This window comes from Malaclemys terrapin, chromosome 8 (assembly GCF_027887155.1).
Source record: "Malaclemys terrapin pileata isolate rMalTer1 chromosome 8, rMalTer1.hap1, whole genome shotgun sequence".
Taxonomy (NCBI): Eukaryota; Metazoa; Chordata; order Testudines; family Emydidae; genus Malaclemys; species Malaclemys terrapin.
The window spans coordinates 17994930-18058172 of record NC_071512.1 but is presented as its reverse complement, the minus strand read 5'-3'; the positions used below and the strand labels follow the sequence as shown (position 1 = coordinate 18058172).

Sequence of the window (63243 nt, the reverse complement as noted above, 5' to 3'; positions counted from 1 at the left end):
AAGTGACTATGCTAAAAGGATCCAACTCATGGCTCTGTAAATGACTAGAGATCCCATAATTGGAGTATGAGATGATTGACATGGAACCAAACTCTCTTCCAATTTTCTACTATATTTTGCTGCAAAAGCTGATTTATAAGATACATTTTTCTCCCATCTTCCCTCAGATCAAAATTCTACCACCCCATTGCTCTTTCTTCTCCAGACAACTAGCTTCCTGCAGTTTTGGGAACAGAGAGTCCAAAACCCCATTACTATTTCCCAAAGATTTTCAGAATAGCCTTCAAGGAGATTTTTAGATTAGGTTTTTCAAAGCTTTCAATACATTTAACATGTAAAACAAATGTTTAATTAGAGCTGATCTGAGCTGCAAAGATGGGGCTTATTGTTTGTATCATCATAACAACTGGGAGCCCTAGTCAAGGATCCCATCATGCTAGGTGCTGTACAATACTGAACAATCAGGTGGTCCCTGTTCCAAAGAGCCTACATTCAAACTATCTCAAAATTCTGGGATGTGAGGATTAATGCAGACCCATTTCCTGTTTACCATCTGAGTTTTGGTAGGGGAAAAGTTTGTATTTTCCTTTCCATACTGCACCACACTTCCTGTTTGCTTTCTTTGCAATCAGAAACAAGCTGCAATGGTGACCACCATTGGGAGATGCTCTAAAGAAAGAATGTGATGGAGGGGGCAGATTCCTTGGGGAAGGAAGAACTCTAAGACTAGACTCCTTCAATTCTGGCCTATTTGATTTTCTTTTTCATGCAGATTACAGAAGTCAAAGATGTCTTGTTACAGGGATGTACAAGGTTCCATACAAACTCTTCTTTGTAATTCTCCTTTCAGTCACTAGGAGATCCCCTTGAACAGCTGTGTGAAAAGCTATCAAGTTTCACTCCATTCAGATGCAGCAAAACTTCACAGCTTCCTGATTATGGTTAATTTTATTTATTTATTATATGCATGTTAGGAATAATAAATATGTTCTTAAAAATAGGTTCACTTATGTGGCACCCTTCATCTGTAGTTCCCAAAGAGCTTTTCAATTAATTAAGCCTCACAATTCCCATGTGAGGTGCACGTCATGATGCCCATTAATATTAAGACCTTCCATTAAAGATATTTTCCAGCCTGTCCCTACATTATTACCATACCCCCAGGCAGACAGCACGGCATCACATCAGGTTCAGATGCTTTTCTGGACAACCACAGATGCTAGAAAACTAATTACAAATATGAAAGTACAAGATATGTGTGTATTGACTGACAAACATGCCCCAGGTCAGGTGTTATCATGTTCTTATGATACATACCCTCTTAAAATTCCCATGGAACAAAAATCAGTATACTAAAGAGGTGCCTGATCCCAAATCCAGCTCATCCAAACAGCTCTGAACTTTGAGTTGGTTTGAAATCTACACTCAGATCCAGATGAGATCATCATTGGCGCAATCATATGCAAAGTCTGTTTCTGATTGATGTGCAGTATTATCGTTGGTTTTGTTGGTAGCTGGGTGTTGGTATTGCCATGGTAGGCAGTAATTAATGGACTTTACTCAACTATGGATTAAACTGGCAACTTCTCAAAGGAAAACATTTAATAACAAAGATGCAACATTCCATCCTGGGGCAGAGGCTCTTATGTCACCAGACTCTTTCAATGGAACAACAGCCTTACTGGGTGAGATCTGGTGGTAAAGCAAGGAACAGGACTAGCACTGTACAAACCCTGCAAGGTAATGCTGGACGAAACCCTGCAGGTGCTCTTGAGCAGTCCTCTATGAAAGCCCCCTTCCCCAGTGTTTTCTCTTTTCTACTCCAGCACACTTTGTCTTTGGGATGAGCCTCTCCTATTCTGTGCCATCCTCCTGGGGCCCAATAACCGTTTTTACCATATGCTGAATCTTCAGGGGGTGCTAGATGGCTGCTTCTTTGTTGGGGAAGAAAGGATCATATGGTCTGAGTTACTGCTTCTCCAAGCCATTCTTAAGGGGGCAATCTATGCCTTCATTATAGTATGGCACTGGAACAAGGTAACTGTTGCACCTGCTGTCTCCTTCCCACTCTGCTGAAGTGGTACCAGGCACACCATAGGTGTGTATGGTAGGGCTAGGTATTCAAGAAATTCCCTTTGTGGTTGGTAGGGATTATGGGATATCTATATCACTGGCTCAGTTGGGCCAATTGCTGGGATTGGAGTAAAAGTATTTTTCTCTTTGGCTATTAGGTGGGTCATCTCATTGTCCTTCCATTCCATGAAGACCTTGTATGAATTATAGGCAGTGTCCCAAACAGCTCCACCCTTGAAAATCCTGCTGGAGTGGAGAGCAGCTAGTTGGCACCCTTGAACTCCCAGTTGAAACCTGAGACGGTTAACTAGTCACAGAATGATGGTGCCTAAGATAAAATGGAACTAGGGGCGGAAGGGGACAGAGGTGGAGGTGCCTGTGAGAATGGCGGTGGCTGGCAGCCTAGTCTGGACTTTTTCCCAAACCAGGGTTGCTATTGGTGAAAAGACACAGAAACTCACCTTGATTTTGAGTGGGCATTGGCTTCTAAGTCTTTCATGCTGTCCTAGCAAAATGTCTTGGTTCTGTTCCCACTGTGCCATTGACTGATGGTATGACTTTGGAAAACTATCCTCAACTCTCTCTGCTTCATTTTTTTCATCTGTGGAATGGGAAAGGAAATTAGAACGAGAGAATCGTTTTTCTATTCACTCATTGTCTAAAAAGAGATCCCAATTCTCTGGAATGTGTGCGCATCCCTCAGAATTATTTGTTGCTTAGTATTTGCAAAGAATCATCCTTCTAGAAAGAGGTTCAATGAGAGTATTTGATACTTGATGTTTGAGCTGTTTTGATCGGACATAGGTCACATGGTTTACTTTCTCTTTTCAGACTGAAACCAATTCTGGCACAAATATTCATGATTACAAATTTCCTTTTCATAAATATTCCTCCAAATTTGCTCAAACTTTGCTGGTTTGTGAACATTTGCAGGAGATTGCACTATTTGCCCAGCCATAGTAGCAGTACTGAACTAATTTCCCAGTGGGACTGTGTGAGGCTTAATTAGTGTTTGTAAAGCACTTTGAGATCCTCTATTGAAATATAGGAGTACTTGTGGCATCTTGGAGACTAACAAATTTATTAGAGCATAAGCTTTCGTGGACTACAGCCCACTTCTTCGGATGCATATAGAATGGAACATATAATGAGGAGATATATATACACACATACAGAGAGCATAAACAGGTGGGAGTTGTCTTACCAACTCTGAGAGGCCAATTAATTAAGAGGAAAAAAAAAAAAAAAAAAAACTTTTGAAGTGATAATCAAGCTAGCTGAGTACAGACAGTGTGATAAGAAGTGTGAGAGTACTTACAAGGGGAGATAGTCAACGTTTGTAATGGCTCAGCCATTCCCAGTCCTTATTCAAACCGGAGTTGATTGTGTCTAGTTTGCATATCAATTCTAGCTCTGCAGTCTCTCTTTGGAGTCTGTTTTTGAAGTTTTTCTGTTGTAATATAGCCACCCGCAGGTCTGTCACTGAATGACCAGACAGGTTAAAGTGTTCTCCCACTGGATTTTGAGTATTTTGATTCCTGATGTCAGATTTGTGTCCATTAATTCTTTTGCGTAGAGACTGTCCGGTTTGGCCAATGTACATGGCAGAGGGGCATTGCTGGCACATGATGGCATATATCACATTGGTAGATGTGCAGGTGAACGAGCCCCTGATGGTATGGCTGATGTGATTAGGTCCTATGATGTCATCACTTGAATGGATATGTGGACAGAGTTGGCATCGGGGTTTGTTACAAGGATAGGTTCCTGGGTTAGTGGTTTTGTTCAGTGATGTGTGGTTGCTGGTGAGTATTTGCTTTAGGTTGGGGGGTTGTCTGTAAGCGAGGACAGGTCTGTCTCCCAAGATCTGTGAGAGTAAAGGATCATCTTTCAGGATAGGTTGTAGATCTCTGATGATGCGCTGGAGAGGTTTTAGTTGGGGGCTGAAGGTGACAGCTAGTGGTGTTCTGTTATTTTCTTTGTTGGGCCTGTCTTGTAGGAGGTGACTTCTGGGTACTCGCCTGGCTCTGTCAATCTGTTTTTTCACTTCAGCAGGTGGGTATTGTAGTTTTGGCTGAGCCATTACAAACGTTGACTATCTCCCCTTGTAAGTACTCTCACACTTCTTATCACACTGTCTGTACTCGGCTAGCTTGATTATCACTTCAAAAGTTTTTTTTTTTTTTTTTCCTCTTAATTAATTGGCCTCTCAGAGTTGGTAAGACAACTCCCACCTGTTTATGCTCTCTGTATGTGTGTATATATATCTCCTCATTATATGTTCCATTCTATATGCATCCGAAGAAGTGGGCTGTAGACCACGAAAGCTTATGCTCTAATAAATTTGTTAGTCTCTAAGGTGCCACAAGTACTCCTGTTCTTCTTTTTGCGGATACAGACTAACACGGCTGTTACTCTGAAACTTGTCTATTGAAATATGTGATACAAGGGCAAAGTATTATTTATTGTATTATCTGGAGGTCCTTCTATTATTTTTATTATATGCTGCCTTGGCTATTTACTCCTGATTAATGGTGTGTTTCACTTCATTCAGATAAGCGGTGTATGTGACTGTCAACATAAAGGCAGCTCACAGTGTTTCTAAAAGCAAGCTCTTATGGTCGCTTTACCACAATGGCATGAATGTAAGATAATAAGGGCCTGACAATGTAAATTCAGAAAACTGCTAGCTGGGAAAAATATATATATATCCCCGACCCTTTGATGTTGCTAATGAATGGGCTCTTTTTAACTTACTCTTCTAGCTGATAATTGTGCTGTAGCTCCTGGGCAAAAATATCAGTAATGTGGGTATGTAGACTGGCCATTGGCATCAAATATTCATAGAGTCACAGATGGGAATCTACAAAGAGTTTGCACAGAAATGGAGTGTATTCCACACGTTCTGTGGTGAGCCTGTCAGAGCATCAAGAAGAACTTTTGATTTGCTTCCACAGCTACATGTTGTTGTTGTTGTTGTTTTAAAGAAAATATAAAAAGAAAGAAAAATGCTTTTGCCAGCTGGCGTTTCAAGCAGAAGTGGGTCAAACAACTCCAAGAAGTTCTGTGGCCTCAGAAAGCAGGCGTTAGCTGTCCTTTGCTATACATCAGAGTGTGGCTAGTTTCAGAGTGGAGGCACAATGTTGGAGAAAGAATGACAGGAAGCCTTCCCTGCTATCCCCAAACTTTATGTCCCCTAGGCAGGGTCTGCATCCTTTGCATTCTCCTGAATGCTGCTCTAGCAGTGTTATCCACTCTGACCTGCAAAGATGGCAGGAATCCATGATGCATCTCCGTTGTTGCTGGGGTGCTGTGGGAGACATTGCACTCTTACCTTAGGGGGATGCTTCCTGTGTTCTGGGTTTCTACCTAGGGAAAAGGCAGTAGTATTTGCAGGAAGCTGCCATCCTGCAGTCAAGTCTATGAACCTGTGAGTTCTGCTCATTTGTAGCCTCACACAGCCCCATGTGGTGGCAGAAATACAGCATTGCAGCTTCTCATGGACTTGAGTGGGGAAAATCTGCAATACTGGTTGGTTGTTGACATGGTTTGTTTGTTGTGTCTCTTGTTTGTCTTTCCACGGGCAATTGATATAGATTGCTCCTCCCTTCTTGATGGCCAGAAGATGCTATAGTGGTAGATTATTTTAATGGCTAAAGCCAAACTCACCAAACTATGGGGGGTAAAACTGCATGGAAAGATGAAGGAGCCATTTCAGAGGAAGCCAAAGTGAGGTGGAGCAAAAGGCCTAAAAAGCAAGTCTTCAGACCTTACTAAGGTATTTCAGGTCAGGGATCCTTATCCAGATTGGGACTTTGGAATTATTATTTGAATGGGTGCCACATGATCTTAAGAAGGAGATTCAATCTCCATGTTAAGGGTCTTTAAATAAAAAGATACTGTTTTGATGCATGATGGACTCTGACCTCATCCTCTGGAGACCATAGGAGAGGAAGAATGCTCCAACTTCTCTACATGAAGATGTGTGGGGATGGAGCATTTTTTATTTTAAATCTGTAGCTATGCTGTGAGGTAGGCAATTGGAAGAAACAACCATGGGGCAGGGCATGTTGGTGAAGTCATCTGGAGAGAGGCAGAGGGCAGGGGGTACAACAGGAAAGAAAAGGAGTTTACAAGAAGTGTTCCTAACCTCATCTTGAACATTTTGCTTGTGTAAGTTTATTGTTTGCCAGTCCTGTCTACTTAGAATGTAAGTTTTTCAGGGCAGGACTGTCTTCCTCTGTGTTTGTACAATGCCTAGCATATTGCAGCACAATATACATAATAAACAAAAAGAACAATTCCAGACAGATTTCTGTTCACTGAACTAAGCAAATTTACAGCCCTCCATTTCCATGCTATAGTCACAGTGTGTCAAGCTTCAGTGGTTGTAGACTCAGTTCAGGGAGGGGAAGAAGGATGTGTATCAGCCAAGTGTGCATTATCTATTGTTCTTTCATAAAGTGACTTGGCTGAGGTCACACAGGAAGTCAGTGGCAGGATTGGGATAAGAACCCCAGAGTCCTGATGGCTTGCCTTACCCATTTACCTATTGTAATGCAGTAGCCTATGGTTTTGGCAGTGCAGTTCAAATGTTATCCTTCTCCCTGTCTCAATTTCTGCTCTGGAAGGAAGTGGCTTTGCTGCTCTTTGCAAGGCACCGGCATTCTGAACAAGTTGTGCAAAGAGCAGGTGCCTCATGAGACATGGCCATCAGGATCGCCTGAGGATACAAAGGGCCCAGTTGGCTTTCTGGCTGCCACCAGGTCAGTGGATTGCACCCTGTGACTGAAGCAGTGTGTTTTGGGAATTGGTGCATTGCATGCTGCCTTCTGCAGCAACTAGAGGCAGGCTGAGCCTGAGGCATACCACATTGACTTGGCAGATTTCCTCTTTTAGCCTCATGTTGGCTTGTCAACCTCATCATCCAAAAACAGTTACACAAACAATTTATTAGCATGGTGTCTGGGCCAACTGCCGTCACATTATGAAAGGTTCTCTCAGATTCTTCATTTCACAGTAAATCACATTTTTCTGGAGCAAGTCTGGTTGGTAGAATAAAATCTTGGACATTTGAAATTCTATCAAGTTAAAACCTTATGAGTTCAGAGGCAAATCTTTCTTTCTTTCTTTCTTTCTTTCTTTCTTTCTTTCTTTCTTTCTTTCTTTCTTTCTTTCTTATAAACAAGACATTTAAATCAGTTGAGCCATCTTCACAACACACAAGAGCAAACCCCCTTAGAAGAGTTCCCAAATTCTGGGAATATTATCAAACTTTTCACCGAAAAGTGATTCCCCCCACCCCCAACAGACAGTAGATACTATGAATTATGTAAAAAAGTGTGTGACAAATCTAATCTGGATGGATTTGTCAGATCTGGTAAATTCCATCAGTACTGATCTGATACCAAGTACAGATCCAGATTTTGGAGACCCCACCCCCATCTCCTATCTCTAGTAAAGAAAGGTGAGGAATCTCAGGGCATTGAAGAGGACTCCATAATGTTGGGGGGAGTGGGGAAGAGAAGACTTCTTCACATAAATGAATTATGTGTAGAAATCTTCCTTCTCCCCTCTTTGCTCCCACCTATGACAGAACTCACTTCTGACCACCAACCTTTCACCCTCCATTCCCTCTTGGTGCCATTCTCCCCCTCTCTCACTACCCTCCAACCACTTTGGATTCCTGAGATTCTCCAGTCACTGCAGAGAGGAACGTGGTCATGGAAATCAGGGAGGGACTCTGGGCAGTGGTTGGCAGCTGCAGGAGCTACGGTAAGCCATACCTAAAAAGCCACCACCTGATGGCAGGCAGCCGTTGTAAGTGTCTTGCTCAGGTTTTAACTTTATACAGTAGTCAGATTTGTACCAATGTGAATCCAGAAGCTTTCCCAGATTTGTGCGCCAAGCAATTACAAATCATCACATTCCTACAGGTTAATTTGGGGATATGTACAAGAGCAGAACATCTCAACTGGTATGTCACTGCAACAGGGGGCCCCACCTGGTCATCCCTCATGGACTGAGAAACTAAAATAAAAAAAAAGCTAAATGCCACAGTCACAGGGACCCAGTGAGAACAGGGGGTGGAATTAGCAACTTGCTCTCTCTTGCTGTTGCAGCCTCTCCTTGTCTCGTCTGTGCTTGCCCCTAACCCTCTTACCTGCAGCTTCCCAGTCTTCCCCTCCTTCCTCCACCTATAGCTGTGGTGTGGGGAAATTGCCATTCCAATGTCTTGTGTAAACTAGGAGATAAGATGCTTTTTTTCCTCATTCGAGTGAATTCTAACAAGCTAACTGGTAGTTTGACTGGATTGAAAACCTCACTTATCCCCAATGTAGACACAGTTAAACTCCTCTTGGCTGGCCTGCTAAAATCAAACTAACGGTGTTAAACAGAGTGTTAAGTGAAGTTTTCTATCCAGTGGAGCTAGCTCAGTGGAACTAACTTGATTGCAAAACATACATTTTTCCTAGTCTAGACAAGGCCCAAAGGGCTGTGCTGCCAGCGCGGCTTTCATCAGGGCCGGCTCCAGGCACCAGCAAAACAAGCAGGTGCTTGGGGCAGCACATTTCTAGGGGTGGCATTCTGGCACTGGTCATCATAGGCACCAACTCCAGGGCATGGGGAAAAAGTGCCCCCGCCGCCCTAGCTTGCCACTCCAGCTCGCCTCTGCTCCGCCTCCGCCTGCCCCCCGAGTGTGCCGCCGCCGCCGCTCCACTTCTCTCCCCTCCCTTCCAGGCTTGCTGCACGCGAAACAACTGTTTCGCACAGCAAGGCTAGGAGGGAGGAGAAGCCGAGCGGTGGGCACTTGGGGGAGGTGGTGGTGGTGAAGCGGAAGTGAGCTGGAGTGGGGAGTGGTTCCTCTACCCCCCCATTACTTCCTGCGCCCCCCCACCCTAGCTCACCTCCACTCCGCCTGCTCCCCTGAACGCGCCGCTGCTCCACTTCTCTGCCCTCCCTTGCCTGAGAAGAAGGGGAAGAAGCCGAGCGACGGCGCGCCCGGGGGAGCAGACGGCGCAGAGGTGAGCTAGGGCGGGAGGCTGCGGGGGGCCCGCAGGAAGCAATGGGGGTGGGGGAATGTGGCAGGCCCGGGGGAGGAGGCAGGGCTGGCGATTGGGGAAGAGGTTCGGAAGGGGTGGAGTTGGGGCGGGGCCGGGGGCACGAAAAAAAGGGGGGCGGCCAAAATTATTTTTGCTTGGGGAGGCAAAAATCCTAGAGCCGGCCCTGGCTTCCATGCCAGACCACTGTGTCTGCAAGGAGCGCAGAGACACCCCTCCCCCCCAAAAGGACCTACCGTGCCGCCAGCACTAGACCCCATCCTAGCATCCCTCCTCCCCAGTCCTCACCCACACATCTATGTCTACACTTTACTCCTTCTGTCAGGAGTGCACACATGATTGTACTGTCGGTGTGGGACAGTTCCTGAAAGCCAGTAACAGTCAATATTAGCAATGCAGTGTCTGCACTGACAGTGTGTTGACCTAATTACATCGACCTGACTCTATGTCACTCATGGAGGTGGAGTTATTAAGTTGGCATAGTTCATAGAATATCAGGGTTGGAAGGGATCTCAGGAGATTATCTAGTCCAACCCCCTGCTCAAAGGGAGGACCAATCCCCAGACAGATTTTTGCCCCAGATCCCTAAATGGCCCCCTCAAGGATTAGAACGCACAACCCTGGGTTTAGGAGGTCAATGTTCAAACCACTGAGCTATCCCTTATGTCAGCAGGAGTGAAATTTAAATATAAATACTTCCATAGTTAGGTGGCTGGAAGCTGCCTTGCATCAACCTAAGTCTGTAGTGTAGACCAGGCCTTGGTAAACATCCCCAGCACACCAGTCACCTCCAAAAATTCACCAGATTTACTCCACAAAAGGTAGGGCTGGATAAACCAGTGAGATTCAATAAGAGCCAGCCTGATCTTTCATCTGTACTGAACTTTCTGGAGAGTGGAAAAAGTTTGACTGAAGCTTTTGATTTTAAAGGGACTTTTTTTCTTTTTCTGCTTCTCTGCTATTCCAGTCTCTACCTGGATCTGGAAGCAGATATGCTAACATACTTAGAAAAAAAGCTGTTATCACAGAGCCTGATTTTCATTGCCCTGCAACCTTTTATATCATTTTACACCCACTTTGCATTCATGTCAATTACTACACAAGAGTGCTGGCAATGCAGAATCAGGCCGGTGATGTTTCTTGAACTTAAAGAAACAGGAAGTCCTGGTCATGAGAGAAAGGAAGAGTGAAGTTCTCCCACCGCTAAATTAAGACAGAGAAAAAATAATGTAGCTACTTCCTTAGGAATTAGTGGAATTTAGGACTGGCCAAGATCAAGTGTAGAATCAGTTAAAGTTGCCCTGCAAAGGAAAAAAAAAACAAGTATGTTTTGTGCCCCCTTTTTTCTTCTCTATGGAAGCTTTTTTCCTTTCAAAATCAAAACAGCTGTTTTCTACTTTTTTAAAAAAATTAGAAATTCAGGCCTTCAGTACCCTGGTTTCCTTAGAAAACTCTATAGATGACTGGAGAACTGGTAGGATTATTATATCAGAAATACCATGCAAGTGAAATGTGATTATCTGTTGAAGGAAGCAATTTTTTTAGACTGTTTAAAAGGATGTTTCATTTGTTTATATTAACACACACACAATTAAAATACCCGAGAAGCAGTGGGGAGAAAAGCTGTCTTTGTTAAATATTCAACACTCTCACCTCTTCAGTTAAAGACTCAGAAAGCTCTGAATCTATATTTGAGGCCTCAAATGATCTCTCCTGGCAGGGGGTGGACTTGCTGATCTAATAAACCTTTCCATCTCTAACTGCTTTGATCCTATCATCTTATTTTTACCAGGCTCTCTCTTCCCCTGGAAAAAAAAAGCAGCATTTCTTAAATAATAAAAATAATCAGAATTACTGAGGGAGCTTTTGATGGAACTCTGATAAAAAGACTCTTAGATACTTTAACTTTGATTTTCCTGTTCAGTTTATTTAATTTTTATTCATGCATTTAGCTGAAAACCACTGGTGGTGCAAGAGTTTTGACAGTTCAGAGCGTGCCTGCTGGTCTTCTGAGCTGAGTGAGTGATCCACTCTGTCCCCCATGGGTCTCTCCCAATCAAAGGCAGTCCCCAGATCCCAGGCACTGTCTCCTTTCAAGACAGCCAATGTTTACAGAGGGTGACGGGTGGGTGGTGGTAGGTCTCCAGAGAAGACTGGATTCAGAAGTGTCTCCTTTGTTCCTCCAAGGAGCAGTGGAAGGAGTTCAAACTACTCCTTCCTGACTGTGCCCTAGCAGCAAGATGAAACGTATCTGTCTCCTGAACTGCAAAGGAAGAGGAGATGAAAAAGGACACAATGAGTCCCTGCCCCTAATTGTCTTCAATCACAACTGCCTGTTCCACCTCTGAAGTGCTCAGCACTATCTGATGGCAGGAGATTAAAACAATTTTTGGACACAATAGTTTAGATCCTCCCCAAACAGTGGGGATGTCTGTCTTCCTATAGGATCTTTCATCCCCTTATTCATCTACTTGTTTCAGGATTGTCTCAATAATTTATTAATTACAGGCTGGCAGATAGTGGCATCTGCAAGGCCTGGTTTCTTTTATATTTTATGTTCAGGGAAGAACTGGCCCTTTTCCAGGAGGAGGCCCTTCACCATTTCCAAACAACTCTTTCACATGGCTTATTTCCCTGCAGGGGCCACTCGCTTAGGGGCTGCCTCCTTTTTGATACAGGATTAAAGTCCTGCAGCGTAATGTTTTGTGTTTTGGCCACAGCCAAACACACATAGTTCATAGTGAATAATTTCTCTGTAAAATTTTTTTTCACTTCACTTTTTTCCCCATGTATTTGTCCACGTGCAGTTTACAATTTTCTGCAATATATTTGTTGTGCAATTTTATTTGCTGAGTTATAACAGCCAACAATTCTTGGTCTGTAGATCATTCAAAAGCCATTCATTGTGAGCATTCTAAATTCAGGCCATTTTAATCAGTATTGTTTCAGCTCCCTGATTGGTGGAATGTGACTTTTTGAAAACAGTGCAATTTAAGGAGTTCAAAATTCACTTTCTGAAGATATTTTCTGCATTCATATATATGTATTCATACAAAACTTGCATTTTCCATGAACACTCTGCCAGTTAACTAGTTTGCTAGACTCATGGCATGCAAATACAAAAGGGGAACAAACACAGACAGCAAACTGACTCTAATGCAAACAAATAGTCACAGAGGTGGGGGCTTGAGGCATTCCCACAAATCTGGATGTGAAGTTAAGTAACGTTTCAGAGGGGTAGCGTTGTTTAAGTAACGTTGTGTCAGCTGCAAATCTCTTTTGAGCACTCCTTTGTACTGTTTGTACATGGATATCTACATTCAGATGAAGATCACATCTAGGGGGTCAAAATATTTGGGGACCTGAATCCAAATATCAGACTCTTTCCCCATGGAGCTCACTCTAGGTTCCCCTCCAATATCCATCCCCCTGCCTTCTCACAATCCCCCAGCCTGCTCATTGCCTTTGAATGTTTTCTTAGGAGCATGTTCAGTACCCTGAAACACCTCCCTCTGAACACTGAGGTTCATTATTTTCAGGGCTCAATGTCACCTCTTCTTTGGATCTCCTGAGGGTGCTGGATGATTGCTCCCCCATCTTGAGAACTTGGTGGGGCCACCTGGCCAGGCTACTGTCCCTAACCCCAAATAAGATATTCTGGGGTGAGATGGGATGGAAGGTGCTGGTTCCCACTATTCTGCAGGAATGAGAATAGGAAACTGCCCTATTTTTGTGCTACCTCTGCTGCCAGCTGTTCTATATTGTGGACCGGATTCCATAGATGCCCTTGGACCATTGTCATAAAAAACCTTGAGGTTTCATAAAGAATCTGGGTGGTTCTTTGGGTTGCACATCTCTACTCTCCTGTAGGATGTGGAAACCCTACCAAAAATGGGACGGCTCCTTGGAAAATGGGACAGATGCCAATTCTGCCTCTAGGCAAGTGAAACCAAATGGTGGGGGGAGGGAAGGGAGGAAAACAAGTCTTCTAAGAATGAAAATTTAAATAAATGTAAATGTTCGTTTAAGTGAACAGATTTTCTTAGGAAAAAACACAAAGCAAAACCCTGAAAGTTTTCCTCATCAGGGCAGAATTTGGTGTCTTTGGGCCAATCTGCTGTCCATAGAGAGTCCTCCATAACTTTACAAAAATCCTCTTCCCCTCCTCCCTGCTCATTCTAACTCCTTGGAAGCAGGAAATTTATTTTTTTCTTTCTTCCATCAGACAAAACATTCCCATAGATCTATTATTGTAGGGTTGCTCCCCAGTGGTACGCTCTTCACAGGGCTGCTGATGCTGTTTTTATTTTACAAAAGAAGCATTTGTTTTGGGGGTAAAAAAAAAAATCAAGAGAAATGACACAGACTTTGCAGGCAGACAATTGGTAAGGTGGTTAAAATTTGAATTTTTTGACACTGTCTCTTGAATCTAGTCAGGTTCTTAAAGCTATCTGGATCAAACTCACTTGGACTTCCCCTTCTATTTGTAATCTTGTAGCATTAGTTGTTATTTGCCACATTGGTTTATTTCCTGCTTAAAGAAGAAAGCCTCTTTAGGTTCCTTTGCCATTGATTGTCTAGCACTGGAGTCCATACACGACCCTAAGGGGCAAAGGCCTTTTGTGTAGTTGCTAATCACAAACCTTTCCCCAGTACCGTGTGGTTCACATTAGCTGCAGTTAGAAGTTCATTTAAAGAGGTTCAGAGACATTAACATCTTGTCTTTTGGTTTTTTTAATTTTTTCAGATTTAGAGTTGAAGTTTGATGTTCAATTAAAAATTTTGCCCTGGGCTGGCTGCAGGGCCTTTAGGCTGTAGCAGTGGCAGCATCTGCCATGGGAGACCCACAGGTCTTATTTCGGACTGTGGCAATGTTCAGCTGGCATCTGAACACAAGGGCTGAGGGAGGGAGCTTCTGGCTTAAGAAGGGTAACTGAAGTATTTACTTTTCTAACTCTGCTCTCTGGCATTTTGTTGACTTCTGTGTAAACGAGTATCTTCATTTGGGGGTGGGGGGGATTGAAGGGAGGAGGGGATAAAAGACCACTCCAAGGTATTGTGGTCTGCAGATGAGAGTGGGTTAAGTTAAACCAAACCTTAATGTTAACATTAAATGAACACAAGTTTGTTCACAAATCTGGGAGGTGCCAACACCTGGTTGGTGTGTGCAAATGTAGGTGTTTACATATGCAAACAGCTGCACCTGCAGATGGCTCTGGAGGAGAGGAGGAAATGCACACACACACACACACAATTTGACGTAACAGTTTGCAACCAAGACTTTGTATTTACTCTAAACTTCATTAGTTGAAATTTGGGGAAGGCGGGGGGAGGGGAATTTGGGCCATTTGTGCACCACCATCAGTTTTTGTCTTGGAATTACCTCCTAAAAAAATGTGTCTTTCCTTTTTGTGCATCAGACTGCATTACATGCCAATCTTTGCCAGGCTGAATGGGTGTTCTCAGACATTCCCGGTGGAACATTCACTACACACTTGCTGTAAATGGCAAGATAAGCAGAGGGGGGCCTTGGACTGTAGTTCTGAACTGGATCCATTCTTAAGTGTTTGGGGAATAGAGTTTTTTGTATTTTATTTACATAGGACAATAATTAGTTTAATGCTGAACAGTTTGACTCTAGCTAATTGCATTTTATGATAATAGTTATAGTATCAAAATGGAGGAAAAGCTCTATGGTGACTGAACAAATCCCTAAGCAATCCTATACAGGGATTAGTCTGGATAGAGCCCTTAGGGCCAGGAATCGCTGAGTAATAATTGTCTCTCTAACACTGTATGATCTTGGGCAACCCACTTAACCATCCTTACTTCCTATTCTCCCACCTCTAAAATGGAATAACCACACTTGTCTACCTCAGAGGCTTGTGAGGACTGATACTTAATATCCTTTGAAAATAAAGCATCCTACATCTTTTTATCCTCTGCTGCTCCAAGAACCAGGCATATGGGCTCAAGTGCAATAATCGCAAGAAAGTCGTTTGGGGATCATCACATTTTTGACATTTCACTCCCACCAGATTGACATGTTTTTAAACATCTTTAATAAAAAAAGTCAAGATTTGCATTTTGTATTTGAAAACTGATGGTTAGTATAGAAATTATAAATGAGTCCCTGTCCTCATTTCCTGATTGGGAGTAGGTCATGGGAGCGGCTTAGTCATGACAGGTGAGGCAGCTGCTGCTGCCAGGTAGGTTGCAAGGAGATAGCCTAATACAGGACAAGGTAAAATTCCTCTCGTGTATTAGTGCCTTTAATCTGCTGGTGTTGGTGCTAGGTTGGAGTGTGCTCTCCCCTTAACCTGCTGTTTCCCCACACATGAGATTCTGAGACCAGTGGTTTGGTTTGACCCATTATAGAGCTAGGGGCCAGACACAGAATCTGATCTGGGTTCCAGGTACTGCCCCTATCAAAATTTGAGGGTACTTGCATCAGGCTCTTACATCGTTTGGTGATCAGCATGAGTGTGTGCGGCATTTTGATGCAGGCCCATCTTGTTCTGATGTGGCATGCACCCTAATGGATGTTGAGATGACATTATGGGGAAATCCTTCTGTTAAACCATCATAATAATGTTTAGCAGGGCTATAGTGAGGGTTAATGAATTAGTGTTTGTAAAGCACTACACTAGTAGACATATCTGAAGAAAATACTATCTACACACTGCTTAGAAGAACCTTTTCATTATTAAGTCATTTTTTTCTCCCAAAGACACCTCACCCTATTGAAGAGGTTCCCTGACATTGTAATCAGTACATGAAGGGCCTGAACCATTCTGTTTCAACTCTGGTTGTGAACTCCCCCCCGAAATTTGGGATAGGGTCCTGTGACAGGGTGTGCATACCACACTCTAGGCAGGAAAGGGTTAATCCCAAACTATGGGTGGCAGAAGTCCCGCCCCTTAGACCAGACGGGGCATGCTCCAAATGCTGCACTAGTATAAAGGAGAGAAGCCCAGCTCATTCTGGGCTGACCGCTGGGGACAAATGATGCTTGGTGGAGGCTCCAGTCCTGGGATCCACTTCAGCCTCTGATTGCAGGAACCAGAGAGCCTGAGGTCCAGACTGGAGACTGGTTGCCCACAGCCAGTCAACAGGAGTCGGAGTCCCAACCAGCTACCCGTACAAAGGAGCTTGGAAATCCTGACGACGAATGGACCCCGGCTTCAGGACTCAGAGTAGGAAGTGGCCCGGGGCTGTGTAGTGAGTGGTACCATGCACCCGAAGACAGTCAGCATGTTGCGATAGGATCCCCTCTGACAGGGCAGTGACCACACTCACCAATGACAGGACCCTGGGCCGGGACGTTCTAGAGAGAGAGGGGCCAGGTCCCCCTACCAGCCCTGCTGCCACTCACCCCTGGGTGGCAGCCAACTTCTTCATCTCTGGCCATTGGGCCACACAGCCTGACCCCAAGGGTAGCTGTGTTGAATCTGACCACTGTGCCTTATCGTGGTGAGGTCTGAAACAGTTGGGTAGACGGTGACCGTGGGTGTCAGCACCCCCGTCACCTGCTGCAACAGGGGACGGGATGTGCATACACCGCTACAAGTCCATTTCTGAAATGCACCAAGACAATTTGGAACTGGTTCTCTGAAAGGAATTCCATTATTTCTGAGCTCACTATATGCCACTTCCACTGCACAGAGATTGTTTGCTCTGTTCATAAATATATACTTTGTATTTCTATACGCTGGGGTCCGTAATTCTCTCTGTGAATGCCCCTAACACCCCTGAATCCTGTCAGGAGATGTGCGCACCCATCAAGCTGAGACTCTGCCCCAGTATGTGGAATACATGTTGGCTGAGCTCTGGTCTGACAGGCATCTTCACGCCATTCCTCCTCACCAGTGGATATAAATGTCATAACAGAGATCAGCCGTCATGTAGTATACGTACTTTTCTTTTGTCCTTCTATTGTTCTGCAGGACTGAGACCGCTTTAAATGACAGTTGTGGCAAATTGCAAGTGCTGGGAGTGTATGTGGGGAACAGATGGTTCTGAATATTGTTAAACTTTTAATAACATGAGTCCTCGTGCTATCAATTCAGTTGTCACACAAGAGGGTGTATTGAAGGAGCACTCTCAGGGCTAGAAGCCCCAAGGTCTCGTCTACCTTATTTTCCTATAATTATATGAAAAAAATCCAGGCTGTTCCTTAGATGCTTTGATGCTCTTTTATAAAATCCCAGCAATCCAGCCATATAAATTTCCCTGCAATAACAAAACAGTTTGTTCTTAGTCTATAATCTTAGCTGTCTCCTTTAAGGCCCCCTCTCTCAGGGTTGGCAAGGTCCTAGCTACCTGGATCCTCTTTTTCCAGCATCTCTCTTCCTCTCTGCTTCCAGGATACACTTGTTCTCTCTCTCTCTCACCTTCTATTCCCCTGAGAGCTACTTGTTTCTCCTTTCCCTCAGGGGAGCATGTTCCTTTATGTATCTCTTTTTCTCTCTGCTTTTTAGGTCCCAAGCTCCTGCCAGCTCTCTCCCATTTCTCATTCTGTCCTGCTTTTCCTCTTTACTCAGGGCATTTTCTCTGACTGAAATAAAAGGGGGAGCTCTCCTCACCATAGTGACCAAGGATGAGGGGGCACTCTCCCTCTCTGTTAAGCTGAGAAGGTGGTGTGCCCTTTACTTTACCTCTGGATATGGATCACTCCCATTGAAATCAATGGGCTTTACTCCTAGCCTGCAGAAGGGTAGAATCAGGACACCCTTTTCTTCTTTCCCATCTCCTCTTTGGCTCCACCTCAGAACTGGCCCACAAACCACCTGATGTGCCACTTAAAAATTTCATAGATCATTTATACAAAAAAAGTACCAGCCTGCTTTTAGAACTTTTCAATTCATTGTACAATGCCAGCATGGACCACCTGGTGGGATAGCATTTTCTTGGCTCGCCATGCTGCAATAATGAAACAATCCCTTGTTTTGAAAGGGATGCCTGCTGAATGAAATCCATAGCTAAATACCTGCAAACACTGAGGTCAGAACCTGTACCACAGTGGGCTGTAAAATATCTAGCCCTCTTATTTTATTCATCTGAGTTCAAAAAGGCCAATATGCTCATCCAAGGATCCACTTACTGATTAACTTGGTTGAGATGTCCTGAACACAAGAAGAGCAAAGACACCCAGATAAATGAGCAAGTTTCCCTACACATTTCTATGTGACTTGGCAGACACGTGGGCATTGAGCTTTAATGGAGCAGCTCCCCAGGAAAGGAGTAGGTGTATCATATGGTGCTGGTGTCCTCTCCATTGACTCCCATATACTGTACCTCCCTGCTCAACACTCAAAACTGAACCCTACTTGCTTTATGTACATAACTGGTGCCACTCAAGTCAATGGGAATTGCACACATGAATAAGGCAAACAGGATTTGTCCCCAAGTCATTTTTTGCAGGGTCAATCCAAAAATATGAAGGGTGTAAATACCGAATAGGGCAAGCAAAAAGAGGGGGTATAATTATGAGCCAACTATTAGCTACAATTATGAGGGTATGAAGGTGTCAACTATGAGTAGGAGATGAAATTAAGCAAAGGAAACTTTAGGTTGAGTATCAGGAAAAGCTTCCTAACAGCATGATCTATGAGACTCTTGAATCATCTCCCAGAGGAAGTGATGGAAGCTCCAGCACTTAAGTCATCAGTGGACAAATAAATGGGTGTGGGATGATCCTGCAGTGGCAGAAGGACAGGGCAGATGATCTAATAGGCTCTGTAAATACTGTGGGTCAGATTTAGCCCCAGTCCAACTCCAAAGAAGTGGAGTTCTGCCCATGTACATCATGATCTTCTAACTAAGGGAAGAAGAAGCATGAGGGATTTGATCCTACAGAGCACAGGTGTGGAGTGTTCATGACTTAACATAAAAAGCGGTAAGCAAGGACAGGGCAAGCAGGGGACCTGACCTGATCCTGCCCCAGTGTGAGTGGAGCTGTAAGGCCACCCAGCTACTGCTGCCTGATAGCAGGACTAAAGCCAAAGAGGTGAGTGTGCAGCTCAGCACCTCATTAAATGCTGGGATCTCACTTAAACCCATATCTGTTCAGACATACCTACCCCTTATCCTGAAACTGTTGGAAGGAAGGGAGCAGATGTACAAGGAGCTTGACACTCCTCCTCAGTGTGGAGGACTATGGCTAGGGTTGACCTTGCTTGTGGCCATATGATGCCTCCACTCAACCTTGCAAACCCTGCTGTGCACTGCACCAGGACTAGTAACTGGATCAAAGCCCTGGTGGGAGCGGGATGCTCACAGATGACAGATATGTGATAGTTGGCTAATCCTTAATATAGACGGATGGAGTGTGGATTGGATATAGGCAAAGGAAACGTGTGGACAATCAATAAACTAATAATACATTAATACAAGATACCAGAAGCCTTTCCAGTATGATTCTACAATATTATTATTATACAGCAGTTCCTTTACAAAAATTATAGTATGCAGACCATTCCAGGCCTTCCTTTAAAACCTCCTGAAAAATTACAAGCACCTTTAAATAGCATCGAACACCCAGTAACAGTGATAATACACTGCTTCTGAGACCAAACGCCTTAGCTAAAGCGAGCACTATTTAGCTATTGTCACTGAATTCTGTGGGAGTTTTGGAAAACTTCCACCTACTTGAAAAACGGTCACAATCTGACATTAATAGAACAAGACCATTAAAAAGCTTTATGGTATTCTGTTCTCCTAGTTCTGGTCCCTCTTTCCCTTTGTTGCTGCTGGCATTTTATGAATTATTGATGTGTCTAGGTGCTTCTGCTCTCCCATTTCCTCTGTAGTGCCGTTCCTTATGCCTGCATCACATCCTTCCTCTGAGCAAAGGACCGCACAGCATAGTACCCAGATCAGTATAATTAGCACCTTTCACAGAGCTGCCGTGTCAGGATTGCTTCCATTCACTGACACAGCTCCTGCAGCCTGCATCACTTTGTTACAAAGTTGTGTGTGTGTGTGTACACATATTGCTGCAAAGCCAGCACAACTTACTTCCCCAAGAAGGATTTCAGCCTTCTGCAAAAGTCAGTTCAATCTTCTCCCAATGCTTACCTCAGGGATGGGTGAACCTGGTGAGATTTGTGGCTTCGTTTTCCTAGCAAATTTGAAGATGTGCAAAACTGAGTTTGTGAACCTTTCATTACCATGATCATTTAAAGCCACATTTGTTTTTCATGGATGAATATTTCTTTCCCTACATTTCTCTAGTTAGAGGGAGGCTTCTGCAATGTGTTAGAAGTATAATCAGCCCCCAAAACCTTGGCTGACACAAGTGGTTACCCTGTATATCCAGTACAAAGGCTATATTTAGTGTTTCATTAGTATGTCTCGGCTCCTGTTTCACACTGTGTGTATTGGTCTTCATTCTCTCATCCGGTTTTAATCCTCAATTGTCACAAGATTATTTCTCTCCCTTTCCCTCTCTACTGCATTTCTTACAGTTCCTCCTAAGTACAATGCAAAACCCAAGGATGTTTGAATTCAGGTTGAACTTTTGAACCCACTGTGTTTGAGCGGGTTTGAAATTTGATAAAATAAGATTGTAAATCCCTAATTTAAATTATTCTGAGTCAATATTCACATTACACTGGCATCCAGAGGTCCCTGTCAAGACCAATCCCAGTTGTGCTAGATGCTGTACAAATACAGAAGTCAACATGGCTCCTGCCCCCAAAGAACTTACCATCCAAAGCCAAATATTTCCATGAGCATTGGTGGGCAGAACCCTACACCCTTGGAGACTCCCATTGAAGTCAGTGGGGCCGTGCAGGATTCCACCTCCATGGATCTCATTGCAAGACTGGGCCACTAATATGATGACTGACATAGGGTGGGGGAGAGGGCAATACCAAAATATGGACACTTGTAGTAGACACAGATTCATTCCATTTATTTTTGTAATGACATAAATAAATAAGTTGATTCAGTGATCAGAACACTTGGATTCTTTTCCCGGTTCTGCCACAGACTTGCTGTGTGACGCTGGGCAAATCATTGCACCTCTGGGTGTTTCTGTTTTACACTCCTACCCTTTATCTGTTTAGATTGCAAGCTCTTCAAGGCAGGGACTGCCTCTTTCTGTGCATTTGCACAGAGTGTAGTCCAGTGGGGCCATGGTCTCAGCTGGCACCGTAGTACTGGGAACTGTGCCTTTAAGGGTTAAGCCTCCCAGACAGAGAGTAAGGGCAGGGCGCTGTGAAGCTCTTGTTGTCATGCACAGCAGTTGGAATTGGACGCCGAATAAAGCAGATCTCTGACAAGCCCCTTAAGCACTGAGTCATCCCTGAATACCACAGAAGCCACAATAAAATTAATAATAACCTTTCCCCAAATATTGGGGGGTTAAGCTGGCTGGCCATAAAGCTTTGGCTGATTTCCTGTAGCCATACCAGCCAAGTGATCTTGAGTTAGGGTTCGAGATGTGAAGGAAGAGAGGATGGTAGCCTTAGACATCACTTCAGGGATGGTGACCAAGGCATAAGAGGGAGGTAGGATGATGTCACAGTTCAAAGCAACTGCACCTGTATCTCCCCTCCGTGGCCCAGCAAGGGCACCCACTCTCAGGCTTCCAGCTCCCTAGCCGTTGCCTCTCTTGGGTGGAGACTCGCGTCTCTCTCTATTCTGATGGGGTGTTTTCAGGCTGAGCAGTTCCCTGCCATCACTGTGTTATTTCCCTGCAAAAGACAGGCTGCCTAAGCAGGTCTGCTTTGCTTCTCTCCTCAGAGATGGTGCACTGTGTAATTGTGCCAGTTATAAGGAACATCACAGTTCTAAGCAAGCACATTTTATACTTAAGGCAAAAGCACTACAGAGAAGCATATTAAAAACAATAAAAAGAACCTGCATGCAGGGTAATAAGCTTCCCAGAGATCACACCAACTCTGCCATGGGCTCTGGCAGGAGCAGACCTTCAAAACCCAACAGGGGTTGCCATGTGGTTTCAAGATCACCGCACTCTTTGCTCAGACCAAGAACCACTCATGACTCTGTGAATCACTCGTTTATCCAGTCTGGTTCTTTGAAGAGACTGTGTATAAGGAATCAGCCAACACGGTGGGTCTCTGCTCAAAGTGCAGCTTCAAATGGATGGATTCAAGGTGGACATTTGCATTTCCCTCACTCTCCAAATATTGGCTAGGAAATCCACTTCACACGTATGTGTCCCCAATAGTCCTTTGAAGTGCCTAATATCATCTAGAGATTACATTCATTGTGTCCTTCCTCCAAAAGAAGTTCCATACAATCCCACAATAGTATATAAACATTTGCATTTTCAGTACAATGGACTCACAAAATATGTGAAATTAGTTGAATAAAGTTTAACTTCATTCCACAGGGTTTGTCCAGGACATTGCAGGACTGTCACAGATAGTCCAGTGGTTAGGGCACTAGCTTTTTTTTTTTCCAGAGAAATCTGCGTTCAATTCCCCACTTGCTTAGAAAAGGCAGAGAATGAAAGTGCTGGACTTGGTTCTGGTCCAACAATGCTTTTATGTAAACTTGGAAGGATTAGATTTTTAAATCGGTAAATGTGGGTAAATGTTGTTTTCACCGTACATGCACAAACTGACAAAAAATATTTCTATCAATAGCAACTGAAATTTACAGATAGGCACAGTATGAAAAATGCTGCTTGAAAATGACTTCAGTGGTGCTGCTCAGGATTTACACCAGTATAACTGAGAACAAGAAGCAGACCTGCTGCCCAAAGCACTAAAATGGTGACTTAAGGACAGAGTCTCAGCACTGGCTTTGAATTCCCCTTCTGATATCAGTGTACGTTGGGACCATATGGGCTTGGGGGTATTTTTATTGTTAATATTTAATTCCGTTTTTTTGTTTTATACACTTATATTCCATGGAGTAGTTGGAGGGGGGAAAATCTTCCATAGAATGTTATACAACGTGTATTTGTTGGAGGACCGGGGGGCCAGACTAAAACGGCTGCATGAAACTCGAGCTCTGAGAGGATGGCAGAGTTATTTGCCTCCATTGACCCCCAAAACGTACTAAACTCCCCCCTCAACAAAACAAACAAACAAACAGGGTTGCAGAATATGGATTATCCAAAAAGAGCTGGACATTTAAAAAGAATAGCTGTCTAGGAGGAGCGTTTCCAGCTCTTAACGTGGCGAGATCTCTCAGACTCATAATGGACACGTGGCAGCCAAATCAGGTAGAAATGCCAGGATTGAAGAAAATCAAATGGCTACCAAGGTGGACATCTGGGAGTTGATCTCTGAGTTTAAGGCCCTGAAAGCTGATCTAAAGACCAAGTTTCTGGCAGTAAAGAAGGAAGTTATTGACTTGGAAGAGCGAGTCTGTGTTAGGGTTAGCCTAAGGAGAGAGATGGAGATAGACCTGCAGAGCTCCATGGCACAGAAAGAGGAAAGACAGAGATGCAACCTAAATTGGATGATACAGGGGGGAAAAGCAAGAAGGAACAACATCAGAATTAAGGGACTGCCTGAAAACACTGAAGAAGGAAAACCAATCTGGTATGTAAAAACTTTAATTGCAGAGCTGTTAAATCTGAGCTGTCTGGAAGAGGTGAAAGTAGAGAGAGCACATTTGATGGCGCTCCCCCCATCTGGCCCTAATAATAGTAGACCCAGAGATCTAATTGTGAAATTTCATCATTATCAGCAGAAAGATTTAATTATGAAAAAAGCCAGAGAGCATTCAGAGCTCACATCAAAGGCAACAGGCTACAATTTTTCCATGACCTCACTGACCTAGCCTTAAAATAAGAAAATATATGAGGGAAATTACAGCAGCACTCAGGAGGGGAGATATCCTTTACGGATGAGGATTCCTATTTAAACTCTCATTCAGTTCTAAAATAAGTATTATGCATTAAGAGACTTTAAACAAGACAAAATATATACTCCAGTTCCTTGGGACAGAACTCCCAACCTCAGCCATACAAGAGGATACTCCAGAGGTAGAAACCAAGGATAAAATGCTGGAAAAATCCTGGCAAATGGTGGTTCCCAAGAAAAGGAGAATAGGAAAAGACAACAGACTCTTGAGAACATACTGACAATAACAGAAGTGAAGCTGAACTAAAGGACTCAGATACCTGAGAAGTAACAAAGATTATCCAGAAGGTTCTTCCTGGGAGTCATCAAGAATGAAAAGTTGTGCAGTAACTACCTTCATGTTAGAAAAAGAAAGAAAACAGTGTGATGGTTTTTTTAATTGGGATTATTATAATTTTGTGATAGCTGTGTTGTGGCAGGGTGGGGTAAACCCCTTGAATACCCTGCTAAAATACTGGCTAAGCCCAGCTTTTTGGTAAGGAGGCAAAGTACAGGGGCTCGGGCAGCCAGCAGAGGGCCCAGCTGCAGGCCCTAATGAGGGCTGACTCACAGCAATGACTTGAGTTAAATGCCAGCAGCTGGGCTGAGTAAAGGAGGGCTATAAAAGCCCTGAGGAAAGCTGAGTCAGGAGGCTAGCCTGGGAGGAGACAGGAGAGCTATATTGCTGTTTCTCCACTTAAGGAAGGGTGTCTCAGGGGCCAGCAGACTCTGGGGAGGGTCTAAATGTGGATAACTGTTGGGGGAACAAAGTGGGGTTGCACTGTAAATGAAGACAAGGGTGAAGCACTGAAGAAGGTGTGAAGACTATTTATTTAACCAGCCCGCACAGGCACAAGAGGGTGGACCCTGTGGCAGGGACAATAAGGGGGGAGTGGGTAGGAGTGGTCCCATAGATGGAGGAGATTGGAGAAAACAGAGAGGGGATGGGGAGGAGCCATTATGAGGTCAGTGTAAAGTCCCTTCATGTAACTCAAAGAATCAGATAGTAATCTGTCCCCAAGGGTGAGGATTAAGCTCCCATTGATGGAAAATGTCTCTCCTTTGGACTGCAAGAGAAGCAGCCCAAGTGTTTATGAGGCACTTGGGGGTTTAGATTTCAGCAAAGCACAATCATCTGGGGACTGACTTATGTTATTTTGGTATTTTATTTTTGGATTTAAACTAAGGGGAAGGCAAGAGAGGGGAGGAAACTGGGAAGCAGTGAGGAAATTATTACAAGAAATAGAAACCAAACCATATTCAGGCACACAACTCTGAATACACTGTAATTAGAAACAAGAGAGACATTGGCCACACAAGGGTTCATGCAATCACACAGCTAAAGAATCACAATAATTTCAAGTTTTTCAATAAGCTAAGTAATTATTCTCAATGGCTCTTCCTCTTAAAGTAACATCTTTAAAGTTCAAGCTCTCGGACTGTTGAAGAGAATTGTACCCAGGGGAAAGAGATTACATGTTTTATTCACACCCTCATCAGTTATATACTCAAAAAGATTTAATGTTAATCTTCAAATCCCATACCTAGATTAACCACTGTGCACACTGTGTATTTGCACAGGGACCCCATCTGATGGAGGCCTCTGACCATCAGATTTAGATGTGTGGCATTATGACAGAGGTTCAGTGTCCCTCAGTTTTGGCCCAACCACCCCTCTGTCATGACTGAGGACAGCCAAAGCTGAGTGAGTGGCATTGTGACCTAGTGCACAGGGGTCACAGAACCTTTCAGGCCTAGCCTGGCCACCTCTTTGTCATGACAGGGGATAGGTGGAGGAGACAGCTGGGTCAAATTTGAAGGAAGCTGGGCCCCCCTGATTTCCCTAGTGCACAGGGTCATCAAATTCTTTAATCCAGCACTGCTAAATTCTTAATGAAACAGACAAAGTCTGCAGAAATTGGCACCATTGCATGGTCAGATCATGCACCATTGGAAGTAATATTTGTTAGCCTGGATGGGTCCCTAAGATCACTTTTTTTGGAAAATGACCTGCTTGCTTCTGGAAGACAGAGATTGGTTTGCAGCAATTAAAGAGGACATTGTTCAATATTTTCAAATAAATTATAAAGATTAAAAAGTCATCTTCTCTGGGAGGCAAGTAAAGTAATTTTTAGGTGGTAGTTGAAAATCAGAGCCTCTCAACTGAAGAAAGAGAGCTCAAGAAAAAACAAAACTAGAACAAGAGATAAAAAGGTTATAAGACATGCATAAAAACACAAGTTAAAAAAAGTATATCAACCATTAACTAATATAAGGGGAAATTTTAATATGTTGATAACAGATGCCACTGAAAAAGACCTTTGGTATACAGGGCAGATGTTTTATCAAAAAGGAAATAGAAGTGATAAGCTATTAGCTTGAAAGTTTAAAAGGATTCAAAAGCAACATATTATTCCAACAATTAAAAACAATCAGCTACTTATTGTAAAAATCTCTATACCTCAGATACTCCAAGTTCTGAAATTATTCAAAAATATCTGGAAGTAGGAGGCTTGTCAAAAATAAACAAAAATTGATAAAGATACTTAAAGTAAAATAACAGAAGAAGAAAATCTTAGAGGCAATAGCAAGAATGAAAAGTGGTAAAACTCCAGGACCTGATGGCTTTCCAACTGCATTTTACAAGGTATTTAAGGAAGCATTAGTGAGTCCCTTGAGAACTACTTTCAATGCTATTCTGTTAGGGGAAGAACTTCCACAACCTATAAACAAAGTTGGAAAAGACCTTACTTCTGCAGTTCTTATAGGCCCATATCACTGCTGGATCATGACAAAGATTTTAGCAAAAATACTAGCTAACTGATTGCAGTCTGTGCTCTGAGTGTATATAAATCCAGATCAAAATAGATTCATTAAGGAGAGAAAAGTGTCAGACAATATTCAGAGAGTACCTGGAATCATCCACAATGCCAGATCAGAAAAAAGATCCATTTATTTTATCATCATTTGATGCAGAGAACGCTTTTGATGAAACAGAAAGTTCCACTCAATTCTAAATCCTATCCCATATGCACATTGGGCCCCAGGTCCTTAAACAGATAAATGGTCTCTATACTAGCCCAAAAGTAGCTGTGCAATTTAATGGAGTTAAATCTCCCCTACTGGAATTATGCAGAAGGACTAGGCAGGATGTCCATTATTGCCTTTACTTTTTGCATTGGCCTTGGAGCCTTTTGTACACAGGATACAGAACAATGACTATCACAGGAATAAAACTTGCAAGAACACAATAGAAAATAGGTTTACAAATCCTTGCCATGTAAATATCAGAAACAAAACAATCACTACAACAGTAAGCTTTTGTTTGATGATGTGATATTATTTTTATCTAAACCAAATATTAGCTTATGCAGATGATGTGATATTATTTTTATCTAAACCAAATATTTCCCTAAAATTAATATCTAAAGAAATCCATGTATTTGGGAAAGCCTCTGGATTTAAAGTCAGTAATACCAAATCTGAAATGCTAGCTATAAACTTGCCAGACTCATAGAAGTCATTCCTCCAGAAAACATTTGGGTACAAATAGGCAACAAATCCTGTAAGGTACGTGGAAATTCAAATCTCAAACCTAGGAGAGCTCTGTGATTTAAATGTCAAACCACTACTTCTGCAAATGAAAACAGATCTAGAGTGGTGGGGGAAGTGTACAATTGTTGGTTGGGAAGAACAGCCACCACCCCAGATAAAACGATGGCAGGAATACAGAGGATGTTGTTAGAATTTACATGGAATAAAAAAAGACCAACAGTGAATGCACATGCTTTGTACAAACCCATTAAACAGGGTGTTTAGCTGTTCCAAATATTCTATGGTATTATCAAGCCAGCTAGCTCAAAAGACCAGTGAACTGGGGTGCTCTAACCCAGCCGAACACTGGGTCTTTAAATCAACAAGAAAATTGTGGCAGTGTAAAGATTGCTAGGCTACCATCCATTCATAAAAACATCATGCCCTCCAGAAATTTATACACATCCTTTAGCATAGGCTACTCTCTGGGTCTAGGATAGAACTAGATATATGTTTTTTCTCCTTCCCAATGACACCCATTGCAAATAATCCATATCTTAACCCAAATCACAAACCAGAGAGCTTCTAAAGATTGGGAAAGCCATGGAATACAAATGGTTGCCCAGCTATTCAGTAAAGAAATTTTTTTAACATATTTAGAGATCAAAACTAACTTCAGCTGGCCCACTCTCCCATGATATCAATTATTTTAAGTTACAGAATTACATTTTTTAACTTTCTAGAAAAGTTTATTTTTATATAGAAAGCTAACTTTAATAGAAGTGATGGCGTTTGGTCAACTAGGGAAGAAAAAAATTATAACTAAGTTGTAGCAATCTTTGCAAACAACTTTCTAACCATAAAAGAAGTTCATATGTGACATGCTGGGAAAAGGATCTGGATAGACAAATTACCCCCAGAGGAATGGATCTGATCTGCAAAAGAGGACCAGCAATCTCAATTGTAGCACAATAAGAGAAAAACCTTCCTACAGCTTCCTAGCGAAAATGGTCACACAAAAAGAAATGAAGAATTCATCTTTCATCTGCTAATAGCTGCAAGGCTACTGGTAGCCTCTCACTGGAAAAATAAAAATAGTCCAACTCTAAAGGAATGGTTCAAAAAAATACAGGAGGTTGTTGTTATGGAAAATGTAAAGCACCAATTACAAACCCAGCAAAATAGACTGTGGACAAATAGTTACTTAGATATTTGGTTACCATTTATTCAATATTCAGACAAAGTACATCTGCCTGCAAAAATACTCACCATATCTGTCCAATTTTGGGGGAATATTAACATTTGATAGACGTGCCTGGTCTGTTAAATATGTGTAATCAGAGATTTCACTCAATTAAATAAAATCTCTACAAACAATGCCATGAGTGTTGTAATAATAGTCATTCTGCAGTACGGTTACATCCTGTTAATAGAGAGAGCTGGTGACTGTATTACTATATAATGTCTCTTTAAACAAAAGCTTACTGTTGTAGTGATTGTTTTGTTTCTGATATTTACATGGCAAGGATTTGTAAACCTGTTAAAATGTCCTAAATAAATAGTAAAAGAAAAAAAGTGCACTTGTTTCCTTAAGAGATCAGAAATGCTCTGTCTCTAAAATTTAATTGGGTTTTAAAAAGCATATCATTTACCCAAGAGTACGGCAGCTCCTGGTCTCTTTTCCCCGATACAGATGCATAACAAGCAGTTTGGGGGATTATTTTTAGTGGGTTTAGTGCTGGAGAGGTACCAGACTGGTGGCTCTGGAGACCAAAGACATCTACTTGCCTACAGAATAGTTAAAGGAGAAACAGCAGCAGTGCCAACTTCCTCCACACCCCACACTGCCCTACAGACACTGTACATCAGAGGTGAACATTTACAATTGCCCAATAACACAGGGTGGGAATGGCTGTCCAACACCACCATAACCCACATGCCTGAAGTAAGGGTAAACAATCATACAGGTCAGGAGTTAAAGGTAATAGGAAAATGTAGGCAGAATCAGACAAGATAAATTGCCAGGGTAAGGCCTGTGATGCCAAGAATCAAAAAAGCAATGAGCTTGAATCCAAATCTTAGCTCTGAACACTCCTGTACTGACGGGAAGTTCATGGGCATATCTGAATTTTGCAGGATGGGGATTGTTATTTAGACTCTGACAATATATTAAAGTTTTATATTGCTGCCTATCCCTGTAGTATGTGAATGCCTTCCCGGTAAAAGCAATAGCAATAGTGTAATCCCAAGTGGACTTCGTGGCGTATGCTCGTGCCTTCTTTTATGTCTTCCACAGAACTGAGTGCACTATCGGCACTGAACAAAGATAATTAATCATCATCTCTAGTTTTAAGAGACAGAAAGAGAAGTCAGATGGAGACAGGGAGGGAGTTAAAGACACAGTTATGTAATAAAGCAATGAGTGGAGATGGGCTTTTTTTTTTTTTTTTTTTAGATCAGTGACCTTGATCTGTCTAACATTTATTTGTATCCTCCAGACTTTGCAGTGAAACTGGAATAAACTCACCTTTCTGGCTCAATTTCAGGTCTGCCTTTGAAAGACAGGGAATGGCACTGACATGCAATGTCAGCGATCCAGGCCCTCCATTAATTCCTGGGGCAATGATGCTCATGGCCCATTTCATCAGGAACCAACGTGGACGGTAATGTGTTTTCCATGTTAATGCACATGCACGTGGCATCAAACCATCTGCCACGTGGATCCAGCTGGCAGTATGGGACTCACTTACATGTCCAATTTGCATGGGGAAATGGAATAAATGCACATCCTCTCTGCCATAAAGAGCTAGCGCACCTTATTCCATTTACCAGATGGCTGTTTAATGCAGGGCCCCCTCAAGACTGATTTGCCACTGTCCTGAACCTTCTACTCTTGTTCACACCTGTGCAAAGTGGATTTCAAATGCTACCAAATCAGTATTCCCCACCACACCTGTAAAACGGCCCCTTTGTGCAGGTGTGAATGACCATGGATGGTGAAAGGCTATGGTCAAACAGTGCCCTAGGTAAGACTGAATCTAGGACTCTTCCCACTAAAGCAATAAAGATATGGGGATATTCATGTACAGCTCTCCTTTTGTGTTGTCTGCAAAAGGGAAGAATCTTTCCTCTAAATCATCACCTTCCTTGAACTGGACAGAGATTCCAACCCTCCCCCATGGCCAATATAGATAGACCCCACCTCCTTCCTGTGTATCCCGTAAACACATCTTCCTGGTGCCTAATGTAGAAAATGCCTCTGACAAAGATGCCACCTCCCTTAATTCCAGCAGAGACTCCAGACGTCACCTCCCTTGTACCCCATACAGTATCAGCCTGCCTTTGCACTAGGCGAAGGAGAGGCTTGACTATTAATCTGTCTGTCTCTACTTTTCTAATGGCTCCATCATCCTAGTCTCTAAGCAGTAGATAAAACTAGGAAAGAAAACTCAACCAGAGAAGAACAGCAAATAAAATGAAATAAGACAGTCCCCCTGGGCACCCATTAGGTGTGTGTGTGGGGGGAACAATCACGATACATGGAAGCAAAGCTGTTTCTCACCCTACCCCTTTGCCTGGCTGCAATGGCCTAACTGCTTACAGCGCTGACCCTGCTATATTTTCATCCTTTGCCTGTGACATTTCAGTAGGTATCCAAGTCAGCAAGCACACACAAAGAGCAGAAGAAAGTTCCTAGCACGGCTCTTACATTTGGGCTGGTCTCTGGATGCTGACTGCCAGCCCCTCTCAGTGTGACAGAGGAGAAACAAGTCATCCAGACCACCAGGGACCACATTTGCTGTTGCCTCGTCATTAGCCATCACTCTCACTTTTGAAGCTTGCCAAACAATGACAAATGCCTGACACTGGGGGAATTCAAGTGAGGACATCTTTCGTGTTTTTGTTAACATTGTTTCCTACCCGCCCTCATGAAGGAGAGGCGGGGGGAGGAGTAAGAAGGAGGGCTGGGCCATGGTAATAAATAGGAAAGGGGAAAAAAAGGGTGGGGGGAGATCAATCAGGAAGAGACAGGTCAGTGAGAAGAAGAGAGTCCTGATGAACAGCCAGCCATTCCAGTGCCTGCCTGGATTCCCAGCACCCACCAGTCCAGTGCAAAAGGAACTGTGCTGACATCCCAGATAGACTCTTCTATTTTCAGGGCTTTAGGACTCAGGTGTAAGAATTCAGTCTAGGATGTTTCCTGCTAAATCTGGCCTCAAGCATGTGTGCAGCTTGTTTGCATTTTGTATGGTTCACCAATCTATTGCTCATGAAAGCTTGAGAGCCCTGGTGACAGAGATACTATAATTTAACCATAGACCAGGTACAGCTCAGGAAAAAAAAACAGTACAAACTTCTCCCATCAACAGCCCTCAGTCCTAACCAGAAACGGGAAAAGAACAGTTTCCACAGCTCATTTGGTCCTCAGCTTCTCTGCCCCTCCACTGTACCCCATATACCCTCCCTTGGCTTTAGGGGAAGGACAGACTAGAAACTGGACTGAGACCCCCCAGTGATCTGAAGCTAAGCTTGTGGGCACTATAGAAATGCTTAAGACAGACAGACTGCAGACTCCTGTCATGCTGGCAACTGAACAGCCTTCACATCATAACAGCTTTCAGCCCTAACTGAACTAAACTGGACTTGAACTCCTGCCCAAGTGCTATATAACTCCATACCCCAACACCAGTTCCCTACGGCTAAGCCATAACCATCTAGCTGGTTAGATAATGTAGAGGACAAAAACCAACCAAGCAACAGAAGTTATGATTTTTTTCAGTTGCTTTTATATGTTCCTACTGTATTACTTAAAAAGAGGGTTGTTGGGGTTTTATTTTATTTTTGGAGGGGGAAAAAATTGCAGGCACTTATTCCATGATACGGTAATGTTTATGGACTAATCTGTTTTGGCGTTTGGGAAAGAACAAACCTATTTTGAAACAGCTGAGATATCAAACTTTAAATATCATCTTCTGCTTCAGACCTTGTACATTTTTTTGTCCTTGTTCTCAGAGCTACTGAAGGAATATTTAACATGGCAGTCTTCAACAAAAGAACACGGCAATTTCATCTGGAGAAGACCTGGTAGGCTGAAATCCTGGCCCCTTTGAAGTCAATGGCAAAACTCCACTGACTCCAGTATACCCAGGATTTTACCCATAGTCTGTTCCCCCAATCCCTCAGCCAATGCAGGACAACTCTTGACAGTTTATTTAAATTATTATACTGTGACATTATCCAGGGGAACTGGAGATGGGACACAGTCTTTCGTCCAGATTGTCAGGTCAAATTCAGCCAAGTTTATATGAAATGAGTTTAGTTATCCTTATGCAGTTCCCTTAGGATGGGCATTGATCTCACAAAAATCCATCACCAAAAATGGTAGTTATAACAATGCCTTGGTCATCTCAGAAGAGGCACAGACACTGAACTATTCTCTTGTCTCTAGGGTTAGTTCCTATAATTCAGGGTTGAGGCATATGGGGTAGAGTGTAGGGGAAACCAACACTGCTACTGCTGAGGCTGCACCTCTTCTGTGGATAGACAATATCAGTCTCCAGGTCCATCTATCTGATACCTTTCCTGGACACAGCAAACATTTCTGAAAAAATATATTATGAAATAGGAAATGCAAGATGCTTCACAGAATAAGAGAATCCTAAGAGCCAATTCTTGAACCTGGGTGGAAAACGAGCATCTGCAAAAATTCACATGCATCTATTCCAGCAACAATGTACATATGCAAAGAGTTGTGCAAATCCTCAGCTTGAACCTGCAGAATTCAGTTTGCACAACCACGTGAGTGAAGTTTTTTGCAGTGTGGAGGGTGCAATGCACATTTTTCCAGTGTACCCATTACATTGAAGGGCAGTGGATGCATGTGCATTTTTGTAGGTGTGCCAGGTTTGAACTTTTGCCCCTAGCAGAAAGAACATTGAGTGTCAAATTTAGACTTACTGTAAATGGGTGCAACTCCGTTGATTTCAGTGGGTGTCTCACTCCCTCACACCACATCCGAATATCAGGTTCCTGTGTATGTACAATTGTGTGCCTAATTTTCACACACATTTATTTAGATTATACATGCAAACTGGATATTTATGAATGCAAATGTCCAGTGTGACAAGTAAATGAACATTTATGTTTACAAATACCCAACTGTGTGTGTAATCACAGTAACTGCAGAAGTACATTTGAAAATCAAGCCCTGAGCCTATATCACATACAAAGGAGGATGCTGTTTACATGGAGCAAAGAGGACAGGGTATCTATACTGGGTTCAAGGGACATACACCTCTACCTCGATATAACGCTATCCTCGGGAGCCAAAAAATCTTACCGCGTTATAGGTGAAACCGCGTTATAGCGAACTTGCTTTGATTCACCGGAGTGCGCAGCCCTGCGCCACCCTCCTCTCCGGAGCACTGCTTTACTGTGTTATATCAGAATTCGTGTTATATCGGGGTAGAGGTGTATAAGCCAGGTGACATCCCAAAAGTATGTCAGGAATTTGTCATTCTGAATCCCATCATGAGTGCCTAGGCACAATGGTATTTTCACTTGGAGGTTCCTTTGCTGTGCATCCAGTAGTTGCTTAGGTCTTTCACTCTAAAGCATTTCTTGGCTTGTTCTAGTGGGTTTGATTTCTAAGCACAACATTCTTTTAATGTAGTTTCTGTTGTGTGAATTATACAGTGTATGCAGGCGAGCTCTGTGTACCATTGTCCCACAGGTAACACTGAAAGAAAATTTCAAACGCCGGAGATGAAAGGGATGTTCTTCTGTCTCCCATAAATACTGCAGTTTCTACTTGTGGCTCTGCTCTCTGTGCATTTGAAAGGCAGGAACATCTACGGTCCGCTTTCTTATCTTTTCTTTTTAGAACATGTAACGCAGGGAAGCCCAAATATATTAGTGTCTTATCAGTTTTCACTTGCTTTTTGTGTTTTCATGTGGATCATAGCTTCAGGTGACTCCCAGGGAACAGATGTTTTATTGAAAGCCTGACCCTGAGCATGTGCTGCTGGTACCAGCTTTTTTCTCCCATCTTTCCTCAGCCCCATGATTTACTCCCCCTGCTCTTCAGAAGTGACATCAAGAAGCAATGGTGAGGGCGGCTAAAACCAACTGGAGTAAAAGGATGGGAAGCTGTAAGGAAGTGGTTTTATGTGAGGGACTCAAAAGATAGTTTCAAGCTGGGCCATTCTCAGCTTCTAGCACCTCACCAAGACACAGGACTGTCCTGCATCCTGTCAATCCAGATCCCTGCAGTACACATCTTGGCAGTGGGGCTAGTGTACAGGAGGCATGTATGGACTTTCAAATCAAGATCAACAGGTGCAGTTATAACATGCGTATGCTCCTGCTGTGCTGCAAAGCACCACTTTTGTGCATGCAAAGTGGGCAATTAGGCATGCAAACAAGCACTTAGACAAAGATCCATTGTGTAAGTGCAAATACTCATTTGCACAGACAAATGCAGAGTTTTACCAGCACCACAGATATAAGGGCATTTTTACAGATGCTCCTACTGTGATCTACTCTGCAGATTTGATCCAGAAGCTATGTCTGCACTGCAATTAGACACCCAGGGCTGGACCATGCCAGTTGACTTCGTCCCACAGGGCCACACAGTCAGATTAATACCTGGGGTAACAATATAGTTATAGCAGAGATTGATTTGTCCTGAGATGTTCAGAATAGGACAGTTATTTTTCATGTGTGAATCAGACTTTTCAGCACCTGTCTGACCAGAACTTCTCAACCTGCTGAGCTCTGTACTCTTCAGTACTCAATCTATATCTTTACTAAGCCCAGGTTCTTCCACAGAGTAAGTCAGTCTTTTCCCCCTCCTCCAGAAAAACTGCCATAGCTTTACTGTTACTTCTCAGACATCTCTCATGTCACAGCTGGACAGCATCTGACTCCAGTATCACCAGTGAAATCAAATGGATATATGTCTTGAGCACTGTAATATCATATACAATATCAATTTAAACCTCACACTGAAATGGCTCTAAATCCTTTATTTTCCCCCCTTGTCTAAGCATACAGGGCCCAATTCTTAAATCTGGCACACCGTGCTTGGCAAAGGATCCAATGTGGCTGCACAACACCTTTTCTGTTCCCAGAATTTAGGGGCTACCAGAGCATTTGAACTATTCTAACTTAAGCCAGCTAACAACAGCCTCTGTGGGTGCACCCAGAACACACACAGTACACTGATGAGCTGTTTCTATGCTCTCCCCACCCACAACCTGAGATTCTCAGATCCTTGCCAGAATGACACAAAAAGGCTGAGGATCTGGCCCCCAAATCTTGCTGTCCAGTACGGTATTCCTTACTCAGGCAACCCTTTCATTAACTTTAATGCCCAAAGGTGTGTTATACACATGTGTAAACGGGGACACATGTAAACTTACAAAACTCTCATGCTGTAGACATGAAGAAGAAAAATCAAAGGGCTTTCTGGAAACCCACCAGCCTTACTGCTCCTTGTACATTTAGTTCACCGAACTCATGCAAGTTTAAAATCCTAGTAAATGCTGACAGTGTGATTGGCCTTCCCACCCACTCCCTGCTCCTTTCTCTCCAGAACAGAGAGCACCTGCAAGCAAGCACATTCTGAGTTATGTGAAGCCAGACCAAGGCGGGTTCTGTTGAAATTACAAAACACTATACTTTTAAATAGATACTGAATTATTTAGCGCCTTTGCACTGTCCAAATGCTGTGTTCTTTTGGTAGATGATGACTTGGTTTATCTCCCAACTCTTTGTTATGATAGTCAGTAAATGGAGAGATATTGCACTCCTCAATAATTTATAAATAATAACCCGCATTAAGGATCATGCTCAACCACTGAGTTTGGGTTACAAATCAGGCAGTGAGAGAGATGAAGATCTTTAGCTTACTTCCTGGAGGAAATGCTTGGCTCTGGATTTCTCTCAGGTGCTTAGACTGAAAGGCTTCATGGCCATTTGCTTCTTCATCACCTGGAACACAACAACTGTTTCCGAACATGGATCCACGAGCTATTGGATCAGTTCTCAGTTTTCCAATGGGCACCTCAAGATAATAAAATAATAGTAATATTTATCATTTAGAGCATGTCTACATAGAGAAGCTACTGTGAAATAAGCCAGGCTGTGAAAGAGTGCAATAGCTATTCCACAATAACTCTCCACGTGGACACTTTTAATCCACACTTTATGTGGCTTAGGTTAGCCCACTCTTAGTGCAGAATGAGAGTGTCCACAAGGGGTGCTAGTGTGTAATAGCTATTCCAGGCTATCTTCCTGCATAGACAAGCCCTTAGAAGGCACGTATTTAAGGCAGCATAGATGGTCTAAAGAAGGGGTCCCAGAGCTGGAGTTCAAGCCCTTAGAAGTCTGGAGTTCTAATCCTGGTTCTACCACTGTGCAGCCTTGGACCAGTCACATCAACCCTGTGTGTCAGTTTCCCCATCTGTATGAAGGGGCTTTAGCATTTTCCTACTTCCCAGTGGTGTTGTAGGGACACATTTATTAATGCTGGTCCAATATTTTGAATCTGCAAAGAACTCTATAAGCGCTATGGTTTGTTAATTATTGGCATTATTGTTATTCTTACTTTTGCCTCCTGGAAACACTCTACAAATTTTAATTAATTAACCCTCACAACACCTGGCAGGGAAAGGAGGTAAGTACTTTATTCAGATGAGAGAGAATTCAAAGTATTTGTTTGTTGTAAACTTTGACAATGCACTGAAGCTAACATTGTCCAACCTGGGCCTTAAAGCTGGCCTCCTAAATCCATATGCACTAAATATAAGTGGTCTGATTATGAGCTCTGCTGAGCACCTGCACATCCAGTTCAAGTTAATGGGGAACGACTGGTACTCAGCACCTTTGAAAATCAGGCCACTTTTATTTTAAAGTGTAACTATAGACTTAGAAGGATTAATTTTAGTCACCCAGGTTGGAAAATTTTAGCCCAATAACATTTTTAATGGTCAGTCTAGATTATGTAGCATTATTGCTGCTTTAAAATGCTTCATTCATTTAAAAAATAGTCAAATCTTTTCATCTCCTTTGGCATATTGCTTCCGCCCCCTATAAAATAGAATATAATTTTATAAGTGCTCTCACACAATATATAGTTCTAAATTTGCTTTACAGAACAAAACCCAAATCTTTGCTTTGCTGAAGGAACAAATTTGTATCTAACACTGTCCAGGTGAAGTAACCCATAAGCCTCAGCTACTGCCGTGAAAGGAGAAATCCACTTTCCTGCTTTCCAATGTAGTTAGCTGGAAATGGCTAGTGAAGGTGCGTGACTGAAATAAATTCCTTTCACTTTATACCAGTGTGGTAGAATATTTCCTGTTTGACTCAGTGCATTTCTGTACAGCTCTCATTGTATCTCTGTGCTGTTTGCTCTGAATGCCCAAATGAAGCCTATGGCAAAATGTACTCAGTATCCCCAGACTGATTAAGTTGAAACAACAGGTGGCATGAAAAGAAAGTCCCATTTTCCCTTGTGTAGCTAACTGTTAAGTTGGTTTTATTAGGAATGAGCTTACATTATTACATTCCCACGACTTGCAGTGCTGCATTTTAGGGTCTGCCAGGCTTTCCAGCATAAATCTTCATTTTCAGGCTTAGCAGATCATCGCACCATGATGGTTGCCCTAGAAAAGAGGGATGATAGTTGTTATTCTTTGAGAGATGTCCATTGAGGGGTAAATTCTCTGCCCAAGTCCTGCCTGAGTAGCTGTCCTGGGCACTGGTGACGTCCTTCGGCACAGGGAGGCAGAAATCCTCTTCCGAGGGGCTGTGGAGCAGCAATGGATCCAGTCTAAATTGCTAATCTCACCCCAGGCTGGAGTAGCTTCCAGTCTTTGTGCTCCTGCTCCATGGGAAAAGTATCTGTCTGCATACTTGTATGGCCCTCATCACTATAGCAGCTGAGGAAGTAGCTGCGGGATTCACAGGCTCTGCCCCTCCCCCGCCCTTTGCATACTCTCATGTTGCACAGTCATGTGCAGGAGTGCATGCAGATCTAAGACCTGGTCCCTTGTGTGGGCTCCCAAAATCTTGCCTCCTCCTGCTGTGCACTTCACTGGATCTGGACTTTCTACACCTGTACTACCAGTGCACTCACAAAATGCTGACTTGTAATTCAGGCTGAGTAAGGCCAAGTTACATCCCCCATCTGTATGAATATGTGGTGGTTTACTACATTACATGCAGGATTTGCAAGGGCAATGGATGTGTTCTGCCTGGTATTTTGGGACCCTGGTTTGAAAATTTGGCCCATTGAGTGTTTCAGTTACACTAGTTTGAAATGTACATTTTTGTAGGTGAGAGCAAAGGCTGGAGGAAAGATAAGAGAATATTTTCAAAACAAGATGAAACAATGGAGCTATGCAGTATGCAAAAAAGCATGGAAATGAGTGGTGTTATGGGACTATCCTAAATTTCAGGTGATGCCATCCCCCTCATTCTACATTCAGGTCACCACAGCACCATACCGCCAGACTCAGATCCCCTTATTCAGCCAGATCAGTCCAATGAAAACAGTTTCAGTATGAAGGGGTTGGGATGGGAGTTTTATTACTTTCCCCAGAAAAGTCAGCTCAGATTCATCATCTAATTTTCAATTTATACCCAGTGATTCCTCTAAGGATACACACTGAGTAAACGTCACAGCACTGATTAGAACTAGAACCATTAATGGTCCCAAACCTTTGCTATAGGCATTAATTTACTACTCCTAACCCATACTCAGGTTGGCATAAGGCTAAGGACAAGACTGATAATTTCCTGTTAACCCTAGGAACTCAGTGCCATTGTATTTTAAGCCCAACACCAGAACTGTTTTATTTCTATGCTTGGGCTTAAAACCATTATTTTAATCTGAAGCTGAGCTGTTTGGGCCAACTGCTGTGTATATTATGATCCCATTCACTGAGATCAATAGTAAGTCTAGTTGATTGAATATTGGATTAGTAGGTGGCACCACTAAATTGGTATCTGTGATCTACTAATCCCAGCTCTGTCATTAACTGGCTGTGTGACCTTGGGAAACCATATACCTATTTGCACCTCAGTTTTTCTGTCCTTTATATGGGGATAATGATTCTTGCTTTCACATTTACAGGCCAAAAATAATGTATTCTAGGGCTGACACAAAAGTTTCAACAGAAAATTTTCATTGACCGAAAATTAGATTTTCAACTAAACAAAAATTTTCAAGGAAAATATCTAATTTCCTACAAATGAAAAAAATATATTTTTCCATCAGAAAACTGAACTTTTTTTTCCCATCAAAATCTACTGACAACTAAAGATTTTGGGGCAAAATCCATTTAAAATTTCCAGATTTTGTTTTAATTAAAAATAGAAATTTTCCATGGGAAAAGAAACTCGAATCAGCTTTAATATATGCATTCATTTATTAACTGAAACCTTTAATTAATTAGAGTTAGTTTTGTCCGATGGGTTTTGCCAAGCCTGTCAACATACATAGTCACCACCACATCCCAGGGCTGGTCAGTTCCCTCAGACGGTTGCTGAATCTACAGATTCCAAAACGTCCTCCCTGACAGCGTCAAATGAGCTGTAGGTGGAAGTAGCTCAGCTAAGCTTGGTAACACTCTAGAGCTTCTCCTGGGCCAAATTCTGGCCTCACTAATGTCACTGGAAATCAGGCTAGAAACTTCATGAAAATCAGCCCAATCATGATATTTTCAGCTGGGCCAGAAATAGAATATGCACTGGTCTATATACAGTTTTTATACCAATGTAGCTATTATGGTTAGGGGTGTGATTTTTTTTACTGAAATACACAACCCCTAGTGAGGATGCAGTTATACCAATACAGAGGTGCCTTATTCCAGTATAGCTTATTCCTCTTCCCATACAGGAATAAGTTATACCAGCATAAGTATATTTATATTGGTTTAACTGCATCCATCCTAAGGGGGTTGTACCCCTTTAACTGTACTGGTATGGTTAAAGGGGTACGCTTTGTGCGTGCATACAAGGCTTATCCTTTCTTGTATGTGTTCACTTTCAGTCAGGGATGAAACCAGGAAGCACAGAGGCACCCAGGGAAAATGAAAACAAAAGAAAGTTAACTGGATGTTTTCAACCGTCAGAAGAGTTAGTGTTTCAGAAGCAGATTCAGGCTATTTTTGCTTTTCAGATCATTACTCCATCTCTCATTGGGTCTGCAGAACTGCCTGGCATAAAGTATAAATGTCACGCGGGCTGGGGAGGTGTTCAGCACTTTCTGCTGTACACCAGCTTCCCTCGGGTATATCCCTGACAGGTGTAACACAGAGAGGCAGCCATCCTCCCAAGCACACAGCCCCTGCATTATGCATCTCTGTGTTGCTAGGTTTGGTCTTGTAGGGTTTTTTTTCACCCCCTTCTCATCTCCCTATGATATCAAATGTACTTCTATTGATTTCCTCCCTGCATTTGTTTTTGTTATTCATTATTAATGAGATCATTTTTCCATCCTTCGTGCATGAAGGCAAATTTTGTGTAAAAATCAATTGAGTGAGCGCCGCCGATGGCTTGTTTGGTTTTCTTTGCTTTCATCTCCTGTGTGCAGTCCCCGGGAGACGGAGAGCAGGATATTAGGGAACAAGCACAGAATGGAAAAAAAAATCAATTGTTAGTGGTTCAGAAACCATGTAAAGGGGCCTGTCTTGCCGAATCTCTTTCAGTGCCTTATATGCATGCACTTTATTGAGCTTTCCCCCTCCCAGCCCAGGTTGGATAGCTCCTTCCCCACTCCCTCGCCCACCGCAATCATTAAATGGGAACTCCTTTTCCCATAATGATCACAGCCAGAAATAGGGGTGGGGTTTTCTTTTAAAGGAATCAATTCTTGCAGGATGATTCCACAGTACCACTGAACATGGGTAATACTTGACCCAGCCCAACCCCTCCAGCATATGAAAGACCAAACGTATTGGAGCCCAATATTACAAAGTACTGAGCGCCTCAGGATTAATTGAGACTGATGGGACTTAAGGGCACATTACATCTCATCTGAGCTATTCATAACCTTAAAGGATCTATCCCCTAAGGAGCAGCTTGTACCTTGTGGGAAACTTTCCCAAAATACTGTATTGTATTTTTGTGCATTTTTGGAAGATTTTGATGAATCCCTATTAATGATTATTGTTGGCAATTTCATTTCAGGAAGTTTTGCTCCCACTGAATTTTACTTCCTTGAGAAAAGTCACTTGTTAGTTACTCTCACCTTGTTGTCTTGTCTCATAATAATAATTTGTGCTTCTAGAGCATTTTTAACTGCTAGGTCTCAGTACCCTAAGTACTAAGCTGGGTAAGGTCCCTCGGGATATTTTATTTGCTCCATAAAAAGCCCAACACGCTTCTGGGTGTTGTAATACCAATACTGTCTTGCAAGGAACTAGAGGGTCACTTCCCCATTCCTTATAAATGCCTAGCTCCAAGTGATGTCAAAGTGGGCTTCCTCAGCATAGGCAAAGAATATCAGATGTCTGCATTTGCTGCCACAGCCTGAACTCAGATCACGTCTGAGACAGTGTCCTGGAAGACATCACCAACTAAAGACTCTCTTCCTGCCATGAAAATCCACCCTGCTACTGTTGAGAGTAAGAGAAACCCTATATGCTAGTCACAGTGTAGCTCTCATACAACATGGTACCCTGTTAAAAACACTGGGTGAAATTCCTGGCTCCACTGAAGTCAATGGAAGCTTTGCCATGGACTCTCCCACGCTGGAATTTCAGTGGAATTACACAAGAGGTGAATTTGGCCCAGAGAGCCACAGTGGGGACAGGGGAAAGGAGGAGGGTGCTAGAAGCCCAGTGTAGACTAGATTTAAATTAAAAAGCCCAGTGTAGACTAGACTTAGATTAAAAAGATCAGGCTCTAGGAAAGTGTGAATGCCTTTTTGCTATATTGCTGTAGTAACTCGTGGTGGAGTACATTGTCATACAAGCATTATCTCCTCACGATGCAGAAGATAATATAATTTCACTGCCATAGTGTAACAACATCACATTACCAATACTAGAGTGTAGCAGATCTGACTCATTGCAGAGGTTCTCAAGTCTGAAAGTTGCCCTTGGCTCCTGGGGCTTTTGACAGTTGCATCGTGGAGTCCCAGTTTGGTCTTGGCTTTCATTACATGGCTACAGGGTGTAAAAAATTCAGTGTCACGTCATCTCTATATAATTCTCATTTGGTCTCCAAGGTTTAAAGAAATATAATCATCTCCTACTGCAAGTCCAAGTCTATTTAATGTAATACTTGATCTTAAAGAAGGACTATAGGAGGTTACATTTATTTAAAAAACGAACACCTAGGAACAACAACCTCTTAACCCAGAAACATGGAAGCCACAAGGGACAAGAGTAGTTTGACTCACAGGCTCAGTTCAGCCCTGTGAAACATTAATGAACAAACCTAAGGCCCTGATCCTGCAAGGACTTCTGCACATAAATAACCTTTTGCACTGCGATCCATGGGACTATTCACTTGCTCTGTGTGCCTAAGACTTTGCAGCATCAGAGGGTAACATTTTATTCACTTTAGTTGTAGTTTGCCAATTACCTTCTCTGCATCATTCTTGATTGGAATCTTGTTGCTCTGCCCAGATGGGCTAGCTCTTTAGAATTTGGAGTTTTGACATATTTTCTTCGCTGGTTCTTGAAAGTTCTTTCTCTGTAGGAAAACACAAATTTAAATAGGAAAAAAAATATATGAAATAGCACAGATAATGACAGCTCATTGATAGTTCAAACTACTGAGAGCAGATCTGGGTCTTTTGGCTCTAGAGACCTGGGGTGAAATCTTGGCCCCATTGAAACTATTGGGAGTTTTGCCATTGACTTCAATGGGAACAACATTTCACCTCTGGATTAAAACCTGATTCAGTCACACAGATCAAAAGAAGTTAGGTGGGTCTCATGCCAAACTTCCCTTAAACACATTTCAGGTTACAAGGATACAGTATTATACACAATTCACAGGAAGCTCAGAACTGAACTAGCTTGTGTTGATGGTGAGAAAGACTGAAGTTCATTGCCCCAGGTGTACCTGGAATATTAGGAGAGTGACAGTTCAGGATTGAGGTGGACTACAAAAATATGTTTCCCATTCCAGAAGTGGAATAAGAATTGGGTGTTGCAACATATTAGTCAGAGCACTGAAGGAAATTTTCCCATGACACCTGCCAGCATTGTGCCTATGCTAGCCAATGCTATTGGTCCCTCACTTTAAATATGCCCTAAATCAATTCACAAACGATATCAAATAATCAGCACCAACAGTTAGAAGAGCAGTTCAGTATAAAACTTACTTCTTCTCTGGATTTAATGAAGGAATTTGGAGCTTTGCAATGTCTCAAACAGATGCGTCTTGTATATTTCACATCTTTGGTACAGAGAACAAACAGCAGCCCAGCTGCTCAGCCATTCAACCATGTTTAAAGAACAATTAAAGTGAATACTGTAAGGTTCTGAGACAGACCATCATCTCACCATCTGGAGAAGTGATTGTCCTCCACTGAGACTTTTATCTCACAGGTGAGCCTGTTCATGGAGAATGTTAAGCAAATTCACAGATAGAGTAAAACTGAAGTTTTAGCTAGATTCCCCTTTTTAATATCTTGTGCTGACATGTCTGGGACTGGAGTGGGTGCACAGGGAGGGCACAATATAGCAGGGATGAAATTTTAAAAAATTAGTCAACTCTCTGCATTTGGTGTACCAAGCAATCCTGCTCTCCACACTCCCATAGATAGATTCGATGATAAAAAAGCAAAGGGTTTCTAATGTGCCTCATTTTTAAGAAAAAATGTAAAATAAAAAAGGGGCACAAGTCCTACATCCTACATAAATCCTGTTTAGATTACACAGCTAGGCCTGATCCTGCCATTACACTTCAATGAAAGTAGGACCACACCTTTATAACTAATGATTTATTAGGGAATAGGATGGTTTATAGGCTTGGTAGTAACCCCATCAAGGTTCAGATTGAGGGAGACAATGATCGGGAAGTTTCTACCCCGTCTTATATTTGTTCTGCAAAAATAGGACTGCAGTTCCCAGGACTGTCAGCCTGGATCCCTTCTCCAGCACTAGAGAGTCCAAAAAATAAAAGAATCCCATGAAATGATATATTCATCCCTGTCGTGCCATTGGAATTATATTCCCAATATCATAAAACAGATCTTTAAATCCAGCACCAGCAAACCAGTAAGCAATTTCTCACTACTGGTGAAAAAAAAAATCACATTGCTCCACTGATTTGACTCCAATTTTGTTGGCGTGCCAAGCCTGGATCATTATGATTATATAGTTAAGTATTTAAATGTTTTTGAACAAACAGGACCTTAAATAATTTGCAATCAGAGATAATGGATACCATGATTCACATGTGATGCACTGCAATGAAAGCGGCGGAGTTATACCAGGGAGGAATTTGGCCCAATACATCCACATCACAAAACCATCATATGACCTGGCACAATTCAACACAATTAATCATAAAATAATGATGACTAGCTGCAAATTTAGACCTGGCATAAGCAGATACAGATTTAACTTTAAAAGAGCTGTATTTGCTTATACCAGGTCTGAAAATGACCCCAATAGTGCAATAGAAAAAGTGCTGTGGGTCACACTCAAAGTGCATTAATGGAGCAATGTGGAAGAACTATACACAGAACCTCTGTACATTGGCCTGAGTTTCCTTTCAGCTACAGCTGGTTTACACATCTGTAACACTACTGGTTTCAGTGGAGTTACTTGATGGGGTGTGTGTGTGATCAGAATCAAGCCCAATACACCTGACTCTAACTAGTGCTATCAGTCTCTGGCATCCATCAATGCAAAAGCCACCCATACGGTATTGTTTTGTGGCAGTTTTATATTCTTGTGGCGCTACATTTTATTTACATCAAGAGAAAATTATTCACCTTTTCTCCCTCTTTCCTAAGCAACAAACACAGGCCCTGATCCTATTCCCACTGACATCAAAGGCCATTTTGCCACTGGCTTGAGTGAGATCACCATAAGACCCATATATTGTAGTCTATTTGTAATCGGAGCTCTAAGGGACTAATACAAAATTGCCACAAAAATGTACAGTCCAGGAAAAAAAACAAGTATGCAAACCCAGCCTATTTTTTCACCCTTTACGATAATGAGGATGAAAATAAAAATATTTTATTCTCCCATGTAAAAAATTCCTTTCCTTGAGTGAATGGGCTCATGTAATCACAAAATATTCTTCATTTGATAACTGGGCTTTAGCAAGGCACACACTAGAGCTGCCTGGAGAACAACAATTCCATTTTTGGACAACTTTTGACATTTCAGAATTTGTCTTTGTTCCTCACTGGAATGAAGACCAAACCTTTTGACCATTTTCATTAAATGGAATTGTGGCAGAAACATCGATTTTTCTGATGGAAAATATCGGGTTTTTTATTCACGTCTCTTTCTCTCTCTCTCTTTCTGTGACCAGAGAGTTCATCCTGGACATCACAAACCTTCCCATCAAAAACTTTGTCAAGTGTCCACACAATGTTTCAACTTCAATGAATCAGCATATTTTGACAAAAAAGTGTTGTTGAAAATGTTCTATGCCCTGTTTAGAACTAAAGGGGGATTTAGGATGGATTTCAAAAGGAACTTAAGAACCAGGGATGTCAGAATCTAGCATCAGGGGAAAAATCCTGGACCTACTGAGTTTTGCCATTGACTTCAGTGAGGTTAAGAAATGCTCCCAATACTTCTGTTAGTTTTAAAGGTGCCACAGGACCCTCTGATGCTTTTTACAGATTCAGACTAACACGGCTACCCCTCTGATACTTGACACCTGCATTGGTAGCTTTCCGATGATACATTTCTGTTGGGATCAAATACCTTGACTAATTGGTAAGGTAGGTCTGACCTTAGCAAGCAGCTTCAGAGTCTGATGCTCATACATACACTGATATTTTCTTTTGGATAAGAGAAAGCTACATGTGCTATCATCTTCTAAACAAAGACCCAGATAGCATGAACTTTTCCAAGTCTCTCAGCTCTAAGAGGACAGAGTGTACCGCTTTCATAGTGGCTGTAACAACCTGGCTTCACATCATTTTTCTGTCCTTCGTGCTAAGAACTGTATTTTTTTATTCATTCAATTACAAGGAAATCGGCACAAGACATTTATATTAGCGAGCTTAAAGCTCAGCTAATGGAGGAGCCTAATGACTAATTGATCAACTCCCAAGCACCACTACAGCACAAAATGGCCTGGAGGAATTTATGCAATTAGTTTGGGTTTGGTAGCAATTGAGTGCATAGAAAAGTAAGCCGTGATTTATGAGGGGTGGATACTGAGTAGCTCTGCTAAGGAGGTGACAGTCAAGCTACACGAAGCAGCCCCTTTGTTTGAGAGTGAGGGTGAGGATGTGGGGGCCAGTCGCTCAGGCCTGTAACCAGCCCCCTTCCCGAGGCCAGTTCGCCACGAATCGTATCCAGGGGGGTTGAGGACAGGGTGCGGCTCTCCCCCAGGCGGCGGGAAATGAACGAGGAATATGCGCGGGACTGGGTGTGAAACAGGAGGGGACCGTGGCCTACAGGCCCCCTTTATGAACAGCTCCGGAGCCTGGGAACCCAGGTCAGCTGCTTCCTCGTCTTCCCCCGAGGGAACAAGGGGCTTTACTAGGCTGCCACCGAAGTCCACGTCCACGCGAGTTTCGGGTTGATTTCAGGGGGAGCAGGCGCGGCCCGAACTATTGTTTGCACGGACCCGCTTCTTCCCGGCCTGGCTTAAAGCCCTCCTCAGACATTTTCTATTCGCCTCAGGCGGGTGCGCGCGGGGGTAACGTTATGCCCGGCCCAAGGACCGGAAGGCCCTGGCCTCCCCGGCCCGTTCCCGCTCTCCAGTCTGCCCGGCGCGTGGGGGCAGCGCGAGCCCCTGCGGGCCATGGCGCAGGCTTGGGCATTGGGCGCACACGATTATAAGCAAACACCCCCACACACACATCGACGTTCGTTCCTTTGGCGGGAAGTGGGGGTGAAAGATCTCGCCACCCCCTGCCCCGGCCCCCCAGCTCTGCAAACCTCCCGCGCAGCCCCCGGGCGCCTTCTCCGCGCCTGGTTACGCGTCAAGCGGAAATATTTGCAAAGCAGCTAAAAACGCGGGGGTTGCCTCTAACTCCAGCACGGGCCAGTGGCGGGCTACCAGCCTCTCCTCCGTTTGTCTCAGCGGACGGGGCAGCCCCCTTCTGGGCTTCCTGTGCCCGTAGGGGGCTTCCGAGCGGGGAGGAGAAGCTGAAGCGCCAGCCCCGTGGCCTGGCCGCGGCTCGGGCCGGACTAGCGCATTTTCTCGCCTTCCTTTGCAGCGAGGTCGTTGGGCCGCACGAGCGCCGGCCGGCTCCAGGGCCCAGCTCGGGGAACGAAAGTTTAACCGAATTCGGAGTTGTTGTTAATGAGCAGGGGGGCGCCTGGTTTGGGGAGCGCGGGCGACGTGGCCTGAGAGTGGGGCAAAGGCCCTGCCCCTCGCAGTACCCAGCGCTGGGCTCTCCCTAAAGCTCGCTAGCGTCCGGCTATCCCCGGCCAAGCCTGACACTGGATTTCGCTCCAAAGGGAGAGACATGAGCGACACATTTACCAGGTCTGAGAACCAACAAAAGCTAGCCACCCAAACTTCAGCTGTCTGTAACTAAACCACCGAAAGAAAACACAAACGCGCAGAGATCACACACATGTATCCTACCCAAAGAGATTATTCAGACTCCCCCACAGAATGTTTTCTTTTGGATAAGAGAAAGCTCCATGTGCTATCATCTTCTAAACAGAGACCCAGATAGCATGAACTTTTCCAAGTCTCTCAGCTCTAAGAGGACAGAGTATACCGCTTTCATAGTGGCTGTAACAACTCTGGCTTCACATCTTTTTTCTGTCCTTCGTGCTAAAAGCCCACAGGTTTGCTGACAAACAAACGGGTCTGGGCTCTTCAAAGTGCTATATTTTAACTTTTAACCAGCAGCATCCCCTTGTGAACTCTTTCCTTTTGCTGGGGACAGAGCAAAGTGACTTTCTTGCCCAAATATGCTAGCCCGAGTTGAGAGAGATTGCAACCGAAAGCAAGCTCACTGCAAAGCTACACTCTGCTCGTTCTGCTGTTAAAGACAAGCGGACGGTTTGCTACCATTCCTCTGCTAAGAGACCTCAGAAGATCTAGCCTTCTCTGCCCCCAAGTCCTTCAGGGCAACGTTAGTACGTTTGCTCCAAAAGGATTAAATCTTGCCGCTGACAGTTTGTGACTAAGAGCAGGGAGCCATTGGCAGCACTTTCCAAACCAGACAGCTGATAAAATAATAAAACCCAACAGACATTTTATAAATAAAAGATGCGGTGCTAAAAGAGGGGTTTTGTTTTGTTTTGAAGAAGGCGTCTCTTCTGAAAGTGGGATCCGGGGAAAAACTCGGAGAAAGTTCCCTACATCAAACAAAAGCATTTAGCAGCCGCAATGATCTGTCCAGTTCTGAAATCCAGAACGCCTGGCTGCTAAAGCCAGAAGAAAAGAAACAGCTTTTAAACTTAATTTCTCCGATGAGGGTTTAGGAAACGTTCTCAGTTCAGAGTTGTATCGGGGTGGTGGTGGGGGAGTTAAAAATCATACAAGCTAGGAAAAGAGGAAAATAAGAAGCTGGGGCATTCCCCAATCACCTTTTAAATTGAATTGGTGTTTTCGTTTTTCTAGCATCAGGTTGGTGTATTTGTCAGATATTTATTAGATCAAAAATATTTGATCTGGCATAGAAATACCGTCTAAATTGATTCCAAGACAACTCTTTTGGCTAATTTATTACAACGCATATTTTAACCCCACATTTAGAAAATAAGTTCTCTATCTGAAACTCCAAAAATAACTTAAAAAAAAAAAACAACCACCACCAACTGCAGCTTTTTGTTTTTGTTGATCTTGATATCTTGGCTGTAAAACAAACTAACCCACAAATAAATGTAATAGGTAACGTTAATAGGATTTTAAGGATTGAGAAAAATATTAAAAATATATCTTACCCGGACTTTAACAAACCCAGCCATGCCCTTATAGAGTATCTGCTGAAATCCTAGTGGACAGTAGTGAAAGGAGACAGCCTGAATTGCTTTCTGCCCTTTTTATACCACGGTAGCCAATTAATATTGCATCACCCTTATTTTAAATTTTCAAAACCCACAATATAATGTAATGGCATAAGGACATTTATTATTAAAGGACATTTGATTGGGAAAAAAATCATTGGGGCTGATTAGGAAGAAATAGAACTAGGAAACTCTGGGAGGTTTAGCATTCTAGTTTCTTAAGAGCCCTAAAATTAAAAGGGTGGATTTGTAAAGGTGGGGTGGGGTGGGGTGAGGTGAAGTAGGGAGTGGGGGGTGAATGAAAGAGATTCCCTGATCTAAGGTTTGATGTTTGACACTCATTGAAATGCTACCGTGAAATATTCAGAAGATACTTGGGCTTCGATCATTAATTTTTAATCGTTAAGGTGCTTCTGGGATTCATAAATAAAAAGCCCTCTTTTTTCTTTTAAACAGCATTTGAAATGAACCTTTCAGAGAGTTGGTTGAGCGATTTTTTTTTAATTAAATTTTAGAGAATGAAATTCTTTCTGTAACTCCGTCTGGGTGAGAAGAATTAATCCCCGTCCCTTCCAAAACTTAACTAAACGTTGGGGCATTTGTTTTGCAAAGGGGAATTGGTTTTATTCCCAATTTGAATTACTTGAATTACACGCAGCCTAGGAACTAGCGAATAAACATAACGAGATCCACGCACAGTAGGAATCTATGGGAATCTGGTAATTTACATTTTATAGATGGAAATAATACATTTTCTGGCACAGAGAAATTATGACCGCCTTGAAAAAAAATGCGGAGGTAAATCAATACATGGAAAAGTCAATAAACAAAGTGGTGAAACTTTACAGCTTGTAGAAACAGTCATAATAATACAAGATAAAGATAACAGGTTAACTGGGAAGGATGAGTAGTAAAGCTGATTCATTATGATTTAAAAATCCCTTTCCATTCTCCAAGGGAAAAGCACTGTCTAAAGTTTATTATTATTATTGCACATTTTATAATATTCTGTTCTGCTTCATCCGACCTGCTTTCATCTCTGAAAAGAAAATTCTCCATTCGGGTTGAAAAATAAAGCATTTATTTCAGAAATTAATCCAAGGGAAAACAACGTTTCAGAATTTATCCCACTGAATGAATGAATGAATGAATGAATAAATGACCACACACAAGCACACAAACTATGAGATAACTAAAATATGAAACATATGGGGGTGGGAGGGAGAAAGCTCATTACAAATATTGAACCAATAATATGTTACAAGAACCCTTACCAACTTGGTGTATTACAAAACTCAGATACAGTCTTTAATTAAAACGGAAAAAATTCCTTGGATTAAAAAAACAAAAAAGAATGAAAAAAACAACAACATCGAGTGGAGACACAGTTGAAGCGATTGCAGACAAGTCCATGAAGTTACAGCGCTACTGTTAATTCCGCCAAGTCTCTACGTTGATAGAGTCCCGGTACTGTGGCTGCAAACTCAAGTGAGTGCACTGTACAAGTCTGTGGTGGGAATCTATGGATCTGAGAGACGTAAAACTGTGTTCAGACCAGTGCAAGAATACTACTTCTTTCCACGATTTAATCTCTTGTCAAAAAAAGTCAACTAAATAAGAGAACTTGATTTAAAGGTGAATTTAAAAATCTAGGCAATACACCTGGTATCTAGTTGGAGATAGTTTTGTGTGTGTGTTAGGGGGAAAGAAAAATTCACACGAAGAGCAGCCAAAGTATTTCACCGAGTAAAAATAGGTTGTTTTGCTTTTCTTTACCAAAGTTTTGGAGTATAAAACAATTGTTCACGTATCTCAGGTTAAGATTGGTCCCTCTACCAGGCGTTCCGGTCCTAGAAGGCGATGAGATATAGACCCACACAAAAAGCTAAGTAGAATTTGACGTCCGGGTATAATCATGACATTCTGAAAATAGCCTTTTTATTTTTAAATATAATTCACAAATCTTAATAAATATTTATCCTCTGGTTTCGCCTCAGAGGCATTTCCCCTCTCCATCCCCTTCCCCTTAAACTATCCTTTTATTCTTTTTTATTGCAATTGTGTTAGAAACAACATAATTCTCCCACCTCCCCAGTACCTCTCAGCTTCCAACTCTTCCAAAAGTGACAAGCGGCTTATACTCTAGTGCACAACAGACACAACAGACGTGAATCTCAGCCGAAGAGCAACCAGGAGAAACTTTTTTGTTTTGTTTTGTTTTCAAGAAGACGGGACAAGAAAAGGGAGAGGAGGGAAATAATCAGCGTGATGGGGGAGTTAATGGCTTTGTTGGTCGGTCGGTTTGAGTGCGAGTCCTCACGGAGATCCCTGCTCTTTATTTGAATAAAATATATAAAAGTCCAGGCTTAGAAGAGCCAGCTGCCCACCCCAGCCCCTGCCCGAGTCAATGCACGGCGGAGTACTTCATGCGTTTCTGTTTCTGTCTCTGGTTGCAGAACCAAACCCGCACCACGTTCTTTTTCAGGTCCAGTTTCTCCGCTATGGCTGCGATCTTCTCCGAGGAGGGTCTGGGCTGGATGGCAAAATAGGCTTCCAAGGAGCGCTTCTCCGGGGCGGCGATGGAGGTCCGCTTGCGTTTCCTCTCGCTGCCACTGAACAGGTCCGGCTTGGTGTTCTTCTCCCTGTAGGCAGCTTCAGCCTCCTCCAGCCAGGCTTGGAGTACCGGCTTCAGGGCGATCATGTTGTTGTGGGACAGGGTGAGAGACTCGAACCGGCAGATGGTGCTTTGGCTGAGCGAGCCCACGCCGGGGATCTTGAGGTTGGCCAGAGCCGCCCCTACATCCGCCTGGGTCACCCCCAGCTTGATCCGCCTCTGTTTGAACCTCTCGGCGAAAGCCTCCAGCTCCCTGGGATCCGACTCCACGTCGCTGATGCAGGACATGCCGTTGTGAGCCGAGACCGGGTGCGGGTGGCCCATGCCCATGGCTTGGTGCAGGTGCCCCATGGCGCCCAGGTGGTGGGGGTGAATCTGAGCCGACATCACCGTGTGGTCGGGGGCCCCCATGCCGCTCACGGTCAGCGTTGGGGAGATGTGGTCCAAGAGGTCTCCATCCAACCCCGGGTGCACCGAGTGGTGGGGATGCGAGGTCAGGGCCGAAGGATGCGAGATGGGCGCTGTGGAGGAGGTAGACGTGCATGGGACACTGCTCATGGTATGGTAGGTCGCGTCTGGCTTGAACGGATGGCTCTTGCCGTGGGAGACAATATCCACAGCCGCCAGAGCTTCAGCGCGGGCCAGCAGATTCTCATCAAAGCTTCCAAATATATTGCCCTGGAGCTGCAAGCAAGAATGCGCATATTGGAGTCAGTGGGGAATACTGTCAACTCAGGATTAAAAAACATTTCCAAGCACAGAGATTCCTCCTCAAAGCTCAGGTCATAAAAATTAATATGAAGGCAGCAGCTTTGCTTGAATAGACATGTGGATCAGAGACAAGAGTGAGAGAGAGAGAGAGAAGGGGGGAGAGAGAGAGAGAGGTTCAGAGATATGCGATTGTTCTGGCGACATGAAAAAAACATTAAGCAAGTGCCTGTCAAAAAATGTGCCTTAAAGCTGTAATTATGCTTAATCTACATACCTGCGGGGCTGGAAGGCAAACTCTGCGCATCGCCTCTGAACTGGAATGCAAGCTGGAGTACTTGGGCTCCTGCAGGGCAGGGTGCATAGTGAAAGGCTGCTTGGTGTTCATGGCCATCATCTTTGCACACCTTGCAGGTAGGCAGCGCCTGACATAGATTCAGGGTTGTCTCTCTGGCTTGCTTCTGTCAAAGTGAGCTATTTTCAATGACAGAGCTTCCCTCTCTCTCCCCCCACCTGCTTCTTCACTCATCTTACAAGCCGCCTGCCAGGAATGGGACCAGCACACTGTGCGCAGGCGTGCTGCACTGGAAGACTGAAAGGAAAGTAGCCCTAGGAGTCAAAGGCAGTTAGGAGAAAAGATGCCTCTGCCCTGACCCGGCCGTTGATTGAAGGGGAGCAGCAGGGTTCTTCGGAGCGCTGGGGTTGGTTCTAAAGGCAGGTCGCCTGATCTTCATAGAAAATGTTTGTTCATATTTTAAAATCAAAGTACACTTAAGTTCTAAGAAATAATGCAAAATCCCAGTGCAAGCCCTCCCCCTTTTTTCTCAGTTTCCCTGGATGTACTCTCTGGGATTCGGGGTCCCAGACAGGGCGCTGGCAGAGTACTCAGTACACTTAACCACAGGGAGAAACACGTTTGTCATACACAGAGCACCGCTTTGTCATCTAAGGTTCTGCTGCGGAAGCCCACGACACACAAGTGAGATCGATCGGCCTGTTGGAGGAATGTCACTGCTTCAGCCAGGTGCCAGCCGACGGGTTTATGATGGGAACCCTGCAAAAAAATGCACAATCCCCCGGTTCAATCTGTTCAAGTCTATGTGCAAACAGAGCAGAAAAGCCTCAATACATATGAGGAGGGGTGGGGGGGTGGGGGAGAGACAGGTGCTGATCCTCTTGAAATCAATAGCAAAACTCTCATTGACTTCAACCAGCAGGAGCAGGTCCTTGCAGATGGGATAGTGAACTTTCCCTGGACACGCTCTGTCTGGGAAGTCTGGTCGGTTAGTCTGGGATTGTATTCTAGGTTCTATCCCACCCAGCTTTTATTTTGAGAAGAGAAAACCTCATACCTCTTCCAGCACATTCACTGGGCTAAGTGTTCTGTTAAATGAAACAGGCTTTCACCATAGCATAGGTGCTCCATGGCTCTTGTCAGGTAGAAGCGTCCTGCAAAGTAAAGTCAGCGGTTTCCAAACTTACTTGCAACACAAGAAGAATAAATAATGCATGTGAAATCCAGGTTTAGCAGCGCGGCTAAAAGCTAAGGCTAGGGACAGCGTGTGTATAAGGTTAGAACAAACAACCCAGCCAACCAAACCAACCACAACTGGGGCGGGAGAACACTCCCATTTGGGTTTGCAGTTATCCAGTTTGCTGTAAACGATCGCACTGTGCGCGCACATGCAATGCGCTTAAACAGAGACGGAGTTATGAAGCCAGCAGCAGACGATGGAATATCACCGACTCCAGCATTAGGTTTCTATGTAATGCACTTTAGTTTGACCAGCTATATTTCATAAAAGTGCGCAGGCTTGTTTGTAAGTTAAATTATTTCTTGCCCTTCCAGAACTAGCTTTGCTCCTGGAGAAGATCGGAGTTTTTGGAGAAGGGCAAAGCAGACGCCTGTGACCTTACGGCTCTGGCTGTATGTAACCATGTAAAATGGAGGAACAAGTTCCTTCAACCCATGTGGATGATTTGTGGTGTCAAAGGTTTCAGGGATTTCTGAGAATCCAGATGAAAAGGGGGGGGGGGGGGAGAGAGAGCGAGACTCTCGTTTAAAGACATATTTAAGCGATATATTTTTCCTAGCCTGGAGTGATTGTTCCTCTTGCTAGGCCTTGCCTTGAAATGTACTCAAATCCCCATGGGAAATGTTAAGCGTTCTTTAAACTTTCTGATGACGTATGGGGCCCGATCCTGCCCCCATTGATTTCAGCGAGAGCAAACTCGGACCCGATATCGATAAAACGAATGAGATCAACTATATGTCAGACCAACGGTATGGAAAAAAGTTGGTTTTGCGCATACCCTGGGCACAGCAGAAGTAGAGAGACACTGAGCCCAGTGGAAGGGAGATAAGGATAACTGTGTAGATAACCTACTTTAATCAGCTCTCTTACTCCTGAACAAACAATTTGCACCGATAGCCTCACTCCTGGATTTTGGAGAGATCGGTGATACCAGGGGAAAGGGCGATTGGGCCGTTTCCCTCTCTGATTAGACTCTAGAGTTGAAACGCCCAGGTGAAGGTGCAGCAGTTAAACTAAGGCTTTAAATACTCGAACTTTGACATTTCCTCTTCGTAATTCTGATCTTCATGTGCCCAGCTTGGGGGAAACGGAGAGGGAGAAGCTGTCTGACCGATTCCTTACAGCCTGCACTCTGCTAAACAATCAGAATAAAACATTTGCAGAATATATTTTAAGCCAGGTGCTCAGAGACAAGACAGCATATTTAAACTCCAGTGTTCCAGAATGCTGCCAACTGCTATGTGTCTAATTAAGGTGCTTGCCTGTGCGTCCCTACCTAGAGTGTAAGCCTTATTATAATTCCCTTCCCTTGGAATCCAGACACAGCTGAAAAACGCACTGCACAGGACTTTTAATGCCAAACGCTATTTGTATGCCGTACTCCTTCCTTTAACGAGATGTCACTGATGCTGCAGGGAGAACAGCGTTTTATGGCATGAAACACAGCCTTGCTATTTATAATATTTTGATCACGCCAAATCTTTCTTCTATTTCCAGTGCCTGGGGTAGTGGGAGGAGGTGAACAAACTCTACGTCAACTGTAATAGATTTGTCTAGAGGGCAATACAGCACCTCAGCACCAACAAGGGGAGTAGAAGATTTCACGGTAAACTGTTGCTCACCTCATCCAAAAAGTTAATGATGAGCAGCTTGTCAGAAGTGTGACAAGATGGGGTTTCTTTACAAATTTAGGACTGACTCCTCCTTCTCCAGTGGCAGAACTCCAACTGACTTCAGGGGTGCAAGGTTAGGTCCCTTAATTTGGACCGGTTTGAGCGTTTGTATATTATATTGACCAGGACAGGGGCCTTCCTTAAAAATCCACTTCAAGTTTGCCTTGATCTAGTGCAATAGTGACTATTCTTGAAAAATATAAATAGATAATAGATACTTGCTAGCTTTGTAACATATCTTCCTCAAGGCAACCCTGCCCCTTTTGTACATTCATCAAGGCAAGAGGAACCAGAATTTTAAGTCTTAATTTAAATTTCTAACATTGGTTAGCTAATTGGGGAACCCAGCCTGCAGTTCTTACTCTGGCAAAACTACCAATAAAACCAGAGCTGCGGGTCAGACCCCTGGTTTGGTAATTCCAACCACACAGCTCTATCTTGCACAACAGGAGGAAGCCAGTAACAATTCAGGTGCACTCTGCATTTATCAGCACCATAGTAGCTAAAGATAATCCTTAAAACAAAAAATGGTTTCCACTGAGGAGCTGATTTTAACAGGGAATAAGAACCCCCCACGGGAATGTGTAAGACATTGAAGAAGTCGTTCTATATTTTACAGCCAGTGGCTCGCTGCAACCCCAAGTTCTTAGTTCCACAGTAACTTAGGTTCAGCACCAGGCCTGAACTAAGTTTATTAGAATAATACTTGCACTTTTTCCTGAGTAGCTGAAAGTACTTTGCAAACATGCATTCACAAAGCTTCACCGTACCACTGTAACATAGCTATTAAAAACTGCAGAATATATTGTCAGTACAGTAGGGTGAACTTAAGCTCAGAGATGTTAAATTACTTCCCTGCTGATTCAAGCTCCTATAAGCTTAGACACTGAATAATAATTATGACATGGCCATATATATTTCATAGGCTGGAAGTAACTTTTCCTTGCATCTTTTTGTTAAAGGAGCAGAAAAAAGGAGATTATTGAAAGAAACATACTTTTACTATTTACTAGTTATAATTTGGGATCCTCAAAATCTTCACAGTTCTTCAAATGTTTCTAGACTCTGGCCAAGTTTTACTTCTTGATGGACTGGAGATTTAAATATACAGACAATTGTGAAATCTCTGGTTCCTCAGAAGAATGAAACCTAGTCAAAGTTTAAAATGTTTTGAAGATTCCGAGACCCTCAAATCATAATAGGGATTTGGTGTAACACATCAAAAATGAACTGTTTCATCACTCTCCTAACCAGAAGCATGAAGCCTAATGTGTTGTTCGCAGAAAGCTGAAGGCCGAGCTTTGTCCTAAAGATTCCCTCTTTCCCCTCTGTAACCAGAAGCTAATGTGCCAGAGGTACCACGATTCTGGCTCTCGAAGTGCGTGAATCCGATCAAACTAATAACTAGCAATATATGTTGCATCCCCCTCCAAGAAAAAAAGCAGAGACTTGAAGCACACAATCCAGTTTTATACATGTCCAGCTGCTAGAGGAGCCCAATGAAGGGTCAAGAAGCTAAATTGAGACATATTATAAAAAAACAACTGCAAACTCTGTACTGCAAACTCTGGATGTGTGTCTTCGGCATACATGAGATACTTATAACCGTTGTTTCCCAAGTCTGCTCTCAGTAATAAGATGATGAGGGAGATGTTTGGGTCTAAACTTAACTAACCTAATACATTATATAGGGCTTTTCACCCATAGATCTCAAAGCGCTTTAAAAGGGGAAAAGGAAACCCCGTCTCTCTTTGAATCAGGGCCACAAGAAAGGACAAATGAGAGATGTCTCCCCTCTGCAAAACCCAGGAGAGATTAAGTAACCCCAGGGCTGTGTGGGAAGGGGGGGGTGAAGCTATGGGGTAGCTCACCACAGACCTAGTCCACAAAGAGCATTAAACAGGTGGGAACACTACGGCATGGAACAGGAGGGTTTCAGACCCTGGAAGAGCATGCAGGGGTGTAATCAGGAAGGCCAAAACACAACTCGAGTTGCAGCTAGCAAAGGATGTGAAGGGTAACAAGTAGGGTTTCTACGTGTATGTTAGCAACAAGAAAAAGATCAGGGAAAGTGTGGGACCATTAATGAATGAGGGAGACAACCTAGTGACAGATGATGTGGAAAAAGCTGAAGCACTCAATGCTTTTTTTGCCTCGGTCTTCACAGACAAGGACAGCTCCCACACTGCTGTCCTGGGCAACGCAGTATGGGGAGGAGGTGAGCAGCCCTCAGTGGTGAAAGAAAAGGTTAAGGACTATTTAGAAAAGCTGGACATGCAAAAGTCCAGGGCCATCCCTATGCATACGCAAAGTACGCAGCTGCATAGGGCACCAGGAAATTTGCTGCCCCAAATTTCCTGGTGCCCTGCACAGTTGCGTGCTGCTACAGCCCCAGCCCCGCCTCTTCCCACCTCTGCTCCGCCCCCATTCCACCCCTTCCCCAGAGTCCCTGCCCTGCTCCACCCCAACCCCGCCCCCACTCCCCTGAGGACTGCAGCAGGGTCAGGCCTGCACTCACCAGTGGCAGGAAGTGCAGTGACCCAGCCCCAGCCGCGCCACTGGTGAGTGCTGGGGGGCGGTTCCCCCTTGACCCCCAAGCCAGCCCCCCCCCGAAGAGGCCTGCCCCCCCCGGCGGGGCTGCATAGGGCCCCAGAATAGCTAGGGCCAGCCCTGCACAAGTCCCTGGGTCTGGCTCTAATGCATCCGAGGGTGCTGAGGGAATTGGCTGATGTGATTGCAGAGCCATTGGCCATTATCTTTGAAAACGCAAGGCGAGTGGGGGAGGTCCTGGATGATTGGAAAAGGCAAATATAGTGCCCATCTTTAAAAAGGGGAAGAAGGAGAACCCGGGAATTACAGACTAGTCAGCCTCATCCCAGGCCCTGGAAAAATCATGGAGCAGGTCCTCAAGGAAACCATTTTGAAGCACTTGGAGTGGAGGAAGGTGATCAGGATCAATCAACATGGATTCACCAAAGGCAAGTCATGCCTGACCAACCTGATTGCCATCTATGCTGAGATAACTGGCTCTGTGGATATGGGAAAAGCAGTGGATGTGATATAGCTTGACTTTAGAAAAACTTTTGATACGGTCTCCCACAGCATTCTTGCCAGCAAGTTAAAAAAGTATGGATTGGATGAATGGACTATAAGGTGGATAGAAAGCTGGCTAGATTGTTGGTCTCAATGGATAGTGATCAACAGCTCGATGTCTAGTTGGCAGCCGGTATCAAGCAGAGTACCCCAGGGGTTGGTTTTGTTCTACATCTTTATTAATGATCTGGGTGATGGGGTGGATTGCACACTCAGCAAGTTTGCAGATGACACTAAGCTGGGGGGAGAGGTAGATATGCTGGAGGGTAAGGATAGGATCCAGAGTGACCTAGACTAATTGCGTCAAAAGAAATCTGATGAGATTCAACAAGGACAAGTGCAAAGTCCTGCACTTAGGATGGAAGAATCCCATGCACTGCTAAAGGCTGGGGACTGACTGGCTAAGCAGCAGTTCTGCAGAAAAGGACCTGGGGATTACAGTGGATGAGAAGCTGTATATGAGTCAGCTTGTATACGTGCCCTTGTTGCCAAGAAGGATAATGGCATATTGGTCTGCATTGGTAGGAGCATTGCCAGTAGATCGATGGAAGTGATTATTCCCCTCTATTCGGCACTAGTGAGGGCACATCTGGAGTATTGCATCCAGTTTTGGGGCCTCCACTACAGAAAGGATGTGGACATATTGGAGAGAGTCCAGCGGAGAGCAACGAAAATGGTCAGGGGGCTGGGGCACATGACTTATGAGGAGAGGCTGAGAGAACTGGGCTTTTTTAGTTTGCAGAAGAGAAGCGTGAGGGGGGATTTGATAGCAGCCTTCAATTACCTGAAGGGGGGGGATTCCAAAGAGGATGGAGCTCGGCTGTTCTCAGTGGTGGCAGATGACAGAACAAGACGCAATGGTCTCAAGTTGCAGTGGGGGAGGTCGAGGTTGGATATTTGGAAACACTATTTCACTAGGAGGGTGGTGAAGAACTGGAATGGGTTACCTAGGGAGGCAGTGGAATCTCCTTTCTTAGAGGTTTTTAAAGGCCTAGCTTGACAAAGCCCTGGCTGGGATGATTTAGTTGGTGTTGGTCCTGCTTTGAGCAGGGGGTTGGACTAGATGACCTCCTAAGGTCTCTTCCAATCTTCTATGATTCTAAAAGCAGGGGGTGTGGCCAACAACAGGTTTTGACTTGGCCGCTGTGATCTTGATGCACTGAAATGCTCCCCTCTCCTTTATTCCAGAGAGCTGGTGGCAAAAAAACAAGGCAGCGAAGAAAGCGCAGGACAGATGAAAAGATTGTGTCGTGCCATCACTTCCCATCAAGCCCAAGAGCTGCACAAATGGAAGTGGAACATTAACCAGGCTTTGAAAGGCAAAGAGAGCGAGCAGCTTCCTCCCATCAGGGGGAAAGCGGCGCGTTGTCGCATAGCTCCATGCCCTGATTTATGATAAAAAATTTAAAGGAAATCATTTATATTTCAAAGGGCTTAAATAGCTGCATGAAAGTTTTATCTAAAGTGGCACTGTCTTTATAGGCAGCCCCGCTATGCTGGAGGTAATTAATAGATGGATAAATTTCATGCCTTTGTTTTTTTCACCCTTCCTTTCTTTGGCACGGTCTAGTTGAAGTAAATAAATAAAGGGGGGGAAATGCAGAAGTGTGCGAGGAGCTCTTGGCAATGCTTTCTGTGCAGGCACATCCCCCCCGAGCTACATGCTCGTGGACTGAGCTGACACTTTATTTCCAGAGCTTTGCTGCTTCCCTTTCACCCCAGAAGTCCAGGAGAGAGACAGAAGAGTCCCACTTCCTAGCGCACGCTGCTCACACTTTGTGAAAATGAAAGCACTATTTAGAGGATACACTCCAGCTAAACGGCACAAGCTCAGCGGCAGGGTTCAGGTCACAGCTCGAACCAATCCTCCTCTCCCGACCCCGATTGCCAGACAATCGCAATCCTAGCCTCCCTCCTACCCCCAACCCCTAATGTTTTGAAAGAAACCAGACTGGTTTGTCTAGCCGCTCAGCGCGCTTTAATTAAAGCTGTAAAATATTGATGTTTCTGGCCCTGTCTGTTGCTGTTACACCTTACAAATAGAGAAGAGAAGTCCAAAGGATAAACAATAACAAGCTAAAAGAGTCCAGATGGTCTGCCATCAGAAAGTAGCTGCAGCCTAAAAGGTGTCACTTCAATAGATTTGAGAGATCATTCACCTCCTGCTAAATAATTAATAGTATTTCTGGAAAGAAATAAAAAACCTGATGAAACATCACTAGTGACTCATTCAAAATCTGAAGGTAAAAGTCGGATTTCAAGTGTGCTTTTTACCCACTCGCCTGTTTTATTCTCTGACCGCAGTTCAGAGATTGGGGGAAATAGGGAGCCGTATAAAGAAGGATTACATTCTCCCTTAGGGTGTGAGCCAAAGCCTCATGGAGTCAACGGGCTCTGCCACCAGCCTTGAGTTTGACCATGATATAAATTTCAAACAAACTACCATGAACTTTAGAGAGACAACCCAGCCCCCAGCATTCTACAGTCTTCATGCTAGATACCAGCGGCAGCTTTCCAATGTAAAACCAGAAAACTTACCAAACAAAATACTGCAGGATGTTTTATTTAAGTGTTAATTGCATCAAATTCTAGTGCATAATTACTTGCAGGTCTAGTCCTTCTGGGAAGAGGATATGATGCTTTACATTTCAAGATGTGTGTGTAAATTAAACCATATGTAAGTTAAGCCAAAGATCTTCTATTCCTTTTCTTTTCCTAACTGGGGTCTAGATACAATAGCATGTGCTTGCTTCCTACTTTACAGAACTTGATCAGACAGAGTAATCGTTCCATAGCCTGCAAGGGGAGGTGGGTTGGTTCTTGTTTTACTCTCTTGCATATCTGACAAATTTCTTAGCCTTTTCAGGCCCAGCTTAAGAACTAGAGCTGAAGTTAGTCTTATCTTACTGCTGGCATTGTTAGGTCCCAATGATTTACTGTAAGACACATACCTCATCTTGAAGGAAGGATGAAGGGTGATTTTGACTTTTGAAGATACCCCTAGACTTGGGGCTTAGAAAGCAGATTTCTGACATCATACAAGAACAAGAAACTCTGTCCACGGTCCATAGCTGTTCTGCTGAACAATCTGATCGAGGAAATATCTAAAGTTACCCAGACAGTCAATTATTCATCAACTAAACGGCAAAGCATCAATTACCTGGCTTGATTCTCTCATTCATTAAGGAGATTGAACAGCCCAACTTAACAAAGCCAAAGGAAAGTTGCTAAGTTACAGCAGCAGCAGTGGATTGCCTGCACATTAGGAGACTTTCAGGCAAACAGGTCCCTTAGAGGGGAAGTTTGTGGAATACAGAGAAGCACCCAGGATTCAATTATATATCAGTCACTGTCTGTGCAAGGTTGAAGGTAACAAAGTATAATGGGTTTACAGAGATATAAGGGTTTTGCTGAGTTTTAACTCAATCTCTGTGTGAATTTAGGGTGACCAGATGTCCTGATTTTATAGGGACTGTCCCTATATTTGGGCCTTTGTCTCATATATGCACCTATTACTCCCCCCTGATTTTTCACACTTGCTGTCTGGTCACCCTATGTGAACTTAATGAGAGTTTAGCTAAGGAAGTAACCCTTAATAGAAGTCTTTGGTAGAAGGCATTGGAAAATGCAAGGTGTTAATATAAGGCACATGAAATGAATGTTTAGAGTAAGAAACAGAAATAGTAAGGGAGGACGATTTCCATTACAGGAAGTTATAACAACCAATACAGGGGTGCGATGGAAACCTCTTGTATGATAGTGTATTAATGCAGCAGAGCCAGCCTTATGAGTAAGTTGCACAGATGACCTCTTGGGGCTCCTGACACTGACTTAGCAACTCACAAGCCAGTGGGACCCAGGGAGAGGATTCTCACCATTTAACCCTGACCTTCCCCTCACATCCTCTTGCAGTGGGACTGGAGGTAAATCCAGCCCAGATCAACACTCCCCAGCAACTGTGGAGTTCTGGCTTAGAGATTGTAAG

At 43.4% G+C, this 63243-nt stretch overlaps 1 protein-coding gene and 1 long non-coding RNA gene across 2 annotated transcripts; both read right to left on the bottom strand.

The window, feature by feature from the left end:
- Nucleotides 1–38075: 38075 nt before the first annotated feature.
- On the bottom strand, nucleotides 38076–49631 carry LOC128841515 (uncharacterized). Its single transcript, XR_008445866.1, has 4 exons — nucleotides 49573–49631; nucleotides 43097–43207; nucleotides 42549–42675; nucleotides 38076–38166 (listed from the first exon to the last, which is right to left on the bottom strand). It is a non-coding gene; the product is annotated as an uncharacterized LOC128841515 (long non-coding RNA).
- A 2408-nt stretch (nucleotides 49632–52039) lies between these two features.
- POU4F3 (POU class 4 homeobox 3) lies at nucleotides 52040–53354 on the bottom strand. Its single transcript, XM_054037409.1, has 2 exons — nucleotides 53235–53354; nucleotides 52040–52933 (listed from the first exon to the last, which is right to left on the bottom strand). The coding sequence occupies exons 1-2, from the start codon at nucleotides 53352–53354 to the stop codon at nucleotides 52040–52042; spliced, it is 1014 nt and encodes a 337-aa protein (XP_053893384.1).
- Nucleotides 53355–63243: the final 9889 nt, after the last annotated feature.

What these genes read in the sequence shown, in the direction of transcription:
- POU4F3 (XM_054037409.1), bottom strand. Translation starts at nt 53,354, where the DNA reads ATGATGGCCATGAACACCAAGCAGCCTTTCACTATGCACCCTGCCCTG. An exon ending in TTTGCCTTCCAGCCCCGCAG is followed by an intron (nt 52,934 to 53,234) that starts GTATGTAGATTA and finishes TCTTGCTTGCAG; the next exon opens with CTCCAGGGCAATATATTTGG.